The 53,746-nt window shown below is 38.7% G+C and overlaps 3 protein-coding genes across 7 annotated transcripts; 1 reads left to right on the top strand and 2 right to left on the bottom strand.

Moving 5' to 3' along the window:
* Nucleotides 1–421: 421 nt before the first annotated feature.
* LOC142630514 (uncharacterized) lies at nt 422–1,136 on the bottom strand. Its single transcript, XM_075804507.1, has one exon. It carries the CDS (start codon nt 990–992, stop codon nt 510–512), a length of 483 nt encoding a protein of 160 aa, XP_075660622.1. The 5' UTR covers nt 993–1,136; the 3' UTR covers nt 422–509.
* Nucleotides 1,137–20,381: 19,245 nt separating this feature from the next.
* Nucleotides 20,382–23,238, bottom strand: LOC142632636 (uncharacterized). The gene is made up of 4 exons (XM_075807007.1): nt 22,544–23,238; nt 22,302–22,483; nt 21,151–21,719; nt 20,382–21,062 (listed from the first exon to the last, which is right to left on the bottom strand). Exons 1-4 carry the CDS (start codon nt 23,236–23,238, stop codon nt 20,382–20,384), a joined length of 2,127 nt encoding a protein of 708 aa, XP_075663122.1.
* Nucleotides 23,239–31,892: 8,654 nt separating this feature from the next.
* LOC142630729 (uncharacterized) lies at nt 31,893–37,325 on the top strand. 5 transcript variants are annotated; one of them, XM_075804767.1, is made up of 6 exons: nt 31,893–32,030; nt 32,294–32,437; nt 34,973–35,076; nt 35,864–35,950; nt 36,353–36,511; nt 36,914–37,325. In XM_075804767.1, exons 1-6 carry the CDS (start codon nt 31,916–31,918, stop codon nt 37,010–37,012), a joined length of 708 nt encoding a protein of 235 aa, XP_075660882.1. In that variant the 5' UTR covers nt 31,893–31,915; the 3' UTR covers nt 37,013–37,325. The 5 variants fall into 5 exon arrangements, with proteins under 5 accessions (XP_075660882.1, XP_075660881.1, XP_075660879.1 ...); XM_075804766.1 differs by having other exon boundaries at nt 35,861–35,950; XM_075804764.1 differs by having other exon boundaries at nt 34,919–35,076.
* The last annotated feature ends 16,421 nt before the right edge of the window (nt 37,326–53,746 follow it).

Raw genomic sequence — 53,746 nt, 5'->3', positions numbered from 1 at the left:
AAATTTTGCGAGGTTTTACCATATTTACATTTGTAAGTCGCTGAACTTTTGTGTTATACGGGCAGTGGAGCCATTTTGATCATGAATCATGAATTACATTATAATTTTCATTTTACTCTTCTCTTGAGTCAATGATCTACTTGAGTTGCCAGATCATAATGTTAGCCACAGATTAGTATAAGATCTGAATATCAAAGTGGAATATATATGAACAAAGGACATAGAACTGTAAATTTACAGAAGTCCACAGACACACCATAATTGACAACAAATTTTACATGGTGAAATACAAAACAGTAGTAAGCATGTATGAGAATCAATAATAACTTGTCCACTTAACATGTATGAAATTTGTTTATGTAACTATGTAACATTGCTCATAAATTTAATCACTTTACCCTTTTAACTTTATTACTGGTAATCTCAAAAAATAACACCAAAAACAAAAAGAATTGAAGAGAAGAAATAGAGACAAAATACCGCTATATCTCATTTTTCTACATGGTATTTCAACTTTCAATAATAGTCTCTAAGGCTGGCTTCCATGATCTCTGCTTTGAGTACCTCTGTAGTGGTTCCTGCTGATGACATGTTGTAGTATTTATTGTTTTGGATTCAGAAGGAAACATGCAAAACTCACTTAGGACTGGGAAGATCTTCCCCAAGTTGTTAAAACTTATATGCTTCAGAGCCTTGGAAGCCTTGTAAGAGAGAGAGCTCATTTCCTCAAATGTTAGTACTGAGTAGAGCAACTCCATGGGAAGGAGAAAGTAGAATTGGCGCAGCTCTAGCACCTCATCAGCTAAAAGTCCTTGAATCCGATGCCCAACTTTGAGGCTGCTTGATTCACAGACAAATTGACCTGGGTTCTCTAGCATGAGTTCTGCTGCTTTTACTGGCCTTGTGTAGACTCGCAGTCTTCCATCACTGAATAAGACCTTCACTGCCCCACTTGAGATTATGGAAGGAGCACAAGATGTCACATTCCCCATGAGTGTGTGAGAGAGAGAGAGAGAGAGAGTCTTTACAGAAATGGTTATCTAAATTTCTCTACAGAGTCAATGTTAGGAAGATGAGGCATTGAGGTTGATAGTGTATTCTCTTTGATAATGAATGAATTTATGCATGCAAGATGGTAGATGGTGGTTGAGGGGAGGAGAGAGAGTGAATGAGAGATATGGGCCACTATTATCTGTTAATATTTTAGGAGAGATCAAAGTGCTCGTATAAAAAGTCAGGTAGGTAGGTGCATGAATTTTCATCCAACACAAAGTAGAAACGAAGTTAACTGAGAATGTGTGTCATGTATTAAGATCTTTTCCATTTGAAATGGTTTCATTTCACAGTTAATTGTCATTTTTAAATAACAACGTAACACTATATATGATCACGTCTCAGAAATTAAATCTTAATTATAAAATATACTTTTAATATTTCAAATGAAATAATGGGAATTCAGTTCCGCATGTCACTTTTTTTTTAAGGATAATTTGATAGTTATAATTAGTTGGAGGGAGATTCAAATCCTAATTCTCTTAATAATAGAGATTAGGTTATGCTTTTAAGTTACAAAACTCTTATTATATCTTGTGCCACTTAGTAACTTAGAAAGCGTACAACTTTCATGCCTCTATACAAATGGTATAATTTTTTTATTATTATTATTATTTTTTATTGGCAATTTCCTACCCTATTAACTAAAGAGAACTTCAAATGGCAAGAAAAATAGACCACCTGTCACTTGTCTCCCTACTTGACTTATTTCTTTTTTGGCTGAATCTTTCCTACCTGATTTCAATGGTGTGAAATGCTAATGCGTGTACATGATACATCAGTCAGTCACACTAGTACTTTGATTCCAATTTGTTTCTTTAATATTTGTTTTCCTTATTTTTTAGAATGTCCAATTTGTTTATTAAGGTGAGCACATGGCGAGGCATGGAGCAACAGTTTGGAAAATGTAGCAGAGCTCTCACTAACGACAACACCAAACTAATTATTGGATACGGTAACCAGAAACTTCTTTCATTTTATTCTATTGAGATGGCCACCTAACATAATATATATTAACCTAACTAGAGAGACTCTGAGAGTAAAAAAGAAGCATATATATATATATATATATATATATATATATATATATATTTATATATGTCCATGCATATACTGTGTAAGATATGAAAGGAATATCTAACAGGAAGCATTACATTGTAAAATCTTTGCTAGGTATCAGGTCATTGTCCAATTCTAGTTTGCCAGCTTTCAAAATATTCTATACTATCTAGCTTATTTATATTAACATCTATTATGCAAATTCAACCTTTTAATTCAAAATTATACAAAAAATCTCCAGCTATTTTCTCCTTCCTGATGAAACATGTAAAGGCTTGATTGACGGTGTCATTGTCTTTTATAATACAAATTTATAAATCAACCATACCAGTTATAATACAATCCACACAGATAAACAGTTCAATTGCATATTTCAATACCAAATCTAAAAGTATTAAATATGAAAGCAGTAAAAGCAAGACACAAGATTGGTAATGAAGTAAAAATCGAAGAAGAATTTCTTCAATCCATGGAAAAATTGTGGAGGCCTAGTCCTCAAGAAAATTCATATAGGAAAAGCAATTACGACATTTTACTATACAAAACCTCTGTAAAACTAAAAATCATAATGTGAGAGATTGTGACATTAGTTTTATTGAATTGGGTCCAAGTGAATAGGTGAAGTCATGTTTATTGCCTCTCAAGGTAGATGTTCAACTAATGATATTTGAGCTCCTAGATCGAGGGTTGTACATTAAATTTTCCACTTATTTTAATTAATGAAAAAATTAAGAACACCACAACAATTAAAAAAAATTATTGATTGAAAATTTTAATTTACATCTCAATGATATAATAAGGAACATTACGTGGTTTTGATCTAGATATAATCTAAACAAAATAGCTGACTTGAAGCTATTAGTTATATTCTAAAAATTGTGAAAATTACATTTGGATATGAATAATCTATAACCATTGATCCAAGATTAGAGGCTAAGTTAATGGAGTGGGAAAGTGTTAGGCACCCACCCTAGAATATTTGGCCAGCATCATGTCCTGCAATCAAATCATCTAAACATGTCATTAAAAAAATAAAAAAAAATAGCATGTCATTCACAGAAAATAAAATCTAGCATTGAGTTAAGGGTTTTGAAAACAGAGTTTTTGGGCATATGAATAGCATATTAACATATGAACTTAAAATTTAAAAACTAGTATGCTTGATCCTAATTTAACGCATATCATCAAAAGATATCATTCTGAGTAATTTGACATCAAACAATCAAAATGTGAAAAAGTCTACTTGCGTGTACAGGGCTTGATGATTGGTTTTAGGGTTGATGGTTGATCCTAACTGACGAGTATCAAAATGAGATTGTCTAGGCAAAAGACGATCTTATCCACACTCGAGTCGGGGACGAAAGTAAGTGTAAAATCCCGGCATCACACGTTGTCCTTTGAGGCGTGCTAGACCAGCACTCATTAATGGTGCAAATAAATGCAATCAAGACAGCTAATAAGCAATGACTGCACCGGACCAGTTACAAGAACAATGATGGTTCAACGGTCACTCGTTACACCTTAAATGGAATCATCCGTTACACCTTAAATGGAATCATCATTGTCAATTAATGCCACGTTCCTCTCAAGAGAAAAACGCTTAAAACAGCATTAACAGACATAAACTGCACTGACCAAAAGCAAACTATAAAAAGGAAATGGGACTCAGGTAAAAGGACACGAAAAACTTGAGAGAGAATTGTGTAAAACATATTTTGAGTGATTATAATCTGAATTTAGCATCAGAGCATTCTCAGCTGGCCTCACGCCGGCGAAATCCTCCCTTGTTCTCTTTTTCTCTGAATAGCAGGCACCGAAGATCGTCCATCGACACCGACGAGGAGCATATTGACGAGGTCAAGTTTCAGCTTCATCACTAACACTAAAGGTTTGTATTTTTGATGAATCAAGCAGCGTTTTGATATGGTTTTTGGGATTTGGAAAGTGAGGGTTTGATCATGTGCTAAATCAAAGAATTACTAGCCACCTTATGAGAAAGCTTTTGTACTAATTTATACTGAAAATTGTGTCCTTTAGGATCTATTTGGTTATGGAATGGAGGGTGGAGGGGGGAGGGGGGATAGAAAATGGGTGTGGTGAAGTTTACTCCTCAAGCCCATCATTTAAGGGGATTTTTTTTTTTTTTTCAATTTGGGGAGAAAACTAGAACAAAAATGGGTGTGATGGAGTTTTCTCTTTGAGCCCACCATTTAAGAGGAAAATTTTTTCTTCTCAATTCGGGAAGAAAAAAGAGAGAAAAGTGGGGAGGGAGTGAGTTTGATGTGAAAGTACCCATCTACCCTTAACTTTATTTATCAATGTTGCTGCTTCTTTTTTTTTTTAATAGAAATTTTACTGTTACTACTATCTCTTTCTTTTCTTTTCTTTTCTCTTTTTGTTATTTTTTTCCTTTCTTCTTGTTTTGCCTTTTCCTAGGTATAGTGCACATGTTAGTTCATGGTTGGCTCTTTTTATTTCTTTCTTTTTCCTTTTTTTTTTTCCATATCAAGCGCAACTTTTTATTTTTATTTTTTATTATTAGTTATTATTTTGCTAGATGTTTTATTAGTTTTGTTAATTTGTAAGTTTGTAGTAATCAAAAAATTAATTTGTATAAACTATTAAAAAATTGTTTTTTATGTACTTGGGGAATGAAAGTAAGTTTATTTAAACTATATTTTCTATCCTTCCACCTTTCTATTCAACCAAATAAAGTTTTCAATCTCTCCATTTTTCCACTCCCTCAACCAAATGCACGGGGGAAAAACTAAATTATTTTTATTCATTCACTTTTCCACTCATTTCTCATTTTCTATCCTCCCACTTTTGTAGCAAGTGCCACAACCTCCCTCTAAAAGTATCGATACTATTTCTCTTAGAATCCCAATTTCCCTTTTTTTTCTTTAAAATATATATATATATATATATATATATATATATATATATATATATATATATATATATATATATAGGGTTATGTTAACGGGTGCCTTAGGGCAATTGTTAATAAACCATTTTAAGAAAGTTTTGACATCACTTTAAAAGAAATATAAAAAGCCGTTAAAATAATTAATTGTTTTTTTCTTTTCTCATAAAAAGTTTATAAAAATACTTCCTAAACCAATATATTAGAGGATTAGTTGCCATTTGTTTTTTTGAGAATCCATACCTAGGGGGCCAAGTTTTATATTAAAAATGAGAGACATTACAATGCATCCCTTGTAACAAGGAGAGCTATATCATTAGGGATGGATTCGATCCAAACTTGTAGTTCATTGCCTACACGCTTAACATGAGTAAACTTACAAATCTGAATCTCAGAGGCTAAAACAAGAGTGTCTCGTATAACATGTCCATACTCTGGATGATGGACCACTTTGGCTAGCAGTGCTTTAATAATGAGCTCTGCATCTCCTTCAAACATGATGTCAAAAATGCTCATCTCCTTTGCAAAGATCAACGCCCTTCTGCAAGCTAGAGCTTTAATGGTTGCTGCTAATGGTGGAATTGGAATACGCTTAGCCAAGGATTCGATGACCTTTCCACATGATCACGAATGACAACTCCCAAACTAGCCATACCCACATCGGAGAAGACAACGCCATCAAAATTAAATTTATATAGAGTGGGATCAGGAGGAATCCATCTGGTAGCTCTGGGATTATCTGCTACTACTCTTCTGTCACACACCTAGGCCAATTTATACTCCAACAGGTACAACTTAGCTCGAGTTCAAATTTAATTGTAATCAATGGTAGATTCACCAAGTCAGGCAGCATTTCTTCTACTCCAAATCAACCACAAGATCATAGCCAATAGATCCACGTCCACCTTATCCTTCCTCATGAACAATACAGCTAAGAGATTAGCAAAAGAATAATCTTCTGCCTAGTGCATTTCATCAATTCTGCATCCTCCTCCCATATCACAAGCACTCGTCTGCAACTCATAAAGCATGAATAGTGTCTTCGCCCTCAGACTTACAATTTGGATAGTGATGCTATCAAAAAAATCACCAATAAGTTGCACGCACTCCTAAATCGAAACAACACCTACAAAACGAAAAGAGAATACCTAACAGAGAGCACCGGTGTGGTGTCGGCCAAAAACCCTCTGAAGGTCAAGTTAAAGTTTCTCACAACTCTAAAGTGCTAGAGTCGAGTTAATAATGCGTACCTTGATTTATGAGGGTTTTGGGGTATTTATATTAGTGTAGGGTTACCACTCATGCCTTGGCCAAGAAACCTTTTCCTTTTAGGATAACACCTCTTCGATTCTGCATACCTTATAGAGTTCTTTTCCTTATAGGAGTGTTTTGATTAAGGTTAAACGTGTGACGCAAAAACTCTCCTTGCTTACGTTTGCGTGGAGATCAAGCAAAGCCATATCAGACTTATCACGAGATGCAAGTTGATTCCGGTTAGGACTCCTTAAAGCTTAATCAACACAAACAGAGGCCAGATGTTACAACCGTCCATTACATGTCCTTGTAATCATTGACCCGTCGACCATCCACATGTCAATACCGTACCGTCATGCTTCAAAGAAAGATCCGTCTCCTATTTTATCCTCTTCAGATAGTAAGCTAATTTAATCACATTTCTACGTAACAGGTTATAAAGTGATGGTAAAGCTTCATTAGCAGCTTTCCAAAGTAGGTGCTTCACCTTGTGTGGTACTTGCAGGTTCCATATACCCTTCCATATTTGATTGTTAACTCCACCTGATGAGCTACTTGGTAGCAAATCTCTCTCCTTTCATGCTAATAACTGGTAAGCAGATTGTGTTGTATATTCGCCATGGTTTGAAGGCAGCCACACTTGCTCGTCTTGAATATTTAGAATGCTTAAGGGGATGTCTTTTATCATCTAAGCTTTATGGGTCAGAAATTTTGATCAATTAACTCAGATTTCCATATATGCGAATCATGGTCTATGATGTCACAGACCCTTGAATCCAGGGCCAAACCCGAGACTAGAGAAAGAACTCTGGAACTTGAAACTTGAGGAAGCAACTTGTCACCTCTAATCTGAATAGATTCACCATTTCCAACTCTCCAAACCCTTCCCAACTTAATAACATGTTTGCCTTGTATGATACTCTGCCAAGCATAAGACCTTTTATTCAAATTCTCGCACTCCATAATAGGACAATTGGGAAAAAACTTTGCCTTGTATACTTTATGGAAAAGGAAATTTTCATTATTAGCAAGGAGCCATATTTGCTTAGCCAAAGAGCGAATCATTAAACTTACTTAGCTCTCTAAAACCCATACCTCTCTCACCCTTGGGCCGGCACATTTTCTCCCAATTAACCCAATATATTTTCCTTTTCTCGACTCTATATCCCCACCAAAATTTCCTAATAAGAGTCTCAATATTATTGATAAGTCTTTTAGGAAGTTCGAAACATGACATGGTATAAGTGGGGATTGCTTGGATAATTGCCTTATCAAGAATTTCACAACTCACTTGTGATAGGAGTTTCTCTTTTCATCCCTTCAATTTTTTCCATATTCTCTCCTTGATGATACTAAAAGACTTCTTCTTTGCTCGTCAGAGAAGGCAAACCTAAGTAATGCTCATATCTTTATGTAGCAAGGACACCCAAGAAAGTAGTGATAGCATCTTAAGTTCGAGATCGAGTGTTGGAGCTGAAAAAAAATTGTCTTTTTCTTCTATTAATGGACTAACCCAAAGCTTGTTTATATTGGTAAAGGAGCGATTGAATCTTCAAACACTTTGAAACTGTAGCTCTACAAAAAAACTAAGCTGTCGCTGGCAAACAATAAGTGAGATACTCTAAAGAAACTCCCCTAATAGCTCCATCCCCCTCAGCTTGTTTAAATAGTGCATGCAAACCCTTCATTACTAGTAAGAACAAATAAGGCGATAATGGATCTCCCTAGTGCAGCCTTCTAGTTGGAGTTATCAAACCGTGGAGTTGACCACTGAGCATAGCTGAATATGTAAGAGAACAAGTACAAGTAGTAATCAGATTAATCCACCTTCGATTAAACCCCATCTTTTCCATTATCATCTCCAAATAAATCCATTCGACGCGGTTATATGCCTTACTCATATTAAGCTTCAAGGCCATGTAACCCATCTTTATGAGCTATGAGGATATTATCTATAATGAGTCTCTCTGATATGAAGGCACTCTGAGTTTTCAAAATCAACTTAGGCAGTAATGGCTTCAATCATTTTGCCAGGACCTTAACTATCAAATTGTACAACACATTATTTAGGCTAATTGGCCTAAAATCAGATATTTTTCTAGGAATTGTATTTTTGAAAAAAAAGTAATGAAAGTATGATTTAGGTTAGCAGGGATTGTACCTGAATTTAGGACCAACAAGACTGCTTCTAAGACCTCCCGGACAATTTTCCCCTAGAACTGTTTGTAAAATAGTGGTGGAAGGCCATCTAGTCTTGGTGCTGTATTTGTATCCATTTTCTTAAAAGCAAGCTGCACCTCTGCCTCAACAAATGGCTTTAACAACTCATTATTCATCTCTGATGACACCCTTAACTCTTCCCTATCGAGTACATGATACAACTTAGTGGGGTTTCCCGTAGTAAATAATGAAGAATAGTACCTCGCAATCAAATCCCCAATCTAGTCTTCCCTTCTAACCAATCCTCTTGCTCGTTCTCTATTCTTGAAATAAAATTCCTTTTATTCCTCTCTGTTGCTCAGCAATGAAAATACATAGTGTTTTGATCTCCAAATTTCAGCCATTCAATCTTTGAGCGATGTTGCCACATACTTTCCTCCTTATCCATTAGCTTTTGTGTCTCATCAGTGAGAATTTTGACCTGAGCATGCCCACTCCCAGCTATAGAAACCCCTTTTGCCTTCAGTAGTTGCTTCCTTTTACGAGCTAATTCAATGCAAATATTACCAAAAGTTTTTTATCCCAAAGTTTCAACTGTGTTTGACAATCAGTGACTTTTCTTAACACTTTACCCATGGCATCCCCCTCCAAGCACATATCCCAGGTCAAGTGAACCACACCTTCACATCAGTCAGCTTTGAGCCATAAGGCTTTAAACCGAAATGGTTTTAGAGGTCTATAAAATCGAATATTGAAATCATTAGAAGCTAACCATAAAGGCTTATGATCAGAAGACAAACCTTGCAAATGGTGAAGACAGGTTGAAGGAAATTTCAGAATCCAGTCAGGTGTGGCCAGAGCTCTATCAACTCGAACCCATACTAGAGGACCATTAAAATGCCTATTACACCAAGTAAAGGGCAAACTTGTATAGCCCAAATCCTTAAACCCACAGAAATCCTAATAATCTCTAAAGTCCTGCATTTGTTTTTCAGAATGAATAGCTCCTCCCGATTTTTCTTCAACCTTGGCAATCTCGTTAAAATTGTCAATACACACCCATTGCAAATTGTTTTTAGAGGCAAGATGGTGAAGCACTAACTAGGAATCTTCTAGATTAGCCACTTCAGGAGCTCTATAAAATCCCGTAAAGCATCAAGCGTCATCAGTTCCTAGATTTTTTTACCATGTTGATATGTCAAGGCAAGAAAGTTCGAATGTGCAAATTTAGTTCATTCATCCACAACAAGGCGAGACCTTCACCTTGATTTTTCCTCGGCACAATAAACAAGTTGTCAAACTTTAACCTGCATCTCAATCTCTCTAAATAAGAACTTTTCTTCTTGGTTTCCATTAGAAAAACCAATTTGGGACCTTTGGCTTTCACTAACTCTGAAATATCTCGAACTTGCCGGTGGTTCCCAAGCCCCCAACAATTCCAACTTACATAATTCATGGTGACTAGCAAGGCTGGAATATGGCCACTGCCGATGATTCAGATTGGAGAGAAAACTCATTGTTGCAAACTACTGTTCTTTTCACGGGTTGAGGTTCTAAGATTTCAAGTTTTGGCTGGTCACGTGCTAGGTCAATACTTAAATCATGAGTTAAAACACCTTGGGCCGAACGATCAAGCCTGAGCCACTTTCTCCCCTGCACCCCTTGAGAAGTATTGAGGAGATTGGACCTAGTGATTGAGTCTTGGTGAGGTGATCCATGCTTTTCCATATCCAAACCATTAGGTGATTATTTGGTAGTGACTAGGTTCGGCCCAAAAGTGGGAGGCTCATATCCTTGGACACTAGTTTTATCAGTCCCAGCACACTCTGCCAATTTGAAAAAGGCCACCATTCCACCTGCCTTGCACCCCAGATTTAAAATACCAGCAGGATTTAAATGAGAGGTTAACAGAATATTATTGGATAGCTCACCAACCACTGTACCTGTTCGATTTTCCTTCAAACTTCCCAATTTCCCTATCAATCTCCTGAAGTTTAGCCAAGAAAGGATCCCCACCCTCGAGTTGATCTTGTTTATAGGCTCCAAGCCTGAATTCTTGCCCAAGGAATTTACTCGCATACTAGCACCTTCCTTACCAGTCTCACAACAATTGTCTACACTAATAAAAGACTTCTGTGTTTTTGAATTACACCTAGCTGGACTATCCATCTCAGTGGGCAAAAAAGATGGAGTGATATTAATGCCTTCCTTTTCAGTTCCTCCATCCATGTCCCATTCCATATCTCCGACATGTCCTCAACATGTCTCCTCTACCATATCAACATAGGTCTCTCCACCATCGAATTGGGGTTTGTTGCCAGTCGCCTTGGCTCCATCATAGTAGCCAGGAACAAAAACAATTGGTTTATTATAGGATCTATACGGGGCGGTTCTTAAACTTTGGTCGAACTGCTTCTGATTGGGGGTGAGAGTCCTTTACTTTCAATCCATAAATTGCATTCCTTATTGCCATGATCTAGACATCCACACCAATAGTAAATATTGAGCAGTTTTGTATATAAACTTAACCCATAATTTTTTACTATTCTCAAAGGATACCAACCAACCTTTGCACAAAGGTAGATAGATATCCAGAGTTACCTTTACCCAAATAAAACTATCGACATCCTCATCTACTCCGCCAATAGCCCTACTCACTTCGCCAATAATATCACAAATGCTCTCAGCCACTCCCCTTGTCATGAAGTAGATTGGAATCTCATGCACTTGGACCCAAAACGTGGCCTTTTGGAACTGGAGCTCTCGGACAGGAACATCAGTATCAAAATTTTCCAACACAACAAGATGTTTGTCAAAACACCAAGGTTCACTTTGAATGATTCGAGTAACATCCATTTGATTACTAAAAACAAAAAGGACTGTGATCCTCGAGATTTAGAATTTTAAAACCATTGGTAGACTGCCATAATTGCCTAAACGTTCACACCACTGCTTCAATGCTTAAGACCCTAGTTAGGAATTTTGTAGCTATGATGAACTCAGGGAACCTTAGTTTATTCTGCAATGTAAGGTCCAAATCTTCTCTCTCGTTGAGAGAAAGGTTATTCCAGGACTTGATGATATCCTCCATGGTAGTAGTGTTTCCCAATACCCCACAAAAAAACACCCAACAAGCTCCGAAGGTAAACTTGTTACTTAGGGAGGACAAAACGCCTTCACAAGGAAGGGACCACCTATTCTACAGCCTACGAGAAGATAGTCAAAGCTAAGACTTTCTTAGCGACAGAGAAACCGACCAAAGCACAAACCCCATATAGTTTCGTACACAATCTACTTCCAGGATTAGTCGCAACTAACTAATCAAAATCATGTGTGTACAGTCTTAATCGTAATTAACTGTTAAAAAGATCTTGTGTCATCATATGTTTGCCATTTTTAGCCATGAAATGGATTTTTATTTACTTATTTTTTTCATTTTGGTTCCCATTATGTTAAAGTAACAAGTAGTTTTTCTTCTTTATTCACGAAGTTGTTTGATCTCCTGTAAAGGGTCAAATAATCAAACAGTGACCATGACAAAAACGGTGGGTGTAACTGACTTAGAAATATTAAATTTGCTTGTGAATGAAGAATCTTTATTTATAACAACTAAATGATTGGAACAAACAAACCAGATTCTGACTTTTATAGTTAAACAAACAAGCCGGAGTTGAGGATAATTGGATTCTGAATAAATTTGGTTGGTAGATCAATGGTAGTTAGCATTGTTGGTAACGAGCGAGTTTGATATATTACAAGTTAGCTTCAAATCTCTGACTATCTTATTTGATTAATGCAGGCAATATATATATAGGTGCTCAAGATTCCAGCAGCCAGGGCCAATTGTGATGTTTGGTTTGTGCTTTATTTGGGTATGTGTTATTGTGTTTCGTTTTGGTCCCGAAAAATGTTCTCTCTGATAATGTTTTTTACAGGTTATATTGTTTCGTTTGGCAAAAAATTCTGGTCCATATCTGGAAAGCATTTTCTGTAATCAACAAAAAATAAGCCTAATGGTGTAAAAATCATTTAAAAATTATTATAAAAAAAAAAAAAACTGCAACGTTTTATGAAATGTTATATATTTAACAAAGGAAAAAACAAATTTCTTAATGAAAATCTCTCCCCCCCCCCCCCCAACAGACTTCTTGTTGACTGTCGTTGATTAAGTATTTAGATTTTGCCGAATGACTGTCGTTGATTAAGTATTTGGGGGTTGATTTTCCAATTTAAGGCTTCTAAATGATCCAAACAACAGAAAAGATTTTCCATTTACGCTTTGTTTCTGTAAATTAAAGCTTTTCTTCATATCATTATTTGAAATTACAAGAAATTTTTACGTGAGCTAGACAAAATAAAATGATTTCTTGACTCAATTTTAGGGTCACAACCACAAGAATGTGATAGTTTTTCAAAATTTTTTTTTTTAAGAAATATCCTACGTTCATAATATTTTCACAATAAATCTTAGGTGTTAAGTTGTTACTAATATTTTCACAATATTTTCACAACAAATAAGTGTTAAGTTGTTACTAGTGAGTAAGAAAATAATTTCAGTGGTAAATTCAAGTTAAAAACCCACAACAACTTTCTATTTAGGATTTATTGTGAAAGTATTGTGAAAAATGTTGTGGACGTAACACTTTTTTTAATAACAAATATCCATTTTCTAGAAAATATTTTTCCTTTTTATAGAGAGTAGAAAATGTTTTTCATTGAAATATACAAAACGCCAATTAAAACTATACATTTTTTTTTTATTTAGAGTTTCACAACCTATAGCATCCGCTTCTAATGATAGCTCTTTATCATCACACCCAAACACCAATTTGTTTTTAGTGTAAGCAGGGATTGAACATATTAATTGACACATAGTGCAAATTAACATGTTAAAACTAGAAAATATCAAGTGTAGTACAAATGATTAATAGTGATACTCGAAATCTGTTAATGGAGCCTCTATTGTCTGATTGCAGGAGCTTTTACAGAGAAATTCCTAATAGACGGATACAACACGTGTACCGGGAAGCTAATCGTTGTGCTGATGCTTTAGCTAAGTTGGGTTCAAGTGTAGTCTCTTCTTTTGCTATTTTTGTTGTACCGCCGCCTGTGGTGGTCAATTTGCTAGCCTCTGATGCGGCTGGATTTTGTTGTAACAGATTAATCAATATCTAATCTAAGTATCCTTCCTTTTTCACCAAAAAAAAAAAAAAACTAGAAAATATCCAACTTAGCAGTATGCATGTAAGGTGAATATGCAACATGCACCTTACTATCAAAAAATTTTATACTAATTAAAACTATAAATTAGTATAAATTTGGATAGTAAGGTGCATATTGCAAATCAACCTCAAATCAAAGTATTAATCTCAAAAGTTTATAATCTTTGAAAAAATAATATATTCGCCAAGTGCCCAAAAAAAGCTTTGGATACCTTGTTTGCATGCAAAAAAGAAAAAGAAAAAAAGAATTATATTAATTAGAGTAAATCTTTTGATTTTTCAAATAAATGCTAAGTACTGTTTGAAACTTTCTAAGTTTCCGGTAATTAAAAAAAAAAAAAAAGGTGTCATTGTCTTTGAAACAATATTGGTCACATGGTTTTTTTTTTTTTTTTTAGAAACAATATTGGTCACAACAGTGTTATTAAACCCGATCTGCCTTGCCCGTGGAGTTGGTAATCTGGTGACCTGACACATAAACCAGTCCGGGTGATCAATTGGATCAGATGTGCACAAGACTTGGTCAAAACTGGTAAAATGTAGTGGGTTTTAAGCAAACCTTGTGACTTGGTTGGATTTCAATAACCCAACTGAGTTTGTGAATTGTGTAAAATTACATTAATTGGGTCACTTCATTAACTTTTTTACTGTTTATTGTATGATAATATGGCAAAATAAATAAATAAAATGCATTATACTCTCACCTTTTTTGCCAATTCACATTACTGTACTGTCACTTTTCATTGTTTCAGCTCCCCAAACTGCAATTGTGCATCAATCTTTTGCTTTAAACATATTAATTTTTAATTTCACATAACTAGTTAGCACGTAGCTATAAATATATCAATATATGTTATATAGTTTATTGCTTAAACCTTCTTTTCTCTTCTTTTGTTTATGTTTTTTATGCTTTATTTGTTTATTGCTTTAAGTTTGACATTAAATTTTTTATTTCTCTTCTTTTATCTATGTTTTTTATGCTTTATTTATTTATTGCTTTAAGTTTAAAGCTTGAGATTTGCCTTTTTTTATTTTTAATATATAGTATTTTAAGACAAGTGACAAGATTTTATTTAGCAAAGACTTTGTTGCAATTTTATCGCATTCGTTTATTTTGTTTGTGAATTTTATAGAATTTCTAATATTTTTTTTTGTGAAACCTTAATTTTGAATTATAATGGGGAGTTTAATTTAGGTATATGCCTTTTTTTTTTAATTACATACTCATGTTATGATTTCTTAAACTTACTTTTATGTACATACGTACATACATACATACATATATATATATTAAAAAAAATTATTTAACCCTGTGGTTCAACCAGTGGCCCATTGGTTGAACAAGTGACCTAGTAACCTAACTCGTAAACCGGGTCAACGTCCGGTATGCGCCTAATATACGTAAGCATTTAAAACAATTTACATTTTCATAAGTTGTTCATTTAATTTATCTAGTAAAGTTTTTGGTACTCAAATAAGGGACTTAAGTTCAAATCTAACATTTGCCAAAAAATCAATTGGTGTATTAGTATGATGATTAATAAAAAAACAATAATTATGAAATGGACTTCATAAATTGAAATTTAAACAATAAAAATTTACATTTTTTTATATAAATAATACTCATTCAAATTGAGTGAGAAAACAAACATAATAGATATTTTGAAAGAGAAAAGTTTCAAAAAAGAATATATAGTTTCAAAGAACAATGCATAGTTGAACCAAAAGGCAGTCACTTTTTGAATCTAAAGTGAAGATCTCTATAACATTATTACGCAATTTTTTTCTTCTAACCAAAATCCTAGAGAAAATCGAGTGCCGCAAACAGGAACCGGGATGGAACTACACAAACTCATTGAAGGGATCACTACAAAACACGCAGGTCTTAGGCCGCGTTTTTTCCAGCTGCGTTTGCAAAAATGCGGCCTAAGACCCTAGTTGAGCCGCGTTTCCAAGAAAATAGCGGAAATGAATGGAAAGTAAAAAACAGAATTAGAGGCACTAAAAGATTATTTTCTTTAAGAAGATATTTCCCCATACTCAAATGAGTTTGTTAATTTATTTCAGGAAAATTTTCTATTGGATAAACCTAAGCCTTGCAAGATTCTAAAAATAGCAAACTTGAAAAATCATGTGATTTACTTTCGATGGTGTGCAAAATATGTTAAAAAAGAAAAAAAGGTCTATTTATAAGCTAAAAAAAAACAAAGAGCTGGTAATGAAATTGTAGTTCGAATGGTGTTCGGCTCCTTTTGTAGCCGTAAATATATGAGATAATTACACTTTACCCACCTGTGGTTTGCCTCTAATTTGACTTGCCTATCTTTGGTTTCAATTTTGACATTTTACCCACCTGTGATTCTCTCCGTTACTAATCCGTAACCCAACTCTGTTAAAATTAAGGGTAAATAGGTATTTTTGCTCAAGTTTTATGTCTCTCTCCTCCCAAAACAAAAAATAGCACAAAAATGCAAGAGAAATAAGATCAAAAGGTGGTATTTGTCTCTCTCTCCATTCACACAAATCTTGAACATGAAGAACATACCCAAAAAAAAAACCCAGATCAACCTACACAAGATAACTTGGATTTCACATGCATGTTGAGAAGAATGTTGTACCCGGACAAGTCTAAACAGCCACCTCTTTTCAGAATCTCAAAGTGGAGAGCCTTCCCTGAAGTTGGGTCACCGTTTTGGACACAATCTTGAAGCATAGTGGCGTATGCGTGAGAGTTGAACTCTGTGCCTAGAAGCTCCGTACAAGTGCATTGCTGGGTCAATTGGGCCATTTGGGCTGAGAAATAACGTTGTGAGAAGCATATCCAAGCGTTGGATTTTTTGCAATGTGTTAAGAAATTTATACAAGGCAGAGTTCTGTAACAAAACAATCTGATCATGCACCTTGGAGATTTGGGGTTGATCTTGTGTAGGTTGATCTGGGTTTTATTTTTGGGGTATGTTCTTCATGTTCAAGATTTGTGTGAATGGAGAGAGAGACAAATACCACTTTTTGATTTTCTTTCTCTTGCATTTTTGTGCTATTTTTTGTTTTGGAGGAGAGAGACATAAAACTCGGGCAAAAATACCTATTTACCCTTGATTTTATCAGATGTGGGTTACGGATTAGTAACTGAAGGAATCACAGGTGGGTAAAGTGTCAAAATTGAAACCACGGGGAGACAAATCAAATTAAAGGCAAACCACAGGTGGATGAAGTGTAATTATCCCTAAATATATTGTGTTTTGATAGGTTAGTGGCTAAATCCGGGTTGGTTGAGATAGTTAAAGTCTGGTACTCACACCAATGAATTGCTCGTTGGCCACTGGCTTTACATTTTCTCCTTGGCAAAAAGATAATATAACAAAGGATAAAAATAACGAATTAATGAGAAAAATTATTTTCTCACGTGTATTATACGTAGGTAATTAACGAATTAAACCACTGCACCCGTCTCTCAAAGACCACGAAAATTCCTGCTTTAATTGGAAAGCTCTCTTCTCAATTTTCTGAATTTAATGGATTTGAAACAACCGGTTACCTCTGTGTGCTGCGTATAGGGTTTTATTTAAGCAAATATTACAGTTCTTCCATGAGCACCTGCGCTGTGCACATTGCATTGTTCATGGTTTCTCAAGTGTTCCAAGCTTAGTATAGAGACCTTTGATAAGCCCATAACCAATGCTAAAATGACTCTTTTGCCCTCGACTCCACCTCTCCTTAATTGGGTTCTTTCTTTCTTAGACATGTGGGCTTGGTCGACACAACAAATAGGAAGACAAAAATAAGTCGGGTACTAGCTCAATCGAAAATTCGTAATTTTTTGGCATTAAACCTTGTGGGCTTTGTTTATAAATAATATTATAAGCCCCTAGTTGTTATGTAAAAAATTCCCTAAACAAAAGGTTACTTATGTTGGAACAAGTACTCTAAAATATTGTCAAGCCTATCATCAAGGAGTGTCCGGATATTAGATTGAATTTTGGGATACCAGATCTATATTTCCACATATTGTTTTCCAAATGCCAGTAACCATATATTCCCCTTGTAGTTAATTTCTTTGATATTGCTATCAGATTACAACAGGGTGAGCCTCTCTCTCCCATCCTCTTTGTTTTAGTTATGAATGCTCGGCAAAATGATCTCAAGGGCGATTTTTTTTTTTTATAAAAAAAAACCGGACCCAAAGGCCAGGCAAATAACATAAAACTCAAAACAGATTACAGTGAGTCTCAAGTTACAAGAGGAGCTATGTCTTCAGGAGAGGATTCAATCCAAACCTGTAGCTCATTGCCAAAAACAGACTTCTTGGCAAGAAAATGGGCAACGGAATTGCCTATACGTTTTACATGAGAGAAGTTACAAGAGCGAAAATCCATCGCTACAGACAAAATGTCACTAATTTCATGGCCATATTCTGGGTTGGTTGTGTCACCAGCTAGGATGGCCTTTATAATGACCTCAGCATCACCCTCAACAGAAATTATAAAAATACTAAGTTCCTTTGCGAAGAAAAGAGCTCGCCTACATGCCAACGCTTCAACCACAGCTGGTGAAGAGGGAAGAATGACTCTTTCTGTCATGGCACCAACGACATTACCTGCATGGTCACGCACAACGGCACCCAAACCAGCCGCACCAATCCTAGAAAAGGTGGCCCCATCGAAATTGACCTTGTACAGTGGAAAGGTTAGAGAGGTCCAACGAACAAGGCACGCAGGCATCAAGGGACGGTGGACTTTACTCCCATTTGCCAACTGGAAGACATGAAGGAGCTCCTCTGCCTTCTTTCGAATCTGATTAACCTCAATGGAAGCCTTACCAACCCGAGCTGAGTTTCTTCTCGACCAGATAAGCCAGAAAATCGTTGCCATAAGATTTATATCTAGCCTGTCCCTCATCCTCAGAATCATTTCCCACAAATCAGCAAAGACCACAAACTTATACCTGAATAGTTTCATAACTACATCATTCGACTCCCAAATCAAAATGAGTGAAGCACAACTCCATAAGGCACGCACCACGTCTTCACAATCCGATATGCAGCTAGCACAAAGGACTGAACCAACAACATGTCGACGCCAAAAGTTGCAAAGAGTAGGGAGAGAGTTATGTGAGGCCCACCAAATCAGATGCTTATCTTTATGGGGAACTTTTAGGGTCCAAATGCTATTCCACATCAAATGAGAATGGTCCAGATTTGAGCAGGAAGGCAGCACCTTGCGATCGGAGTTTACAAGCAACTTATAAGCACTACGCGTTGAAAATACACCTTGAGGGGTTGGGAGCCAAACCTGCTTATCAGGAACAGCTTGGTAGCTTAAGGGGATCCCGAGGATAAGGCTTGCTTCTTGGGGGATGAATTCCTGCAATACCAACTCTACTTTCCAGGAGTGGGACTCCGCATTTATCAGATCGCTAACACTAGCACTTTGAGGGAGATTGGAAATAGGAGAAACTATTTTTGTGGCCGAAACCTTAGGCAGCCAGCTATCATTCCTAATCTGAATATTCTTCCCATCCCCGACTCTCCAAACTGAACCCAAATCAATAACATGTCGCGCTTGACAGAGGCTTTTCCATGCATAGGACCGTTTATTTGCTGAAACACAGTCCATGATGGAACAATGAGGGAAGAACTTTGCTTTGAACACCCTATGAAATAATGAGTTTTGTTGGGTACTAAGGCGCCAAACCTGCTTGGCTAGAAGGGAGTCATTGAACTTGCTCAATTCTCGAAAACCCATACCACTTTCATTCTTAGGGAGACAAAGCTTCTCCTAGCTAACCCAGTGGATCTTCCTTTGCTCACCCCTGTAGCCCCACCAGAATTTTCTAATTAATGTTTCAATCTCCTTAATCAGACCCTTAGGCAACTTAAAGCAAGACATTGTATAAGTCGGGATTGCTCGAATCACCGCCTTGATAAGTATTTCCCTCCCTGCTTGAGACAACAACTTTTCCTTCCACCCCTTTAGTTTTTTCCATATTTTTTCCTTTATATTACTGAAGGCCTTCTTTTTATGCCTACCAACAAGGGATGGCAGCCCAAGGTATTGTTTGTATGTTTGGATTGCAGGAACCCCTAAGAGAGCTTGAATATCTTGTTTGGACAGAGCAGAGGTGTTAGAACTAAAGAAAATATTTGTCTTCCCCCTATTAATGATCTGCCCCGAGGCTTGTTCGTAAAGGTGCAGGAGAGACTGAACTTTGGCACAATCCGAGGTCGTAACTCGACAAAAAACTAAGCTATCATCAGCGAAGAGTAAATGGGACACACGTGGACCGGCTGCACACAGAGACACACCCCTAATCTCCCCATCTGACTCAAGCTTCATGAGAAGGGCATGAAGGCCCTTAGTGACTAGTAAGAACAGATATGGGGAAAGGGGATCTCCTTATTGGAGACCCCTTCCTGGAGTGATAAAACCATGGGGTTGACCATTTAGCATTATTGAATATGTCACAGAACGGACACACATGGAGATGAGACGGATAAAATTTTGGCTGAAGCCTATCTTAACCATAATTCGCTCAAGAAAATTCCATTCAACCCGGTCGTAGGCTTTGCTCATGTCGAGCTTCAGAGCCATATACCCCAGTTTACCCATTCTTTTTTATTTCAGGTAGTGAAGTATCTCATGTGCAATGAGGACATTGTCAGTGATGATCCTTTCCGACATAAAAGCACTCTGGGTCTCCGATATAATCTAGGGTAGAAGAGGTTTCAAACGATTTGCAAAGACCTTTGCAATGAGTTTATACTGGACATTACTTAGACTAATGGGGCAGAAATCAGTAACCAAACGAGCGCTCTTTACTTTTGGAATAAGAGTTAAAAAAGTATGGTTAAGAGAGTTGGGGAGGATACCTGAGTTGAGGATAGAGAGCACTGCATTCGAAACCTCGGAACCCACTGTATCCCAGAATTGCTTATAGAATAACGGAGGTAAGCCATCCGGCCCTAGAGCTGTCTTTGCTTGGAGGGCAACCCTTACTTCACTTGCTTCAAAAGGTCTATCCAAGTCATCATTCATGGTTGAACTGACTCTTGGTTCAACCCCACTCAAAACCGGGTCCAGAGACAGGGGATTTGAGGAAGTAAACAAACCCGTGTAATAATTGACAAGCATGTCACCAACTCTATCTTCCTTTTCTGTCCATTCACCTGCATCATTCTCTAGGCCTGCTATAAAATTTCTCTTATTCCTTTTCGAAGACCAGCAATGGAAATATTTAGTATTTTGATCCCTATACATCAGCCAGCCTGACTTTGCTCTTTGGTTCCACATACATTCCTCCAGCTTCATCAGTTTTTCTATCTCCTCACATAGAGGCTTCAAACTGGCATGACTTCCCCCCACCATAGACAAGGCCTCAACTTTCACCAACTGCTCTTTTTTTTTGAGCCAGTAAAATGCAGACATTTCCAAAGACCTCCTTATTCCAAGTACTCAAAAGAGATTGACAATTACTAACCTTCAATAGAACGTTCTCCATAGGACCATTAGTTAAGCCCATATCCCAGGCAGATTGAACTACTCCCTTACAACTTGCATCTTTTAGCCACATAGCCTCGAACCTGAAGGGTTTGTTAGGCCTAAAAAAATGCCTCTGAACATCATCAGAACATAACCAGATCGGACAGTGGTCCGAGGATGAACCCGACAAATGATGTAGCCGTGCCGTTGGGAATTTTAGCATCCAATCAGCGGAGGCCACCGCCCGGTCTAATCTGACCCAAGTAACTGGACCATCATACCGCCTGTTACACCAAGTGAACGGTAAACCCGAGAAACCCAAATCCTTTAACCCACAAACGTCCAAACAATCTCTAAAACCTTGCATTTGACTTTCAGGCCGAATACACCCTCCAGACTTCTCCTGAATTCTCGTAATCTCGATAAAATCTTCGATACAAACCCACAGCATACTAAATTGGGACCCGAGGTGGCGCGAGACAGTCCAAGAGTCTTCCCGGTTAGCAACTTCAGGGGAACCATAGAACCCCGTAAAGCGCCAGGCATCATCGACTCTTGGATTCACCACTGCATCGGATGTGGAGGTCAAGCTCGTTTGACCAAAACAGAGCCAGCCCACCACTGAGGTTTCTCCGAGGGACGATGAAGAGGTTATCAAAACCTAGACGACATCGAATTCTTTCCAAATAAGTATTCTTCTTCTTGGTCTCCATCAGAAAAACTACCTTGGGAGCTTTTGCTTTCACCAAATCGGAAAGCTCTCGAACTCACCATGGGTTCCCAAGCCCACAGCAATTCCAACTCAAGCAATTAATGATGGATGGCGGGGCTGAGTTCCAGCCACCACCATTGAGTTGCCGTTTCCAAGGACGACATGTTCTGCTTCACGAAAGACACTTCTTCTTTTAGGGAGTGGGATATCTAAGACCTCTGGTAAGGGCCGTTTTCGTGAAGGTTTTAGGGAGAGAGCTATTTTAGGAGAGGATTGGGGCTCTTTTTTATTTCTGACTTTTATCCTAGATATTCTAGGCTTAGATTCCCTTTCTTGCCCAAAACCGTTTGTAATATCTTGGAGGGGAAAACTTGTGGTCGGTTTCGAAGGGCCTAAAGGGGGGTTTGGGTGGGAAATTTTAGTAGGCCCAGCATTACCTGGATGTTCCTTAGAGGGATCTTGTTGTGGGCCGCTATTTGCCAAGTTTCTCACTTCTGATATGGGCCGGCCCAAGCCCACTTCTGCACTCACTGGACAACAAGAACTAGTACTCATACTTCTCAACTCAGCCTTCACACCCTTATCAACACTTATCTCCTCCGTGACATCATCAAACTTTCTAAGCTCTCGATCGATGTCATCCAGTTTATTTTGGAAAAGATCGCTACTCCTACACTACCTCGTAATCTTCGCTTTATCCTTTGGCTCATTTCCCATTGGGTTCCCACCTGCCGCCACGCCTAGAGATATGGGACTATTACCGACTGTTTGCGCTTCCTTAAGGGAGAAGTCACTGAGCTGATTTGACACACTTGGAGACGCCTCACATCCAACTGGTCCGGTTTTTGGGGGGAGATCTACCTCATTAATGACAGGATCATGGAGGTCCATTTTCGAGTCGGGCTCAGTCATCGAGGGATGGTGGAGGATCGAAGCACCTGTCGCTGCAACAGATCCAACACCCAATTTTGCCAAATTTCTTGGCCTGGAATTGTCAACGTTATCGAAGAACCCCGGAACGGAGACAACAGGTTTGTTATAGACTCTATACGAAGGAGCACGCAAAGAACTATTGAATTGATGCTGGTCGGGTGAGAGGGTTCCCTTGCTTTTTATCCACAACACACAGTCCTTGTAGTTGTGATCTAAACAACCACACCAATAACAGATATTAGGGAGACATTCATATTTGAATCTTACCCAACTTTTCTCTCTGTTTTCTAGAGTAATTAGACGGCCTCGACACTGAGGGAGGGAGATATCCAACACAACCTTTACTCTCATAAAGCTTCCACCTTCCTCATCCGCACCATCAATTGTGCGACACACCTTGCCCACAGATTCACAAATCGACTCAGTAACTGATTTATTCATGAATCTTATAGGTATGTCATGGACTTGAACCCAGAACGAAGCCTCGTTGAACGGAATCTCCTGGATTGGCCATCACCCTCATATTTCTTCATAACAACTAGGTGCTTATCAAAGCACCACGGTTCACTCTGAAGAACGCGATCAACATCAACCCCGTTTTGGAAGAAAAATAAAACCATGTGATTTTCAAGATTTCGGATTTTAAACCCAATAGTAGAGCGCCAAAGCTGCCTGAAAGTCCTACCCACTGCCTCCATATTTAAGGCACATTTTGTCAAGAACTTAGCTGCGAGGATAAAGTCAGAGGAACGAGATTGGTTTTTTAGCAAAAAATTTGATCCTTCTCTATCATGAAGAGAGAGGTTTTTCCAGTTTGTGGTTAAGTCCTCCATTGGAGGTAACAGACGAGAAAGAAAGAGACTGTTTCCCTAAACGCCCTGGAAAAATAGAAACCCACTAGCTCCAAGAGACAAACTTGTTGCCTCTAGAGTAACAGACCACCTCCGAGAAGAGGGACAAGACTATTCTACTGCCTAAGGGAAGATTGAGAAAACTCAATCTTTCTTAGCGAACAGAGAAACCGAGTAAAAACTTAAGTACTTAAAGATCGATCTCAAGGGCGATTGAAACTAGAATGAAACCAGAAAGCTTGAAATGACTTAATCCTTAACCAATACAAAGGGAAACATTTGTTGATATCACATATGTTGTTTATTAGCTGTGTTACTCTCATCTTTTGTGATGTAAATTTTGATCCAATCAAATGCTTGAGGAGGTGTATTCTAAGTTGCTTTAATAAAGTAGTTTCAGGTAATAGGGTGAATCTAAGCAAATCCAAACTAGTACCTGTTGGAGGCTTAAAGGACCCAAAAACATTGGCTAATTTTCTGGGTTGTATTGTAAACTCATCAAACTTTCAAGGAAATACTTGGAATTACCTTTGGAGCACATTTTAGGGCAAAGGAGATATGAGATGGAATTCTAAAAGGAATGGAAAAGCGTTAGAGAATTCACATTGGGTCTTGTATATGACATATGTTAGTAATATTTAGCATCAGAGCTTTAAAACCTCTCATTACCCGGTCTGGCAAAATCTTACTATTGCAAAAAATTTGCAATTGTGCTACAATGTGCTCCTAAATGTAGGATGGCACTGTAGTATAATTCTAAACCAAAATATATTATTTAAATCCCTTTTCACATTTTTTTTCTCTCTCCTTTCAATCCCGTTTTTCAACTCTTCTCTCTCTCTCTCTCTCTCTCTCTCTCTCTCTCTCAGAGTTCATCGCCCCTCTCTCCGATGACCCTTTCTCTCCCCGTGCCTCTCACTACCGATGACCTTTTCTATTTGATGGCACTGCCGATGATCCTTTCTCTCCCTATGCCTTTCACTAGCCACTGTCCCTCTACCCATTTTCTCATCACTCCCTCTCTCACAGCATGGTTGTGGGTTTGCTAATCAGATTTTTTGGGCAAGATCAACGTGGTCAAGGGGATGAGGATTGCTAATCGGATTTTGGTGGGTTTGCTTGGTGGGTTTGGGGCCGAGGATCGTGGTGTATCGGTGTGGTGGGCCGTGGGATTTTATCGGTGGAGACTGGTGAGTTCTTGTGGGTTTCAGGCGATAGAGATCGGTGAGTTCTTGTGGGTTTCTAACAGTGGAGATCAATATGGGTTTCTGGGTTTCTAGATCGACAAGTTGTTTTGTGGGTTTCTGGATCAGGGGAGGGCTTTTGGGTTTGGTTGTTGTGTGTGTGTGTGTTTTTTTTTTCTCTTGGTGGCGTGGTGGAGGTTTCTGGCGGTGGCCAGTGGTTTGCTGGGATATGAGTGGTGGTGGCAGTGTGGTGTTGTGGTTGTTTGGTGGTTTTTTGAATGGGTTTTGGTGGTTGGCATGGACTATTGTGGTTGTGGTGGTGGTTGTTGGTCGATGGCCGATGGTTTTTTGGGATGTGAGTGGCGGTGGCAGTGATGTTGTGGTTGCCGGTTGCTTAGAGCAAGAGTGGAAGAGGAAGATTGAGAGAAATAGTAAAAAAAGAATATTTAAATAAAGTTGCAAAGAAAAAAAAATAGAGTTTGGGATGTTGTGAATATTGCAAAATGGAATGGTATACATGATAAATTAGTTTTTAAAATGGTAAAATAGAACTTGTTTTGCAAACCGGGTGTGTAAAGGAGGGTGTCTCACTTTGATTAGTAATATGCTCTGTAATTTTTTTTTAATTGTATGTTTTAATATTTGTTTGTTTTTAGAAGATCTTTAATAATTAAATTAAATTTGAGTTTTTCTCCAAAAAAAAAAAATTGAGTCTTACCTTTCATGTTTAGCTATGAGATTTAATGTAAGTCTTGCATCGTTGTACAACGCACTTTTGCAATGTTGCGCACTAGAAATACATCAATATTATAGACATAGTTTACTCTAAGTGGATTAATAATATTAACACAATTTATTCTAATTCTAACCCATTACAAGTATCTCAAAATTTTAAAATATGGTCTCATTAAAAAACAATTCCCAAATGCTTCAAGAAATTGTAAAATTAGTTTCATTGTGTAAATCAAAAAAAATTTTTAATTCAATATTTACCATGAAGGAAGGAAGATTTAATTCAGTTACAAAACTCTTGGCTATTTAATTCAAAATTAGTTTAATCATTTTAAAAGTTTCTTTTGATAAATAGAAATTAAAACTAGATGTCAAAAAGGTTATGCGTAATGGTGGGTTCCAGTTAGTTTAATTGGTAAAGTCTCTAGTGATTGAATAAGAGACCTGGGGTTCAATCCCCTCTTGCACAAAAAACCGATTGGTGTCTTAATCTGATGTTAAAGAGTTATCATTAGGAGAAAACATCATAGGTTGAAACTCTCTATAAAAAAAAAAAAAGGCTATGTGTAATGGTTTTTTTCTTCTAAGGCCCCCCTCCCTCCAACGTCCCCACTTTTCTTTTCTTTTTTTCCTCCTATTGGTTTTCTTAATTCGAAACACGAGGAATTTGAGACTAGATAGAAGAAGAACTGGAACTTGTAGGCGATTCTCGAAAAGTTAATGTCTTTTCAAAATATATGTTTAAAAAAAAAACGCCTGAGGTGAGTTTGGTTTTCTAGAAGAAAAAACCCTTTACACGTATTTCTCACACAAAACATTCACCCTAAAGCAAATTCCATAGGAACTTAAAGAAAACTTACCAGTAGAATTAGCTACAACATTATAATTCCTCTTAACCCAACTAAAGAAGCATCTAGAAAAGGACTTAACCAAGCACAGAATGTTGTCAGTCATGTTGTTAATGGACCAGTTGTGATGGGCCTTTTTGTTATGTTGGGTTGGGTTACCTCCTGCTGTACTAGGCTCAAAGGTTCTAAATTAGGGAGTTGGAACCGGTCCAATTGCAACCCATCTTGGTTCGGCTTGTGCACAAACTATGCCCCGTTTGTTAAAACTTTGATCACATGTCCATGATAGGTAAAGCTGCTATGGGAAAGTTATGACAGGCAGATATAATAAAGATAACAAAGGAAATGAGTTCACTATTTAGATAGAATAAATAAAGGGGAGTAACAAAAGACACCCTATACATAAAACAGCAGAACTAAGTAGGGAGGGAATAGTAATGGGTTTATTGAATCAAAGAGGGGAATATCAGTCTGCCATGCCAAACTACATTACAAGGCCGAAACTAAGAAGGGAATCATTTCCTCAACACAAATAATCTCCCTCAAAAAGAGATTAATTGCTTTGAGGGAACGGGGTTAAATGGCTTGTGCCTAGAAGAATCTTTTTGCCTTTAGCAGAGAACAGGGCCTTAGAGGGAGAGAGGGGATCAACCTATTTGGTGCATGCCTGTCATTCTATGCTCTCTATTTTTTTTTTCCTTTCTAATTCTTCTTTTCTTTTCTTTTCATTTTCCTTTTCAGTGCTTGCTTCTTTATTGTGATTCTTTCTTGAGGTTACTATGACTGTGTTTGTCGCCCCTTTGCTGTGCATAGCAAGGGTCCCTTATATAACGTCTGCCGCGGGTGACTTTTACTATTTTAGCCCACCTTTGTCTGGTGTGGGTGTCCTTGCCGACCATTACTGGTTAGTCAGTTACCCAACCAGCATCACTTACCTGTGCTGGTTGTGCCACTCCATATCACTAGATAAAAATGACTATTTTGTTTGTTTGCTTGCCATGGCATAATTACCTGCTACGGTGTGGGTGCTCTCTCTCTCTCCATCCCTCATGGCATACACCTAGTGATTCCAACTCATCCTTACGTCTTTTGGGCGGTATATCATCTCAGCAAGACATTTCCCCTAAAAGAACCTAAGCAGGAACCGCATAATAGATTTTTCCCTCTCCCCACCGCCAGACTATGTCCTCTTACCTCTAACCCATGATCCACCACTTCCTATATTGGCTGGGTACAGGCTAGTGATGTCTGGGCTTTGCGTGTGCGTCACTTCTGTGTTCATCCAAAACCTGCCTGCTGCTCACGCGTTCGCCGTGGTCTGGAGGCTCTTCTGCATATTCTATCGTCCATCCTTGACTTCTTATGGCATGAGTTGTTTTCTGATTTCCCATTCTTTATGGTTTGCTCCCTTCAGCCCACTCTTTTGCTCCTTCCTACAATCTTGCTACTATTTCCTGCCGCATCACTTTGCTATTTCTACTGTAATGTCATTTGACTCAAGCCTGGTGGGCCTCTTTAGGCCTGCTGATTATTCTTTTTTTAATGACTCAGTATGATCATTGGGCTTTTTACTACATTACTTGCGGGCTCGTGTGTCCCGTTTATTTCCTTTTGGGCATCCCTGACCCAATTACTCTATCATTCATCCTTGGGGCTTATGAACTTTCCATTAACCCCTTACTTTCTTTACTTGCATTACTTTGGGCTTACTATGGCCCGTTCTCACTTTTCTACATCATATACTGCCCATGGGTTTGCTACTTCTCTCTTTTCGGGCTTTTTTAGGTCTGTTTGCTTCCTCAAAGTCCATTTGTTTGTTTTATGGACCTATAACCCATTAATCCTGTCATTTGGGCTTAATGGTTTTTCTATCCAATTACTAACTCTTTTATGTCCATGTTGCTAGGCTTTTCTTTCTATTGGGCTTCTCAAAATGAACATCAACACCAGTCAACAGAAAGAGCCTTTGATGATAGGCAATCATAACAAATTTTAGCATCTCCTTAAAAAATGACCTGACTCCAAGGCTCTCTTTTAGTAAGCTAGACATCCTAGAAAATGGTTACTGCTTTAGGTTAGGGGAAGGGGGGGCAAATATTGTGCATTTTGGTCTATATCTTAATCACCTAGTCACTGTGGTTATGAGCAATTGTTGCTAGAGCAACCTTGGAATCTAATAAAGCAGCATCTTGACCTAGTCTAGTGGAAGGGGGACCTAAACCGCTTAGGGTGGGGTTGGGGGTTGGGATGCAACAGGAGCTACTAATATTGAAACTTCAAGGGTTTGTTATGAACTTGGCGAATGGAGCTATGAATGTCAATTGGACCACCATGATGAAGGACATGATTATGCAAACACCAAATTTCATCCAATGTAAAAACCATATTTAGGGAGACCAACCATTTATCACTTTTGGGAACAACGATTTGGGTGGTTCCAATACTAACTTGACAATGTCTTCATTGGATGCAATATGAGCTTTATCAGCTCAAAATCCCTAACAAGGGGAGTGTCAAAATGGCTCTAGCAATGGTGCATTTGAAGAAGATATGATAGGTGATTTCTATCTCTTCACCACAAAGAACACAACTAGAGTCTGTGACTTCTAATCTTCTCAACATATTTTCACCTATTCTCCATAAAACATCTTGATCCTTTTTGGGGCATTTAGCTTCCATAGCTTCTTCCATGGTGTTTGAGAGAATAGGGTACTGGCATGCTGCATGATTGTGCGATAAATTGATTTGAAAGAGAAAGCCCCTTTGAATCTAGCACCTAAAAACACTTTTTTTTTCTTTGGGTTTGAATGGTAGAGGAATTGAGAGTATGGCCTATGCAAACTCTGGGTCAAATAATTCTTAGATAAGAGAAACTTTCCAAACTTGTATATCACCATTTATGAGTTGTGATAACCGTAAGAAAAAGCTAAGTGAAACACTACACTCCTGGCTTAGGTATGAAGCATTGGAACCAAGGAACCTAGAAGCCTTTCTAGACATTGATTGAAACTTCATCACCTATGAGATAGCAAGTTCTTCTTAAAATAATGACCTTGGTTCTTTCAATTGCTCCAAGGGGGGGGGGGGGGTGAGGTAGACTTAGGTGGGTTTTTGTATAACCAATATTGCCCAACTTTGTATTTGGCACTAAGAATTTGCATGCACAAACTATCTCTCTTAGACATGACCATCTAGGCTAGCTTGGCTAATTGAACATTTGTTGAAATCCATTGCTTTTATAAATCCCCATGTCATATATACATATCATTTCCATTTTTAACTTGTATTATTTGATTTTTTTTCAACAAAATTTGGGCTTTAATTTCCCCCCTTTTGTTGTGGGAGAAAAAGCCTAGGACCTTTTTTTGCGGCAAAAATGCAAACCACAACCTCTAAGTTTGACCAAAATTCATTTCAGGTTTTTAACTTCACTTTTGTCCAATTGAGTCCTCTAACTTTTAATTTTATTCAATTAAGAATTTCCATCACTTTTCATCCAAATTACTCCATTAACTTAGATTATTTTTTTCTTAATTCCAAAAACCTCAAAAAAAATGTGTTAAATAAAACTAAAAATTTCCAAATTAAACATTTTCACATGTGAAGAAAAAAAATTGTTCATACTACATACTAATAAACCCATCCAAAAAAACAAAATCAACAAAAATTCAACCAACATTGTCTATAAGTTTCTCACAACCAAAGCATCTGATCCATAAATATCCAAAGTTAAAAACTTCAAAATCAACCTTAAACCAACCAATAGCGAAAAAATACAAGAACCCAAATTAACGAAAACCCTCAACTCACAATTCCAGACCAAACCCAATTCCAAAAAACCTAAAACATAAACCCACAATTCAAATTCAAACTCAAAACTTAGATAGCTCCAAACTGCCATGGATAGCCACTGCAAGCTACCACTAAGATGGCCTTCTCTCTCTCTCTCTCTCTCTCTCTCTCTCTCTCTCTCTCTCTCTCTCTCTCTCTCTCTCTCTCTCCTTGTAGCCCACTACTTCTCCCCCTAAACTGTGAACTTTATAGCTTCCTCTTTAATAGTCTTCAACCCACGTTCCCCAAGGTCCCCCTCTAGGCATTGATTTGAGTTGTGAGTGGAAAGTGAGTCGTAGAAAGAGCGAGATTGAGTTAGGGTGAAGAACCAGATCGGTTGGAGTTGAGTTTAAAGAGGGGTCAATTACTCGTGGCGGAGACGACCAAAGGAGTGCATGTGATTGAGACCCACGGCCATGGATCCTCTTTGGGTGTGAGAAGGATAGAACTTAAAAGATACAAAATTAATTTCAAACTTTCCGAGAGAGAGAGATTTTTCAATTTAGGTTTTAGAGAAAAGAAAATCGATTTTTTTATTAAATTTTTTTCCAAAAATATTAATTTTGTTAATTTAAAAAGTTTAAAAAATACCAAGACTAAGACAATAAATTTGAAACTTAAAAAACTCAATTGAACAAAAGTATAATTAGGAACTTGAAACGAATTGTATTCAAACTTTTAGAGAGTATGTTTTGCATCCCCCAAAACTCGAATTTTTTTTCCAAATAACATTAAATATCAAAAAATTTAGTTAGTTGTCACGTTTCAAAACAATGTTGAAAACTAGCATCTTGAGCGTCTAAAACTTGAGTTTCAAGATAAAACTCGAGTTTTTAAGTCTCGATTTGTAAGTAGTGGTAGCTGATGTGGAAGAAAAATTTACGTGGAACTTCACATGGAACTCGAGTTTGTAAGACTCGAGTTTGTAATACTTCCTCTTCCTCGCATTCTTTTGAGTCAGAACCAGCGTTCTTCTTTGAGCAGATCTGACCAGATCGTCCAATCAGCCACCCAGCGTTCAATCGTCCAATCGGAGCTCCAGCGTCGTCCAATCGTTCAATCTGCTCTTCCTCTGTTCTTTATCTTTGTTCTTCGTTGTCAGATAGTTCCTCATTCGTCGTTAGATCGTTCTTCCTGTCGTCAGATCTTTTTGGCTTTCTTCTTCTTCTTCTTCTTCTTCATCTTCGTTCTGTTCTTCTTCTACTTGGCTTCATCTTCGTTCTGTTCTTGTTTGATTTTCGATTGGTTCGAGCTTCATCTTCTTCTACTGGGTTTTTCTTCTACTGGGTTCTTGTTCTATTCTCTTCTTCAACGTTTGTCTCTCTGTGAAACTCGAGTCTTACAGACTCAATTTTCACGTCTTTCACTAAGAAAATCGAGTCTGTAAAACTCGATTTTGATTTGGTGGAACTCGAGTCTTACAGACTCGAAATCTATGTGGCATTGCCTGTCCAAGTCATGTACAAAGCGAGTCTTTGGGACTTGAGTTTTAGAATGAAACTCGTGTTTCTAAAACTCGAGATGCTAGTTTGTTAATACATTTCAGATGTAACTTACCATATTGCTTTCCTTTACTATGCTAGAAGCAACATATCCTCCCAAAACCCCCCTGTTTTTTTTTTTTTTTTTGGGGGTCCATGGGACCCTTAGGTGGCCTCACTAATCCAAACAAATGATATTTTTTACAAGTGAGCCTGCCTGTTACCTCTCATTTGCAAGAACTCAACACATTTTATCCATTAACGGTCGCCACTCCCATATAGCTCCCGCTACTGCCAACCAACCAAGTATTACTTCTTCTTATCTTCCTTGTATCGCAAAATTACGTTTCTTTTCTTGAAATTAGATTTGGGTATTGCTTTGCTTTGCTTGTCTGATAGAAGCTTTGGGCTTGCCTAAAATGTTCAACAACTAAAATGAGTGTTTTAGCTTCTGGGCCATGCTTGTGCTTTTGCTTTATATACAGAACCATTCCTTGTGAAGCAATTAACTTTTTAAGTTTATTCTTCCACTTCGTTTAACTTGGTTTGTGTGTGTGTATTATGTGAAGAATATACAGCAGGAATGGCTAGTCTTCCCCATGGAAATATGAATTGCAGCATTTTATGCAAAAGAGAAGCGGTTTCCTTCGTGGGTTTGCCTGCTTTTCCATTTTTGCGGCCAAGGGCGAGAGCTTTTGAAGGTTTAGTGAGAGGTCAGTCGGTGATTTCTTTGCTTTACTTGAATTTTTGTCTTAAGAAGAAGTTGGGCTTACTCACTCGGATTCTTTGCTTTTGAAAGTAAACAATTTCATGTACTGGATTGTGATAGTTTTTGTTGAGGTTAATGATTTGTTTTCCTGTGTAAGGAAGTGTTTTTGGAATATTTGTGACTTGAGGATTATCTGTTGTGTATTAGCTAGCTTGTGTCTTTTTCTTTGATTAATTGCTTTTACCTGGAAGATGGAAACATAAGCTGAAAGGTTAAAATAATTGAATGAAGATCAGGCCTAATTTAAGAATTTTGAAGAAATATATATATACATACACACACACATATATATATAAACACGTATTTTGCTCCTTTTAATCCCTCGTATGGTCAAGATTTACGAAGTAAATATTCAAGGCAGAACTAGTCAAGTTACAATTGAGGCTTCTTTTAATCAATTATAACGCCAAGATCCTCCTAGTTAACATCCAATGTGAGGAAACAGGCCCACACAAGACACAATCCTCTAATCCAATCTAATATCTAATTCATTTGGGTACTGTTTGTCATCTTCTTTACTTATCATATGTGTACATGATTGGAATCATTTCTCCAATCCATAAACATTGCAACATATTTACTAAAATGGAGATTATTTCTCTACATTTAGACATATCTTGGATAATATTGTTTGGAGAGAAAGTAATGCATGCACTTTTAAGGGATGTAAATTACTGGCTTTAAGGTTGAAACTGTTGTTCTTGAGGTCTCTCTATGAGTGGATGGCAGATGCTTCTTCATTTTCTTTTTTCAATTTGTTGGAATTTCTTGAATTATGAAATTTAGGCACTGGATTGCTTTTGGGTGTTTCTCTTGCATGCATCCCATGTGCTAGAATTGTGACCCTTATTGCACTTTGAAAAAAAATTATTACTTATAAAAAAGAAATGACTCACATCTATCCTTTTGTTGAAGTTTTGCATTATCTCATGCAAGTTATTAGCCTTATGTGTCTGTGAATTATTTCAGAAGAGGAACTTTTGCTGATTGAATGTGGTTGATGTAGAAAACACAGATCCTTTTTTGAAAGTGAAGAATCACAATATTATGGGTTTTTGATTTTTCACAGAACATAAAATACAGAGCCATATAACAGGTGTCACCAATGATATTTGGATCTCTCATTCATTAGTAGAGTGCTCCATAAAACTCAGATTGACCGGGTTTCTAGAATTAAAATTGAGGCATTTTTGTGTACTACTTGAAAATTTTATCATGAAACTAAGCCTGTCCAGTGATCTTTCTCACCACATAAATTTCTTTCCGACATCCAATAAGATTAAGACTTGTATCAGCTTATCTTTATATTTGATGTTCTGCTGAATTACTAGTTATCTTCTAGGATGTGTTTGGAACATATAATCAGACATCCACCACGACAAAGGTAAATACACAAATAGAAATCACTGCTAGTGCATGCATGTTTGTCCATATATATATATATATATATATATATATATATATATATATATATATATATATATATATATATATATATATATATATATATATTCTCAACGTTTCAGTCTTTACTTATCGTGAATACTATGTCCCCATTCATGCCATTAAACAAATGGTTTGTTGAATGGTTAATCAGGACATTTCCTTGGGTGCCTGAAGTGTTCTTTTTTTGGGGAGGCTCTCCTATAATTTATTAAAATTTGCTTAAAAATAAGTCTTTGCCCGCGGCTGCCCGGGGGGGGGGGGGGGGGGGAGTGGTTAAAAAGAGGCCCAGATTCACTGGTGCTTTTATTGTCCTTTCCTGTTTTGAGATTAGTGCTGACTGTTTTCTCACAGAGTTTTCAAGTTCTGCAACCTTAGATACATTAGAAATTCATTTTGATGGTCATCCTATGCTCACAAATTATGATATCTTGCCAATAAATGGGTATAACAGGAGGAAAAAAAGATAGTAATGAATTAGCCAGGCTCAGGCAGTATTCCTTTTCTATCTATAAATTGTGCAGGTATCTCATACTGTTTGTTGCCTTTCATTTAATTGTGATTGATCCCTACTCCAATTACCTGAATGTATTCTTTTGATTCTTGAGTCTAGAGGTCATTGTCTAAAAGGCTTGACTTTCTGATTCCATTTTATGTTCCAAAGAATAATAATACTTTTTTAGTCTAGCTGTTTGTAATTAACAAGTCTACCAAATAAAAACAGATTAAACAATGTTTTGACTTGTGACTTCCAAATGTTCTTGCTAGACCTCTGCTGACTCTACCAGAGGTTTAAAATTAACATTTTTCTAGTGTATCTACTACTTTTTCAAATACTAGTTTGTGTGTAAAAGAGAGCTTAATGTTTTATACAAAAAGCTTTCTTGATGTTAACTATTAAGGATTTGTAAATAAGATTTCATTGGTTATAAAGACCATGTCATGTATCTGATAATGCTACATCTCTTATTGAATTTTTAAGGAAGACTTAATCGAAGCTTATATAAAAAGGAAACTTCTCTTTTTCTTGGAAAAGGATCCAACCACATGTTGTCAAAGAAGTTGATCTTTTCCATCCCTAGAAGTAGCACTGCTTCAAACTCCAGTGGTAATGGCAATGACTCCTCTGATCAGGCCAAGGTATGTATGAGCAACCACTAGTGATGAGCTTCTCATTATATCATTTTTCAATAAAATGCATGAAGTTATCTGCTAGCCTGTGTTTTAAGCATGAACTAAACTTCTTTGAGATATATTTAATGGTATTATAGTCTTTATATGTGTGATGCTTCTTCTGTAAGCTTTACTCATTTAATTCCATAGTTGTTGGGCATATCTCATACCATTTGTTAAACCAAAATATTACTCAAAAATAACAGAAAAAGATTATAAAAGTAGAAAAAGATAGGAAATAGATGTTACACTTCAAAACTAGTTCAGCATCAACTGTGATCATTTTGTCAGCTTTCTTCTTCTTTAGTCACAAATTAATTTAAAAGAATTTGATTGATGGGTGGTCTCTTTGGTTTGCTGATAGATACTGCCTAGTAGCACACCTCCTATGCTCTGCCCATGGCTTTGTTGAATGCTATAGAGTTTCTTTGGGTTCCTTAAGTGATAACAAAGCATAACTAGAGCAGTAGACTTTAACACAGACACAAGCAGGAGAGATGGAGAGCTATAGGTTTGGGAAAAGGAAGATTTTTACTTGTCCTCATCTGGTTTGTATAAGAGTGTTGCTATTCCAAATGGATAGGTGCTTTAAGTGAAAATTAAAGTAATGAATTTTGTGTTCTGAATTTTTTTTAATTTGGATGTTGTTACCTGACTCGCTGCAGTCCAAGTAAAAATATAGATAAATAAAAAAAAAAAGAGAAAAAGGAATTAAGATATTATGCTTCATAATTTTTTCTTATTTCTACAGCAGAAACCTTTTGGTTACACGAGGAAGGATGTTTTACTGATAGGAGTTGGGGTTACTGTCATCGGCGTTGGCTTGAAAACTGGATTGGAGGTACCTGGCTTCATTTTTGTAGTCATTCTAACTCTTTGTTACCCTTGAATCCTTAATGTCTGTTTCTTTTTTTTTTATAGGTTGTTTCTGTTTATTTTTACACTGCTTATGGGAAATGGAATAGAAAAAATATTGTTAGATTTATTTTAACAGCGCCAGACAAAACACTTACTTAAAATAAAAATAAAAGTCTATAATTGATGCCAGTAAAATAATTTCAGCATATATATATTAAGGAATGTAGAAGAAGTATCACCTTCTTTTCATGATTATGCCTGCCCAGGATTTTTTTTTTATTTTTGTATATTGAATTGGATGGTTTCAGTTATATATATCATGCATGAAGGTTTTTTTATTGGTAGTCCAGCCTTGTAATTGTTCTATTTATGTTGTCATGTGCAGTTTGTAGGTGTTGATCCTCTACAAGCTGGAAATGTAGTTCAGCTGGTACTGGTTTTGGGTCTAACAGTTGGTTGGATCTCAACATATATATTTAGAGTTTCAAACAAAGAAATGACATATGCTCAACAATTACGAGACTATGAAAACAAAGTCATGGAGGTATAATTGAAAAGAGTCCCATCATGTCTGTCTTTACATCAGAGCATAAGTGCATTATTTACGACTATGCTGATCCTCTTTCAATATTATGGGAAAACTTTTTGCCCATTAATTTTGGAACTTACACTCAAGTGGATAGATATAGCAGCTCCATTTAGCTCCTGATACCTTCAAAAGTAATTTTATAACTATTGAACTAATTGATCAACTGCTGAGCCATCAGCATAATTCATTTCTATTCTCGCTTTTCTTCTTCTTCGTCTTTTTATTCTTTCTTATTGGTTTTTTTACCACTGACCTAAATGGATCCTTGCACAATGACTGCTTTGTAAACATGCTATTTAGAGTTATTTGCCAATATATTTTCCTAATACTGGGTTGGGGCCTAATGCTAATCTGCAGAAGCGGCTAGAGGGCCTGACAGAAGCAGAGCTAGAAGCATTGCTTGAACAAGTTGAGGAAGAGAAGAGACGCCTAGCTAGTGGTGACCAGGTTAATTAAGTACCTTGTCATCAGTAGCCTTAAAAACATTACAACAGTAATTGATATACAACTCTCTATGTATATACAGTAGGTTAGTTCACAGAAAATTTTTGTGAAGTTGGCCTTATTTGTACTCGCGGAAAGGCAGCAGGATGATAATGCAAAAAACATGTTTACTAATGCAAATGTTTGTAATTTTCCAGATACAGGAAACCCAAACCATTACAGTAGTTAAATGTAGTTTACCAAGGTTTGAAAGGGCCATCAGAGAAGATTATGGACGAAACTTATGTTCATAGAATCAAAAAAAGATTTCATCTTTCATGCATCATTATAGCAATTTGAAGCATAAGTATCTGTCTTCGAATCCTTGCACCAATATACTTCTAAACCAAGCTTGTTTTTTTATAAAACATGATATTTGTAAATGATACATATAATACTTTTTACGCTCAATTTGTTGCAACTTCAAAGAAAAAAACTGTGAAGAATTTCTTGTTTTATAGAAGTTATTCTTGTTAAATATTAGCAATGATACACCATGTTAAATGAAACGAAAGTGAAAGCATAAAGTATAAAACGCAATAACACACAAGAATTACGTGATTTAGCTTAACAATATATATCCACAGAGGAAACCCTAAAGGGCTACATCAATAATATATTAGAGCGTAGTACAAAACCTGTGTTACAAAAAACCATAACATGTGTGTATATAGTAGACTAAATCCTAGACTAATTGACTTCTAGTACAAGTAGGAGACTTGGCTTGCACACAAAGTAGAATTAGGCTTGGGCTTTTGCTAATGGGCTAATATATCTCTAACACCCCCTCTCAAACTCCAGATGGAAGCTTGATGAAATTTTGAGATTTGATAAGGTTGAGAAGATCCATTGAATGAAGTTTGGCTCTATGACGGTGGTTTGGGGAAGGCAATGGTCTTGTAGTATTGATGCGGCTTCTAACGATGGCATGACTATACCAAAGAGTTTTGACGACAGCAGTAGGAAACCAAAGAAGATGAACACAGCAAAGAAACACCAAGGAAGGCAAAGATTGCTCTTAATACACCATAGGGACAGAAAAGCATGGCCATAGGAAGGTGGCTCTGATACCATGTTAAACATTAGCATTGATATATCATGTTGAATATGCTAGTATGGATGCAGAAACGAAAGCATAAAGTATAGAACACAATAACACACAAAAATTATGTGGTTTAGTCTAACGGCATACATCCATGGAAGAAACCCTAAAGGACTACATCAATAATATATTATAGTGTAGTACAATGAACCATAACATATGTATATATAGTAGAATTCTTCACAAAAGAACGTTTTAAAATAGCCTAAAGAATCATGACTGGCACCCTTCCCCCTCCCCCCTCCCCCCTCCCTCCCCACCACACAGCCAACACCTTTCCTTCCTCTATGCCCCTCTCTACCATTGCCCTTCAACCAGACACCTCCTCCTTAACCTGGTTTTTTTCCATCACCGTTCCCATCATCTGTTGGTTTTTTTCCATTTCACTCTTTTTGTCCACCACATCCTTCTTCTTTGAACACCCTACCCCCATCTGTCTCGCCTTTACAACCACAGGTATGGCCTAGATCAATCACTACTGTTTCACCCACACCTCTCCCTAACAGTTTGCCTCCCCCTCCTAAACTTTCTTCCCAGGGCAGAGGGGGCAATAATGGTTCATTTCACATAGATTCTAAAACTTTTTCTTTCTCGTTTGACAACGATCAGGCTGATTCTTATGCTATTCACGAAAGTCGTCGGAATTTTAAAAGTTCCGTATGTTTGGGTCGTAAAGGATTGGAATGGATTCTCTCATGTTTTGCTGATATCCGTTGATTGGGTTCTTGGAAAGGATTATCTGTATAAACATTATAGAGAAAATAACAAGTTTTTTGAATTCCGGGGAAGATCGAATAAGGCTGGTATTTTTGTGGAGATAGCTGTGTATTATGTGGAGCTCGTCGTGGTTGGATTATGGTACCTGCGAGTTCAAACCGGTCTGGATGGTGTTTGTTTTCAAAAGAATTAGATAGTTTTCTTTTAGGTTCAAACACTGTTTAGGTGAAAGGGAGGACTTCTGATGAAGATGCTGGTGCTGGTGTTGGTGCTGGTGCTGGTCCGACGGAAGGTGGTGGACAATTTGGGAAGAAATCTTCCAAGATCAGGAAGCAGCGGAAGTTAAGGAATTCTGAAATTTCTAGAGCTGTTTCGAGACATAACGTGCTGAAGGATGATACTGGCGTTGCTGTCTCTTCTATTAATGGAAGACCCACGCGTGATTTTAAGTTTGAGTTGACTCCTGCAAATTTGGCGCTGAAGGTGTCTAAAATCTGTTGGAGGCAAACGTATGGTAACTTGGTTGAACCAATTTTCTACTCATAAGTCCATTAATAGTGGGCCAGTGTTGTTATCTGGGCATGACAAAGCCCATTCTCACAAGTCTATTGTTAGTGGGCCAGTATTGTTTTCTGGGCATGACAAAGCCCATTTAGCTGACCCGAGTGGTAAGGCCCAGGATGTGCTTTCTTTTCATCGTGGAGTGGGTGCGAGTTTGCTCTACAATCAGAGTGCGAGGGTGGTGGGTGAGAGCTCTAAGCCATCGATGAAGTCATCGGTTTTATCAGTGCTGCCTGAGGGTTTGTCGGCTGGTTTATCGCCGATATCTAGCCCCGATCATGCTTCGGAGCTTCTCGCTTCCAACCCGTCGAGAGAGTTGGGAGCTCTAGTGACCGAAAATGCATTGGCGTTAAGGAGCAGCTCCGTCGCGGTCCTTCTCGACTTCGGTAAGGCTGTTTCTCCTATGGACACAATCTCCGATGCCGAGGAATCTCATGGTATAGGCATTCGAGACTCCGGGTTCACCAGTGACCCGGCGGTTAGCTCGCCGACGGCGGCACTTAAGGTGCCAATTCTGAAAGGTGTATCGCCGATCCTTGGTCAGTATCCTTGGGTGATTCAAAATCAGTTTTCTCCTCTCTTAGAGCTGGGTAATGGGGTTGATGATGTGTTTGTGGAAGGGGAAGATCATGAGGAAGTTTCTGGGCTTCATCTCCTTCAGTGGGAGACCAGTGAAGTGTCTGACCATAGCTGTGGTAGTGGAGAGAAATATATTGGGGTGTTGAAATGTGACCCTCAATCTTCATGGGAACCTAATGAAATCAGAGAGTTGGTGCTGGTTCAGGACTCTGCAAAAGGAACTCAAGTTACAAAGTCAGGGACACCTTCGAATTGGGTGTCCCAATTGATGAAAAATTTTTGTAACATGGTGGGTTTCCCTATTGTGAAACATGAGGCTCAATGTCTGGCTTTGTTTCGCCTTTTGGAGCATGAGTGTCTTAAGGTGGTTGATGAGGGGGTGCCCAAGCGACTTGCAAATTCAGGGTCACGAGGGCTCAGGGAACTTAAGGGGCTTATCTCTAATGTTAATTACGATGGTGCCTCTTCTAGGAGTAAGAGCAGAGTTTCTTTGACTGCTGCAGGGGTTGTTGGTAGTTGTAAATGACTCTACGACTACTCTCTTGGAACGTAAGGGGGCTTAACAATCCCCGGAAAAGAGAGGTTTGTAAGAATCTCCTAAAAGAATGGAAGTGTGATATTGTATGTTTTCAAGAAATGAAAGTATCTTCTACTGATGCTGCTTTTGTTCGAAGTTTGTGAGGAAGTCCTTTCATTGATTAGGCTGTTTTGGACGCTGTGCAGACATCTGAAGGGGTCTTGCTGATTTGGGATAAGAGGGTTTTTGAGAAATTGGATGTAATTGCTGGACAGTTTTCTATCAGTGTCTTATTGAGAGGAGTGGTGGATGACTTTTTTTGGGCTTGTACAGGTGTGTATGGTCCCAATGAGGATGGTCAGCGGGTTACCTTGTGGGAGGAGTTGTCACAGTTGCGTGTTAGATGGCCCATGGCATGGTGCTTAGTAGGTGATTTCAATATCATTAGGTACCCAAGTGAAAGGCTTGGCTGTGAGTCGTTTAGCCCTGCTATGTTTGCATTTTCGGACTTTATAGAAAGGAATTATTTAGTGGACTTACCTTTAAAGGGTGCTTCCTTCACTTGGTTCAAAGATTATGGCCTTCCCTCTATGTCTAGAATTGGCAGGGCCTTGGTTTCCCTAGACTGGGTGGATCATTTCGAGAATGTTTCTCAAAGGGTGCTTCCTCGTGTTATTTCTGACCATTACCCTCTTTTGTTGGAAGCTGGCGCTGTTAGACGTGGTCGTAGTGCCTTTAAATTTGAAAACATGTGGTAGAAAGTTGAGGGTTTTGTTGATAGAGTTCAACAATGGTGGAATGGGTATAGTTTTGTGGGTTTACCAGGTTTTATTTTGGCTCAAAAATTGAAGGCTTTGAAAGCAAATTTAAAAAAGTGGAACAGGGAGGAGTTTGGTGACTTGGCACTCAGAAAGAAAAATTTGCTGATTGAATTGAGGGGTCTAGATGCGAGAGAGGAGCTGCGGGTCTCTTGAATGAGGATCAGATTCATCATATTCAACTCAAAGCTAACATAGAACAATTGGCTTCTCTTGAGGAAATTTCCTAGAGACAAAAATCTCGAGCTTTGTATGTGAAGGAGGGAGATAATAATACTCGCTTCTTTCATAGATTAGCAAACTCTCATAGAAATGCTAATCGTATCAAAAGGATTGAGGTGGATGGTGTTCTTTATGAGGATGAGTCAGATGTGCACTCTCAATTAGTTCGCTTCTATCAGGGGTTGTATGAGGAATCTAAATTGGGTCACCCTACTATGGATGGATTAGAATTTGCTTGCATTGAAGAGGAGGAGAGGTTGACCCTAGAGAAGGAGTTCACAAAGGAGGAAGTATTACACATCTTAAGGGAGATGGAGGGTGATAAAGCCCCTGGTCCCGACGGGTTCACCATGGCTTTCTTTCACAATTGTTGGAGTGTGGTGGAAAAGGATGTCATGGATTTCTTTGATTACTTTCATCGGCACTCTGTGTTTGAACGGTCTTTGAATGCTTCGTTTCTCACTTTAATTCCTAAGAAGAGTAATGCTGTTAACATTAAAGATTTCCGCCCTATCAGTCTGGTGGGTAGTGTGTACAAGTTGTTGTCCAAGGTATTGGCTAACAGGTTAAGGGTGGTTTTGGATAAACTCATCTCTGAGACTCAAAATTCGTTTGTTGGTGGTAGGTAGATTTTGGATTCAGTGCTCATTACAAATGAGTGTCTGGATAGTAGGTTGAAGAGTCGGTTACCGAGTGTGGTTTGCAAGCTTGATATTGAAAAAGCATATGACCATGTAAACTGGGAGGCCTTGTTTTATCTGTTGAACCGAATGGGATTTAGGTTGAAATGGAGAGGGTGGATTAAGGCTTGTGTTACTTCTGTCCGTTTTTCTGTCCTGGTAAATGGTTCCCCTGAAGGTTTTTTTGAAAGCTCCCGTGGGTTGAGACAAGGAGACCCTTTATCCCTGCTTTTGTTTCTCTTGATTATGGAGGTTTTAAGCAGAATTTTGAAGAAGATAGAGGAGAATAATCTTATTCGGGGGTTTCATGTGGGAGCAGTGAATTTTGTTGGTGTACAGATTTCCCATTTGTTGTTTGCGGACGACACTATCTTATTTTGTGATGCCTCTAGGGATCAGTTGCTATCCATAAGGTTGGTGATGTCTTGTTTTCAAGCTTTTACAGGTTTGAAGGTCAATGTTGGGAAAAGTGAGATTGTTGTTGGGGAGGTGAATAATATAGTTGCATTGGCTAGTATTCTTCAATGTAGAATGGGGAGTTTGCCTATGAAATACCTAGGGATGCCTTTGGGAACTTCTTTTAAGACTATTTCGATTTGGAATCCTATTTTGGAGAAGATGGAGAAGAGACTATCAGGGTGGAAACGTCTCTACTTATCTAAGGGTGGTAGGCTCATTTTACTAAAAAGTACTCTATCGAGTCTTCCTACGTATTTTTTATCTCTCTTCACTATTCCTAAAGCTGTGGCTGCTAGAATGGAAAGGATTCAGAGGAATTTTCTTTGGGGGTCTTCTGAGAGGAGTTTCAAATATCCTTTGGTGGCTTGGGATAAGGTGTGTTTACCTGTTAAATTGGGGGGGCTGGGGATAAGGAGTGCGGCATCGTTTAATCAAGCTCTATTAGGAAAATGATTGTGGCGTTTTAGGCAAGAAGTTACCCATCTCTGGCGGAGAGTTATCTCCACAAAATATGGTGAGGGTCAAGGGGGGTGGTGTACTAAAGTGTGCAGAAGGACCCATGGTTGTGGCCTTTGGAGAAGCATTCATGAAGGGTGGGAGAGTTTTTCTAAGCACCTATCTTTTGTAGTGGGTGAAGGCACCTACATCCGCTTCTGGCATGATAGGTGGATTGGGGATTATACCCTAAAAGATCTCTACCCTGAGCTTTATGTGTGTTCAGTTGCTAAGGATGCTTGCATTTCTGAGGTTTTGTGGCTTCCGAAAGGAGGTACTACTAGAGTGTGGAATTTAAAGTTCTTTAGAGCTTTTGAAGATTGGGAGCTTGCTGCTTCTTTTTCTCTTCTTCATTTTATCCAACCTCATATTCCTCGGGGGGATAGGAGGGATATTCTTTGTTGGCGGCTCAAAGGCAATGGTAAGTTTGACACCCGCTTTTATTACCAAGCAATTCAGGGTTCCTCGAATTTTTTGTTTCCTTGGAAGGGTGTCTGGAAACCAAAGGTTCCTAAGCGAGTAGCTTTCTTCTTGTGGACAGCTGTACATGGTCGGATTCTCACATTGGATAATCTCATGATTAGGGGTCGTCGCCCTTTGGTAAATCGGTGTTGTATGTGTTGTTGTGATGGGGAGTCGGTAGACCACCTTCTTCTTCATTGTACTGTTTCATATACCTTATGGACTCTTATGCTTCAGGCTTTTGGTATTCACTGGGTTATGCCAAGATCAGTGACGGGGTTGTTATCTTGTTGGCATCAGTGGCTTGGGAATCATAATTCGAATATTTGGAATTTGATTCCAGGGTGTTTAATGTGGATTGTTTGGTTGGAACGGAATCATCGCTCCTTTGAGAACATGGAGAAGACGTTGGATGAGTTAAAGATTTTATGCCAGCGTAGCCTTTTTGAGTGGTCTCATTGTTGGGGTTTCACTGATTCTTCGTCTCTTTCAGAGTTTATGTTTTCCCTTAGATTATCCTTCCCTTAGTTTTTCTTTCTTTGTCTCTTACTGTTCATCATCATGAACATCCTGTACTATTTTTTTTTCGAATTAATATTAGTTCTTTGATTACCTATCAAAAAAATATAGTAGACTAAACCTTAGACTAATAGATTTCTAGTACAAGTAAGAGACTTGGCTTGCACACAAAGTAGAATTAAGCTTGGACTTTGCTAATGGGCTAATATATCTCTAACAATTCTTAATAAAGTTTAGTTAATTAGTAAATTCTAGGAATAAGTTTGATGGGCATATGTATTTCTAAAGGTACATGAATTGCTTTCTTAAGTAAAACTTGTAACATGATAATCTATTTAACCAATTTAACAAAGATAATGAATAAACTTGAGCTTATTAACTAGATTGATCAACTAAGTGGGTTCCAGTTAGCTCAATTGGTAAAGTCTCTGATGGTTGAATAAGAGATCTAAGGTTTAATTCATGCCTACACCAAAGACTGATTGGTGTCTTGATATGATAATAAAGAGTCATCATCAAAAGCAGATGCCATAGGTTGAAACTCCCTCGAAAAGATTGGTCAACCAATTTTCAACCAATTTTGAACACACACTAAAATAAATAAATAAATAAAAGGTTTGTCTTAGATTGAGTTCCTCAAGTTCAGTAACAAAGTAAAGAAACTAAACTTCAACACCTTAATCTCAATTTGCTTATATTTTCAAGGAGAATGTTGGTAAAGAGAAATTGTACTCAACAAGACCAAGATTAAACAATAGTTTTGACCATAAACTTGAGTTCAATAACAAGGTAAATGAGCTAAACTTGAACACATTATTGCTTGACCCAATATAATTTATGGAGTTACAGGGATGTATATCAATTTCCATTTGCTCAAACTTTTTTAAGAGCTATTGGTAAATAGAAATTGTATTCAATAGATCTTTTGAAAGTCCATTAAGAAGGGCAGACTCCTAACTCCAGCATGAAACTATCAACCTCGTCCTGTGTGACTGATTTATGATGGTGGTATTGATCTGAGTCAAAAGAAAATTGAAAGCCCACGGTTTCTTTATGATATGCTACATTAGAAAATGACTATAGAGAATAGAAACTAACCATACAAAAATTCATGTGATACACTGATACTATAAGGGCAGTCTCATATGTCCCTTTCCACATATACACAGAGGAGCTTGTGAATGGTGAAATTGACTGCTCTTCATAATCATCCAAATTCCATAATTAGAATCATGATGCAGTAAATTTTAAAAATAATTGCTGATTGCAAATTGCATGTGACAGTGCAACCGAATTCATATCTTTTTTTTTTTAATGATTTTTTTTTTTAATGTTATTTCTGCAACTCATATGTTTTCACTTTTCCCCAGCGGCTATATATGTAAAACAGTCCACGAATGATAGTCCAATTTCATAAAAATATATATATAAACTTGATAAATACAGTAGGGGAGAGGAGATTTGAATTGTGGATATCTCTGTTGAAAACACCAAGAGTTATAAGTTGATTTATAAGACTCTTCGCTATTACATGATGATTTAAGATTACACATGGGTGAGACTGATTTTAGGGATGCTATAAATTTTATTGTATAAATCTTATAAAATCAATAATCAATCACAAAAAAGGAGCAATTCAGACATTTATTTGTTGTGTAATATTAGAGATACTTACAAGTAGGGTTATAAAACTCATAGCTATTGCATAATAATTTAAGACTACTCATGAGTCATGATGTTAGGATTGTTGTTAATAGATTGCATTGTTGTATTGTTGAGTCATTGTTGAGTATGTTTAGTTGCCGATTGCATTAGCTTCACACTAGTATTGTGATGATGTCGAAAATCGTCAGTAAGCTACACAGTCCTCACGTGCTTTTGATAAAGAACCTGCACAACACAAAAACTGAAGACCTTAAGAGGAATACTGGTGTGGTACCGGTCAAATACCCTCCGACGGTTAAGTTAGAGAAATCTCTTGTTCACAACTCTAGAGTGCCAGAGCTGGGGTAAATTATGTGTACCTTGATTTGTGAGGGTTTTGGGGTATTTATAGCAGTACAGGGTTGACATCCATGCCTTGGCCAAGAAGTCCTTTCCTTCTAGGAGAGAACCTTTTGGATTTTGCATATCTTCTAGAGTTCTTTTCCTTGTAGGTGTCTTCTTGATTAGGGTTAAGCGTGTAGCGCAAGATGTCTCCTTATACACGAATGCGTGGAGATCAAGTAAGGCCATGTCATATATGACGGCGTTTTGCTCACTCTCTTCAACTTGTTCCCGTCAGCTTTTGGGGTCGTTAGCCTCAGTATGGAGCTGTAGACTCTATGATGTGATCTTCTGTCATAGGCAATGCCGATGGCCTTATCACCCTGTCGTCATCTTTTGCCCCTTCATGGGTGGACTACAATTTTACCCTTATCAGCAGCCTCCTACTCCATAGCCTCGTCAGCTTTAGCTGAAGCGTTATAGAGTTAACATCGTCGAAAGGTCATTTATGTGCGATGCCTTGAGCTGCCTTTATTAAATGCTTGAACACGTGACGCGAATTGATTGGTTTTGTTTCTAGATGAACGTGTCGCTTTGTCTTCCGTGCATTCATTGCCTATATATATTTCAACTCCTCCCTCATTTCCTACTTTCTGAACCCTGCTGATCTTGAAAGAGTAAGTCCGTCGCCCCCTGAGCTCCTATTTCCGTCAACCTGCTGATCTCGTTACCTCGATTGCCGTCATCTTTTCTGGACCATCCTTTTCAAGGAGTCGTCTACCTATAAGTCTTCTTTACTTTTATTTTACCCTTTATTTTCATTTTTCTAGTTAATTAATTCCATAGTGAGGCCATCATCTTAGGTTTTTAGAGTGAATTTGTCGTTTGTAGGTAGTCAGATGTCTAGAGAAGCGACGAGTGAACAGTCGTCGATCCACAAGAGAGCGAGTTACGACAAGGTTTTCCAATCAGGTCATAAGCCCGAGGAGGGCTTCTCCTGGTCGTCAGAGAGGGGAATGTCAACCCAATCTCCTGACGAGGAAGTGGAGAGTTGTAGAGGAGAAGATAAGGGTAATGAAGGGGAAGAGGAGAGAGAGAGTGACGAGGATGAAGGTGATGGTGGTGAGGAGGAAGAAAGAGTGAGTAACGGGGATGAAGGTGATGGTGGTGAGGAGACCTTAGAGAGTACTTCGGGATGCCCCGGAGATGACCGTCCTTTCATCCTCCCCAAGGAATGGTCCATTAACGAATTCTTGTCGACGATGTCAAACAAGGTTTTCAAAACTATGCGTGACCGTTACCAAATTTCGGACGACATCCCCATCCATCTTCTTGGGGAGCTCGAGAGATGTTATTCAGGGCAAACCGTGAACGTCGGCATGTACGATGCCATGTTCGTGGCAGGATTGAGGCTGCCACTAACAACACTTCATCGTCAGCTGGCCAATTTTTTTTAGGTTTATCCGTCAGCTAGATTGCCCCCAATGCTTGGCGGATATTCATTGGGGTTGAGATTTTATGGGATTGTCTGAGTGGCGGGAACCGTCAGCTAACTCTTGACAAGTTCTTTTGGTGCTACCGTCCTTAACATATCGCCTCGTCCCAGGGTATATACCATTTCGCAGTAAGGAAGAAAGAGCTAAAGTTGGTGTCTAATATGCCCGATTTCAATAGGAATTGGAAGGGAAAATACTTATTTGTCAAAGGAACAAACTGGGTATGCAGTCAGGAAGAGTGGGAGACGATGCCTCATGGCTTTGACAGTACTCGAGCTTTTGTCAGGGATTCAGGTTAACCCCTTCTGTTTCTTTCCTTAGTTTATTCGTTTCAAATTTCTAACATCGTCTACTCTTTCTTTTTCAGCTAGTGTTCTTCCACATATTACAGTTGAACAAGAAGACTTTATTCGTTGGGTGACATCAATCTTGTTGGACAAACGGAAGTGTCGAGACCTAATTACGCTCGACACTCTACACCTTTACTGCGGAGGTCCGAAGCCGACGCCGGCAGCGCATAGGTTAAACCCCTATTCTCGTCGTCGTAAGTATCCATCAGTTTATCCCGTCACTTTGTTTTTGCCATTTCTTGCCTTCAACCCTCGTCTCTTTTCTTTTGTAGAGATAGAGTTAGCTAGGAAGAGGGCGCTGGTGCCTAAAAGAAGGAAGAGGAGAAGAAAGCTAAGGGGGAAGGGGCGTCCTCGTCAGCTCCTAAAGCCGTCGGGAAGGCGGCTGCCAAGAGAAAGGCTGACAGGAAAGGCGATCGTCCTCCTAAGAAGGCTGCTATCACCCTTGGGGACAAACACAATAAAAAGTCGTCACCCCTTAAGTAGAACCACGGGGTAGGCAAAGGGTTAATGACGTCATCAGGTCCCGTCACTTAGGGACCTGATCATCGTCTCCTAACCCACAAGGACTACGCCATTGAGGTGATGGAGTCCATCCTTAAAAGTGAGGAGGTAGATCCTTGTGCTGAGCAAGCGACGGAAGAACTGGGAGAGTCAGGCCTTCTTGACCTTGCCCGAATACTTGGTTTAATTTTATTTTTCATTCTTTGACATCACTTTTTACTTGTGTTCAACAAGTTGACGTCGTTTTTGCCGTACAGGCCCTGGTTTGTATGAAGGCTTTGCAAGATAGGGGTGTCACTAAAGAGGGAGTGATCACCTGTCTGCATACGCGCATCAAGAACCTGATCGATAGGCAGGAGCAATACAAGGAAGCTGCTCGTACTCTCAATAAGGAGGTGAAGGCGCTAAAGGAACAGCTGAAGGAGGAGGGTCGTCAAAGGAAACAAGAACAAGAAGCCAAAGTGACGGCAGAAAAGGAGTTAAAAGCTCTTTTAAGCCAGGTGGAAATGGTCGAGAGCGATGCTGTAGTAGAGTTCAAGGGTTCGCAGCCCTTTATAGACACTTGTGCCATCTACTACGGTGACGGGTTTAAGGACTACCTAAAGCAGGTCAAGTCCATCTACCCTAACTTGGATTTATCAAAAGTCACTATGGACGAGCCTCTACCACCGACTCTTGTGGGTGATACCATCTTTGAGGAAAGTGATGACGCTACCAAGTCCGAGGCGGACCCAAAAGATGATAGCATCATCCTTGCCCAGCCTGCCATGGACCAGCCCATCACCTTGACTTCGTCGGCCAACCCAAATGATGAAGACCCTAATGCTAAAGATCCTTCCACTTTGTGGGGTCGTCCACTTTTATGGACTTAGGCTCGTCTACGACGTAGACTTGGCAATATGCCCGTCTACTTTGTGGACTTAGGCTGGTTTGCTCTGTAGGCTTTGGTCAAGTTTGTTGGATTTATATTAAACTCGTCTACTTTGTAGACTTGGCAATAGGCCCGTCCACTTTGTGGACTTAGGCTCTTCTACTTTGTTGAGTTATAGACGTAGCTGTGTAGGGGCAAACATGCACGTGGATTATTTCTTAATAACTCCTCTTATTGTGATGGATGCATATATAAGTAGAAAATTGTTCCAAAAAGAATAAAACTCAGCCCCTTGGGCTTAAAAAGTACTGTAGGTAAAAGTAAACTAAGATAAATGACAAAAAGAAATAAACTGGTAATGAAGAGTATTGTTCTTTATGTTGTCTTCTACTGGTAGTATTTCCTAAGATGCTCGGCATTCCACAGATGGCGTAGCTTCTACCCGTCAAGAGTCTCCAAGTGGTAGGTGCCTTTCCTTAGCCATGACGTGATTCTGTAGGGTCCTTCCTAGTTTGGGCCGAGTTTTCCTTGTGTGGGGTCTCTAGCGGTGCCCATCACTTTCCTCAAGACGAGGTCTCCAACTTTGAAGTCTCAGTGTTTGACTTGGGAGTTGTAGTGTTTGGCCATGAGGACCTGGTATCATGTGAGCCTTTGTTCTGCTGTCGCTCTGACCTTGTCAACTAGATCAAGCTGTAGACGTATGGCTTCATCGTTCCTCCCCTCGTCATGATCATCCACCCTGTAGCTCTCGAGTCCGACCTCAGCTGGGATGACCGCCTCATTTTCGTATGTCAGTCAAAACGAAGTTTCTCCTGTGGGGGTTTTCGCCGTCGTCCTGTACGCCCATAATACGCTAGGCAACTCCTCTGGCCATACGCCTTTTGCCCCTTCAAGCCGAGTCTTGATGATTTGGAGCAAGGATCAGTTCGTGACTTCCACTTATCCATTGGCTTGAGGATGGGCAGGGGGGGAGTAGTGGTTCCTGATCCCTAACTGTGAGCAAAAGTCTCTGAATGAGTCATTGTCAAATTGCTTCCTATTGTCTAAGATCAAGACCCTAGGGATTCCATACCTATAAATGATGCTTTTCTAAACAAAGCTCCGTACGTTCTTCTCAATGATGGTGGCCAGGGCTTTAGCTTCCACCCATTTGGTGAAGTAGTCTATACCGACTATTAGGAACTTCAGCTTTCTCACTGCTATCGGTAATGGGCCTATGATGTCCAGTCCCCATTAGGCGAACGACCACGAAACTATTATTGGGGTCAGCTCTTTCGTTGGTTGTCTGCTGATGTTGCTGAACCTTTGACATTTGTCGTAGACTTTGACATAAATCTCGGCGTCCTTCTGCATAGTCTGCTAGTAATATCTAGCCCGAATCAATTTATGCGCCAATGACCGTGACCTTGAGTGGTTGCCACAGATCCCCTTGTGTATTTCTCTCATGACATAATCCGCTTCTTCAGGGCCTAAACATCTCAGGTACGGTTGGGAGAAACCCCTTTTATACAGGACGTCCTTTATCAAGACGAATTGCGCCGACTGAACCTTCAACTTTCTTGTGGCTTCCTTCCCGTCAGGCAGCGTGCCGTCTTTTAAGTAAGAAATTAAGGGGGTGGTCCAATTGCTTTTGGAACCTATCTCCTGCACATCAATGACATCTATCAGAGGTGAGAGCTGAACAAAGGAGAGTACCTTGTCGGGGGTGATCATGTATTCTGCCGATGCGGCCTTGGTAAAACGGTCGGCTCGCTCGTTCTCTCATCTTGGAATTTGAACAATCTTGGCCTGCAGCTCGTATACCCTTCTCTTTGCTTGCTCCAAGTACTTCTTCATCTTTTTGCCCTTACATTCATAATCACCGTTCACTTGGTTTGTGACGACCTGGTAGTCGTAATGGATAACCATATTCGCGGCCCCTACTGCTTTAGCGAGATCTAGTCTTGCTATTAGGGTTTCATATTCCGCTTCGTTGTTAGTTGTAGGGAAGTTGAGATGGACCATACATTCAATCTCGTCACCTTCTGGAGATTGAAGTACGACCCCTACTCCACTAGCTTGTCTGTTGGAAAATCCATCTGTGTATACATTCCATTGGGGATATTTTGCCTCTTGGCCTTCCATGTTAGTGAACTCCGCAATGAAGTCGACGACCACCTATCCCTTGATGGCAGTACGTGGGCGATATTGTATGTCGAATTCGCTCAACTCTATTGCCCAAAGCACCGTACGTTCGGCAGCTTCAAGACTACTCATCGCTCACCGTAAGGGCTTGTCAGTTAGGACGATCACCGTATGAGCTTGGAAGTATGGCTTGAACTTACGAGCGGTTGTGACTAGAGCGAAAGCGAGCTTTTCCATTGGAGGGTACCTTTCTTCTGCACTATGAAGCGCCTGGCTGACGTAGTATACAAGCTTTTGTACCTTGTCATCTTCTCTGACCAAGGCAGCACTGACGACGGCCAGGAAAATAGCCAAATAAAGGAATAACTCTTCTCCCGGTTGTAAGGGACTCAGTAGCGGTGGGGAAGAGAGGTAGGCCTTCAGGTCCTCGAATGCCTACTGACATTTGGTCATTCACTCAAAAGGCTTTTTCAGCGTGCTGAAGAACGGTAAACACTTATCTGTCGCTCTAGATACAAATCTATTAAGCGTGGCAATCTTACCGTTAAGGCTTTGTACTTCTTTTACGTTTTTAGGAGGTGTCATTTCTATTATAACTTGGATCTTGTCTGGGTTAGCCTCAATACCTCTCTAGGACACCATGTATCCTAAGAATTTTCCCGCCGTCACTTCGAAGGCACATTTGCCTGGATTAAGCTTCATGTTGTAGGAACGAAGAGTGTCGAAGGTTGCCTTAAGATCCTCCAAGTGATCGTCTTCCCGTTGGCTTTTCACTAGCATATTGTCAACATAGACTTGGACATTTCTCCCAATCTGCCGTGCAAACATCTTGTTCATGAGCCTCTAATATGTTGCGCCTGCGTTTTTAAACCGAATGGCATGACCTTGTAACAAAAAAGGCCTTGGCTAGTTAGGAACAAAGTCTTCTCCTGATCAGCTTCGTCCATTTGGATTTGGTTGTATCCTGAAAATGCGTCCATGAAACTCAGCAGCTGGTGTTAAGCCGTAGAGTCCACTAGGAGGTCGACCCGTGGGTAGGGATGGCAATAGGGCGGGACGAGGCCGAAGGATGGGATCTTCGTCCCCGCCTTGCATGGTTTTGCCTTGCCCCATCCCTGCCCCGCCCCGCATGACGGGGAAAACTTTCTCACTCCATCCCCGCCCCTTGGGGCCCCGCGAAGCCCCACCCCATCCCGTAAAAACTCTACTTTTTGTTTATTTGCCCTACAATTAGTACAATTTTTTTAATGAAACCTATTTCATTAATAAAAATATACTTGAAATTACAACTAAATTTATCCCATCAAATCAAATCAATTTTTAGAAAAAACTGAATAATATATCCAAGCGTTTAATAAGACAATCACACAAAAAAAAAAAAAAAAAAAAAAACCTCATAGTATATAACACATAACAAAATAAAGGTAGAGAACCACATTGGATAGAATAAAATAAGCTAATATTGATATATTATTTAAACAGTATGGTTTTAGGGTATGAAAAATTTACAATTATAACCCTTAGCAACTCGGGCGGGGCGGGTCTAAAAAGTCTAAACCCATCCCCGCCCCGTCCCTTGGTGTGGGTCTAAAATCTTGCCCTATCCCCGCCCCATCACCTTTGCGGGGCGGGGAAAACTTGTGCGGGGCAAAGCGAGGGAGGGGCGTGGCAAAATTGCCATCCCTACCTGTAGGAAGGGGTAGCTATCTTTGGGGCGTGCTTTGTTTAAGTCCGTGAAGTCTACACACATCATCCATTTTTCGTTGCTCTTCTTGACCATCATAATGTTCACCAACCAGTCTAGGTAGTAAACTTCCCTAATGAAACCTGCCTCTTGTAGCTTGCGGACTTCTTTCGCCACAGCCCGGTCTCTCTTTTGAGCGAACACCCGCTTCTTTAGACGAACGGGTGGAAAAGAAGGCGACACATTCAACTTGTGCACCATGACTGATGGGTCGATTCTTGGCATGTCTTCATGGCTCCAAGTGAATACATCCCGGTTTTCTTTGAGGAAAGTTGCGAGCGCATGGTGGACCGTCGGGCTTGCAAGGGTGCCGATTTTAGTTGTTCGTTCTGGCCAGGACTCGTTAAAAAGTATATCTTCGAGTTTTTAAACGAGCTTCGTCATTGTTCGATGCTCTTCTATGCTCATGGGATGGAGGTGGTCATCCATTTCCATCATAACTACGTAACACTTGCGTGCAGCCACTTGATCTCCTCGCAATTCCCTTACTCCATAGTCAGTAGG

This window comes from Castanea sativa, chromosome 4 (genome assembly GCF_040712315.1).
Source record: "Castanea sativa cultivar Marrone di Chiusa Pesio chromosome 4, ASM4071231v1".
Lineage (NCBI taxonomy): Eukaryota > Viridiplantae > Streptophyta > Magnoliopsida > Fagales > Fagaceae > Castanea > Castanea sativa.
The sequence above is the reverse complement of the archived record's forward strand: the minus strand, read 5'-3'. Positions and strand labels throughout refer to the sequence as shown.

Excerpts from the sequence above, each read along its gene's own strand:
- LOC142630729 (XM_075804763.1), top strand. The coding sequence starts at position 31,916 with ATGATATTTTTTACAAGTGAGCCTGCCTGTTACCTCTCATTTGCAAGA. Across the intron at positions 32,438-34,918 it reads TTTTGAAGGTTTAGTGAGAG|GAAGACTTAATCGAAGCTTA; the intron begins GTCAGTCGGTGA and ends TGAATTTTTAAG. Across the intron at positions 36,512-36,913 it reads ATGAAAACAAAGTCATGGAG|AAGCGGCTAGAGGGCCTGAC; the intron begins GTATAATTGAAA and ends GCTAATCTGCAG.
- LOC142630514 (XM_075804507.1), bottom strand. The coding sequence starts at position 992 with ATGGGGAATGTGACATCTTGTGCTCCTTCCATAATCTCAAGTGGGGCA.
- LOC142632636 (XM_075807007.1), bottom strand. The coding sequence starts at position 23,238 with ATGAATAAATCAGTTACTGAGTCGATTTGTGAATCTGTGGGCAAGGTG. Across the intron at positions 22,484-22,543 it reads GATAAAGCGAAGATTACGAG|AAAGTTTGATGATGTCACGG; the intron begins GTAGTGTAGGAG and ends TCGAGAGCTTAG. Across the intron at positions 21,720-22,301 it reads TCCCTCTAAGGAACATCCAG|TGGTGAATCCAAGAGTCGAT; the intron begins GTAATGCTGGGC and ends CATCCGATGCAG.